Source organism: Phaenicophaeus curvirostris, chromosome 14 (genome assembly GCF_032191515.1).
Source record: "Phaenicophaeus curvirostris isolate KB17595 chromosome 14, BPBGC_Pcur_1.0, whole genome shotgun sequence".
NCBI lineage: Eukaryota > Metazoa > Chordata > Aves > Cuculiformes > Cuculidae > Phaenicophaeus > Phaenicophaeus curvirostris.
The window spans coordinates 16,527,995-16,600,083 of record NC_091405.1 but is presented as its reverse complement, the minus strand read 5'-3'; the positions used below and the strand labels follow the sequence as shown (position 1 = coordinate 16,600,083).

The following is a 72,089-nucleotide window of genomic DNA, read 5'->3' as shown; positions in this document are numbered from 1 at the left end:
AGACTGGAAGGATTCTCTTAAGATCATTTAGTCCATCCCCCCAAAATGTTAGTAAAGGGTGCGTGAAGGAAGACAAAGCAGAGAGAAGGGGTGATGTGGCTGGTCAGAGACTTAAGACAAGGCATGGAATGGAAACACTGGTGCCCAACAGTTGGTGCTGGCCCTTGCTTTCTCTCATTTTAGAATTTCATAAGATGAACGGTGGTGGCTTTGAATTTTGTGTTTTATATTTTGTGTCTTTTACCACTATTTCAATGGTCTTTTGGGACAGGAGAGGGAGAAGGAAGGGACCAGCAGTACACTGAGTGGGTGCAGAGCAGCAGGGAAGAAAGAAGTGCTGCAAAGAGGAAAAAACTTAAAATGAACTTAAAAATAACTCATTAGAAGTATGATGACTTGCTAGTGTTGAGTTAGTCTGCGTTCTTCTGGAGGTTCTATGCTATGCAGGTCCAAGACACATCTTGTCCTTACTCTGGGAATTTCACTGAGGTCTACGTATAAATTTGGACTTAGAGCCATGATTAGTCATTACAGCTGGCAGGCTGTCTCTTCTCCTGCATGGCAAACACAGATGTGTTCATCCTCCTGCTCTCTTTGAAGCTGAAGGATATATTGGTACTGCAGTCAGGGAGGGTTAACACACCTTTGAGCTAGTCTGGGCCGTTTGACATCAGTGATTTTGTGGGAGTTAGATAGCTGTCTTCTTACTGAAATGGAAAAAATTATCTTGTTTGGTCCAATTTAAATATGAATTATTTTTAAGTTTTCAAGTTATCTTTTTCTGATAAAATTCTTATAGTTTATTGTAGTAACCAGTGGTTGTACCTCTAGAAATTCGCGTTTATGTTTATTAGTTGTACAGATACATTTTTCCTACAGGATTCTCTAGTAGCAGCAAGAGCTGCAACTTTTTTTCTTGTTCACAAGAGGGCGACAAATCCCTGGTCATATGTGTCCAGCCTCTCTTACTAAGCAATCAGTACATTACTGCAAAATGTCATAAAAAGCAGCTTGCTATCAGATAACTGATAGATATACTGATCTGTATAAAATACCATGAATCCTTTTCTTTTGTTTTATGGGAAGTTCAGGCTAGGCTCCGTTCATTTCATGCCACTATAGATCCTATTGTTAGTAGAAACTAGATGTGGAAAAGTTATTGATAGCATTCCCCCACTACAAGAGCAAGTATTTTCTTCATGGTACACTTACAAGTATTAAATTCAGATGAATGTCAAGTGCCTCAAATAATGTGATTTTCAGCATACTTTTCGGGAGAATTTCTCATAGCCTAAGGGTTGTTGTGTACGTTTATTTCTTCCTCATAGTGAAATGGTTTCTTTGGTAATCAGAATTTTCCATTTCTCAACTGTAATCCTTTTCTTCAATTAAAGTATCCCTCCTTTTGAGCCTCCCCTTTAAATGCAATGTTATTTCATCTAAATACAAGGACCACAGCTTTGAGCATTTTGTGGTGATAATATCAGTATGGAAAGCTGCCATTGGCACAATGATTTCTCTATTGGTGTAGACAAGTATATAATTTACTAGTACACTATTATAGTTTTAAATCATAGAATCATAGAATAACCAGGTTGGAAGAGACCCACCGGATCATCGAGTCCAACCATTCCTATCATGTCTAGATTTATTCACTTTCACATCCATTGTCTCTCTTAAATATTTTCTGTTTTACATTGTATAGTAAGAATAATTTGGGGAGTTCTACATGGCATAAGGAATAAGCGAAAGAGAAAAGAACAACTGATTATGCTAAGTTATTTTATGTCTCTGCTGATGTTACCTGAATTCATTCCAGCTCCTGTGTGTGAAGGAGCTGGATTCCTTCCAGCTCTAAAGTTCCACAACTCAGCCCATGCAAATTTTAAGCTGTCAGTATTAGTACAAATTCTTAATAATTTACCGTATAGTGTGACCTCTGAGAATGTTTTCACTGTGTCTTAATATGAAAAATAAATAAATGTCCAAAGTCTGCAGCAACGCACTGAGGCATTTCCTCAAGGTGCTAGTGCAGTGAGCCTCAAATGATGAGACTTCCAATATATCCCTTAAATAATAAGACAAGCCCATGGTCCTTGAGGCTCTTTCTACAATCTGAATGGAGTTCTGGGGCTGTCTCAGATAGCTGAGACAAAAACACCTTTTTATTGTCTTTCAACAACCTCAGCAGTCTTTGGTTGCAGAGATTCAGAGCCTGGCCCCTTGCCCAGTCTCTGCTTACCTCAGGCTGTGGTAGGAGGGAGAAAGAAAGCCTGCCCGTAGGTTATTTGTTTTGATATAACCTTGCCTGTAATAACCTTCACAACTCACCTCCACCCCCTCCTCACCACTGGTTTCTGCAGAGGGCAGGGTTGTCCTTCAGCACAGCACCAGTTCTCCTGTGCTACTGGCGACCGTGATGCAAACTGGAGTGTGACCAGGCAACAAGTGGAGCCTGGAGGAGATGCACATTGTAGGTTTTGGGAGAAAAGCTTTATCTTACTTACTCTTTTTAAGTGAAATTAGAGTCTGCCCCACTCCCTCCCTCATTAGCAGCCAAGGTCTATGACCTCTTCACTGTTTTTTTCCTCGACTCCAAAGCACAAGGGTTTTAACGAGTGTCTTGCCACGGCCAGCAGTTCCTATGCTGGGAGCTCCATTTGAAGCACAGGCTTCTTCATAAACACGTTCTCAGGATGGTCAGGTGCTTTGGCTATTTTAGTTAAGACCAAAATTATATAGCAAAGCCATGTGACTGTGTCTGTTGGTTTGCCATCAGCTTTCCTCTGGACAGCAGCGGAGCTCTGTGCACTTCATTAATGTCTCCTAACTTATTTGGCAGCCGCAGTTCTGCTATGCATCTAAGGGTACGAAAGTCTTAATAGGGCAAATTCAACTGTAAATATGCTGTGCCTCACTGTAATGTAAAACTTATGCATCCAGCCAAGGAAAATATAGAGCAATGAGGCATTTCCAACCAACTCACTAACTGTGACTCAGCTTAGGTATCTGAGAGGCAGGCATGCAAGAAACCTTTCTTTATCTAGCAGCTGTAGGAAGATTTACTCTAACTTTAGATAATTTTGTTGAAGTCTAGAAGCTTTTTACAGTGTGTAAGATGAGGCAATAATCCAGAACTTGCTTTGGTAGTAGAAAGCTGAAGATTCAGTGGTATCGCTAACTGAACTAAAATAGTGGAAAGCCCAGGACGCAGCATGGGTCGCATCAAACTAAGAAGTCCCTTTCATCCTGTGAATTCACATTCATGCATGTGAATGTAAACTTGGACGTGACCAAAGGTTGTCTATTCCATAATACTGACAACGGCTGCTTTTCTTAAACAAGTTTCTGGATGCCTTTTTAAGAGCTAATGCTGAAGCCATCCTGGTGTCATCAATGACAGGTGTGGCTGTAGGATTGCAAGGGGAGCAGCAAAACTCAGGTGTGTCCCCTTAGCACTAATGTGATCTGCCCTGAACTCCACCAGCTTTTCAAATGCTGCAGGTGTGCTGTTGGTGGGAAGCTGGGTAATTTAGAGCAAGACCAATATTCACACTGTTCAACAATCAGGATCTCTGAAGAGTGTGGCAGTCTCTCTTCTATGCAGGTACTCACTTATGCTATTGTTATGATATAGGGTGAAGCCTAGAGTTTTGCAATGAAGCACGTAACAGCTGTATTCTGAGCGTTGGTATATAGCTTAAAAGAAATATTCTTTTTTAGAGGAAAAAAGCAGGAAGGGTGGAAACAATGACAGCCTTAAAATAAAGGATTGAGCCCTAGGGAAATGTAACTTTGTGGTTTTCAAGGATCTGCTGCTATATGGGCATTAAGAATAAGCGTTCTGCTTTTTCTGCTGACTGTAGCCAAAGGTGGCTGCAAGCCAAAACGGAGGGGAAGCTCTGAGGAAGAGCAGCCATATAGCAGGGAAATTTCAGATGCTGATTACAGGTGCTTTGCCTAAGCATTAGAACTCCTTATTTCAAAGAAGGTTTGAGCCTGGAAACATGCTTTAGGGTTAGAAACCCTGACAAAGCTCTACCCAGCTGGCTTGGAGAAGCTTTTGGATGCTGATATGTGAGGCAAGCTCAACAGGCTGGGACTGGGGCTTGAATGGTAAAGCAATAACCTCTTTTTCTTCTGTGGAATCAGATCACAGATGTGGATGTTAACAAAGGATTACGGAGCTGTAGCTCAGATCTCATAAAGAGAAATGGCGATTAGTTACAGTGACTTGTGAGCTTACTTCCTCCCAGCAGCAGAGGGGCACGGACCTGCAGGGGCTGAGTGCTGGAATTTCACTCATGCTTCACTAGATAAATGACAGCAACTCTGTGGTGGTTTTCCAGTCTGTAGCATGATGTGGTTATCTTACTGAAGGCATTGAATGGCAAAATCAATTGTAAAATGCATTGAAACAGAAAGTGCTCTTTCAGTGCAAAGTGGCTTTATCTACTGCTGCACACCCGAAGGATTTAATTTTCAGGTGGAGACATTTTTTCAATGCCTGTGATTTGTACTAAAACAATTGGAAATAATAAAGCCTTGGGTTAGTGGTGTTGAAGCCTTGTTCTTATTGAGGTCAGTGGCAATTCCATCACTGATTTCAGCAGGAAGACTATTAAGCCATTTTATCAGGCAGCATTGGGTAAATACAAGAATTTCCAAGCATAAGGATTTGGGATTTTTGGAAGTCAGAATTATGAGATGCCAGCTCTCACCCTGGGAAGTCAATGGTTCCTTGATTTTATTAATTTGAAATTTTAACAAAATCGTTAGCTTCATTCCTGTCTGCAAACAAAATATACAGGGTGAAGAATGTCTGGATAGCCTAGGGATCTGGGAGAAAGTGAACATAAGATGAAGTATGTTAATTGAACAAAGGAAGGTTATTTGAAAAGGTGTGTGCCGATAAAATGGATCATATGATCTATGAAAGAAGTTACAAATAATACGGTGAACTGCTGTTGTGGAAATCAAAAACAGTAGATGGGGAGAAACCAGTAGAAAGAAAGGTAGAAAAAAATGCACAAAACCAAACCAGAAAGACCTTGTGGAGATTTGTGAAGACTTATCCCAAAATAAATCTAGTTTAAAACGTCTTGATAGTTGGGGGATGCCTCTGACAGTTCTGAAGTCAAACAAGAAGCATGGCTTTTGCTCTGAAGACTTCAAATTCAGAGCGTATAGATCTGCTAACAATTTATATATCAAAGCAATCGCCACATGGGCTGGAGAGGCAGAGCAAAAAATAATTTCCAGAAGCTGCTGTTATCAGGATTTAAAAGTAAAGTTAATCTTGGTGTTGCTACAAAAGTGAATGTTAATGCCTGTGATTTAAGTAAAATCTGATTTTGGTTTTGGTATGGGGGCTTAGAACTCCTTGGAATTGGGCTTGGAAAACTCTGCTTTAGTCATGTCAGCTGCAGTCTTTTGACATACAAATGACAGAAATCTGGGAAGCTTTCTAAACTACATGTACTGTCTTGTGAAATTGTGGTGCAGTGTTTCATCTGACCATTGAAGACCTGTGCGGTAAGTAGAGCTAACAGACAGGTGCACAGGTGACTTTCTTATTAAAGATCAATATAGCCATTATTTATTTCTGTTGTTTTTCTAAAGGGTTTGTGCTTCCAGATGATTTTATGCTTTTACATTCATTTCTTATTTTGGAAAGGAAAATCTCTTAATAACGTTTAGCATCAGTCTCCTCCACCTCTGTAATTTGCTGTTCCAGTAAAAGTGCTGTTCCTCTGCAAAAGCTCATAACGTGCCAAATGAAATGTCAAGAATGATAAAGCAAAACAAAGAACCTCCAAAGGTAAATGTGCTGCCATGAACACCTGAAATGTACTGAACCACTGCTTTATTATACTTAAATTTCAATAAACGCTTCTCTTAAGAGCTTGTGTTTCAGTAGGCATGGATGTATGTTTTCTGTGTAAATAGCAGTGTTTGTCTTTTCTTTAAAAGATGTGTTCTCACCACAGTGAGAACTGCAAGCAGGCTAAAACACAGTTTAGGCCAGGAGACATGGAATAAATTCTGAGGCCTCTCTCAATGCTTATTGGATTGCTACTTGTGGCCATAGAGCAGGAATGCCTTAAGGAACTGTTTCTCACAATGTTTTTATGTACATTCAAGTTACGAAAATGAGAGAGAAGGGAGGATGCCAAAACCTTTAAATGGGAGCTAATTAGCTCATTAGGCCTTTTCCTTGCTTTATGTCTTGCTCCAGATTTTATAGCTTCTCTGTTAGCAGGTATGGTTTGGGACAAGTTTATTTGAGTGCTTATTACTCCTTAGTAGAAAGCATTTAAGTTTTTCTATTCACCTCTTCTTTGATAGTGTTTTTAATCCAATTACTTAACCCTGAAGTATCACTTAGAAGGCTGCACAGAGGTTGGCAAGGGTTAGTGTAACCATTAATGCATTAAAATTGGATGCTGGAGACGTTAATGCTTTGCTGCCAGTTGTGTTTCAGTGCGAGCTGTCGCTGGTGTCAACAGATTTCCTTTCCTAAATGTGATGTCAGTGTTGTCTTTGTGTGAAATCTTCCTCAATCACTCCTCTATCTCCCAGCCATCACTTTTAGTTTCCCAAGAAATCGGGCTTAGAACCTTGAAAGTTTGAAAAGGGTATCCATAATTGTTTCTCCAAATGTCCGCAAATATAACTGGTTTTCCTTGGTGGTCATTCCAATGTGTTTCCTTTGCATCTCTAGCTGGTCAATTTAGGGACCAAGCAGGAAGACAAGTATCGAGGATAGAGTGTAACAGGCTCAGTTTGTGACTCTGTCCTGTGCAGAAATATCACTTGAGCAGTATTTTCATAATAAAGGACAGAGTCTCCACTTCAGAGTGCGGTTATGCTGTCTTCTGCACTGGCCTCCCTGTTGCTTGCTGTACAAGTCTTTGAGGGGGAGGGATTAGCAGATGCCTGTGATTGCTCTGTAATTTGTCAGAGAAGGTGGCATTCTCGATCTGATGCCTTTTCCTGTGGCAGCTCAGACTCCTCAGCTCCACAGCAAACTCCCCAGTTCCCAGAAGTGCCCCACAAATTAATTAGGTCATGTTTATAATGTGCCTTGATGTAGCAAGTGTTGTGTTATTACATAAAGCTCTTAAGCTACTCTCTGGTATAGAGATGCAAGACTAATAGGTTTTAATTACAAAAAGTATTTATGCTGGGAAACACAATCCCATTGTCTGAATTCCACTGAGCTTCTCTTTGTGGTTTTCAGTTGCCATCCAGTTGACTTTTAAGAACGTGTGACTTTTAATTATTTTATTTATTTTTGTTTTTAGAATGGATGTTGCCTGATGTTAAAATATTTAGATTTATTCTGATATTATTCATAGTTGCATACAGAGCTACTTTGATTGAAAATGTTTAGACTGACAAACCCATGCCAGTAGACTGTATTTGTATTTGTGCTCATCTCTTCAGGAAATTGCTTGTCTGTCTCTGTTGCTTGGCTACAATGCACTTAATAAAAACAGCTTGTTGTTCTTTAGAGTAAATCTGATTTAGAGACTTTGGAAAGAAAGTGATGCTGAATTCCTAAATTATGAGGTGAAAAAAGAAAGTATAAATCAATTTGTATGTAAGTTGTGTTATTTCTCATTCATTGTATCACTTTGCATTGGGTGCTTGCATCGGTGAGGTTAGAAGCAGGCTTTGCTGTGAGCAAATGAAGTAACTGATAAAATGAGCAGGGATTAACATGGAGTAATTGACTGTCTGTTTTAAAGTTACTGATCCCACTACTTGACAATCACACGTAATACTGCAAGTTGGTGAAGGCAAGACATCTTTACTTCTTCCTCTAATGAGGAATCGTTTCCTTGACTCTGAGTCTCACTGGAGGTCGACAAGTCCAGACCTCATATGTGTCTGTTCCTGAAAAGACAAACACAGTAATATGGTGGAAGAACTTTTTAATGGTTGCATTACTTACTTAATCACATTGTAAAAATGTGATATTAACCTTGTCAAATGCTTTTGTTCTAGGAAGACCAAATAATTTTAGCTTCCGATGAAGGCACCAGGGTTAGCCTGAATTAGTAAAAAGTATAAAACAAAGTTGCCATCAGTGAGCTAACGTGAAGCACAGTTTAAAAAACACATCTGCAGTCAATATTCTTGAAGGGCAAAGAGTGTTGTGCACAAACTTGTTGAAAGCATATTCTATATTGGATATTAAATTCTTGTGCACATGTATAAACAACATAATTCCTGGGCTCTGGAGGTCTGATACAGGGCTTTGGATAGACACTCAGCTACCAGGATTTGTGTGTTTGCACATATTTCATAAACAGCATGATTTGGAATGCAGTCACGTCCCGTGGTTTCCTTATCCTTCATGTTGCGTGAAAAATAAGCTGTCATTCATGGCCTTGTGGAAACGGAGCTACTTAAAAAGAGAGTCATTGGGTGTGGTAAATTTTCCATTGTTCACAGCCTTTAAATCAAGGGTTGTTGCCTATCTAAAAGTGACTGTGATAGATGTAGGAATCAGTGACTGAAATTTGAGGGGACATTTAAGGAGATCAGGCTAAATTGTCACAATATTCCTTCAAGAGTAAAAGCTACAAAAGGGATGCTGAGCGTATGCACAATCCAGAATTTTATGTACCACATGTACATTGCAATAGGTATCTACTTTTCTAAAGTGCTTTGGGAGGAAGGAGGAAAGCGGCCTTTATTTTAACCCTCCCTTCCCCAATTTGAGTTATTTTGAAGTGCTGGGCAAGTAGGAAGGAAGAAGAGAACATACCTCCTTTATCCGTAATGCACTGTTGTTGTTTAATTCTAGGTCAATGATTTTGATAAATTAGTAGTGTGTTTGCGGATAGCCATGAGTACTGTGATACAGATGAAAACTGTTCATGTTAATAGTATGCACCCATCCCATCAGGGAACTGGAGAGGTCTTACCAACATGGATTGGATCATGATGGATATTAGACAGTAAGGGAGAACAGTTTAATCTATATAAATGTGAAGTATTTAGTGGTATTCTTCAGCTTCAAATAATGAAATGCCATCAAGGCACAGTTAAATTTCTATTTATTGACAAATACTTGCTGCAGTAAAGAGCCTGCCAAGAGGATGGTCTATGTTTTGAATTGATTTTATATCCTGATAACTCTCCATAGCTATGTGAAACATGCCTAAGTGCTGGAATGGAATTTGCTAGTTCTGTCTACAGTAATAATTTATCTATTACCTTGTCTATGATTGTTCCTCTTCTGGGGACACCACCTACCCTCACCCCCAGCAAATAATAGCAGAAGAAAGACCTCTGCTTTGCCTCCTTAATGGCAAGGCAGTTAATCTCAGTTTTAAGCTGCTTGAATGCTGTTTTATACCATCAGTACTTCATTAATACTTCCATGATGCTTAAGCCTTTTTATCTGCCTCATTGCAGAAGCAGCTGTGAAAGATGTTTGGTCAAGAAGAATAAGTTTTGGACTCAGAGTGTAGCTTTATGCTGCTGCCCCTCAGGATCTGACAGTGCAAAGTAACGCACAGGGTGGGATGACATGAGGTAGACAAGACTGCTGCTGCCTTTTCAAGGGTGAAACGGAGCCATGATCTCTGTGGAGATAAACTATATGGCTGCTTATCTTGGATATCCATTTATTTTCCCACTTTTCATGCTCTTTTTCTATGATCATCCTCACGGCCTCTATACCTTTTGGTTAATCCTGTAAAATTATTGGCTGGTAGCGCTGTTCTTTCACTGTTAGTTTGAGATTGTATTGCACTCCTCTTCCTTCTCTGTCATTCTACAAAGATGGTTGTTAGGGGTGAGAGCGTGCAGCAATCATTGCTCCTAATTAGCAGGGTTTCTCACTATATCTCCTCTACTCTCTAGCACACAACGACATCTCATGATACATTTTCCATTGCAATGCCATAGTTGTGCAGTACCTTTTGTTTGTAGAGGCAACGCCTGCTTATTTTCCCATTGTCCAGACTGAGAAGTTGGCATACTTGTCACAGCCAAAATATCTAAGAAGTGGCTTTGCAAAGGGAATTCTAGACTTACATAAAGAGTTTCACGTGTTGAGTTATGCTAGAGAATTGCAGTAAGGTGACCAGTTAAAATTACATTCAGGTGGTATCCGCTTAAAGAACAAAGAATTTAACAATGTGCGTGTCTTGAATAGGTTGGGAAATAAATAGTGTGTGGCTGAGATACTGCTGAGATGGGGACCAGAGCAGAGTTTTACTGGCAGCACGCTGTGCTGCTATAAAGATGATCTTTGCTCTTTAGACTGGCAGGAATTGCTGTGGGGGACTTAACCTCCTACAGTGAGAAAATGCCTTGAACCCAGCTCAGTCACTCCCCACCCTCTCCTGGCTGAGGGCTGTGCGGCTTTGGATGACTCCCCTCCTTTGGCTCGAGGGGACGGTCACTTAAATACAGACCCTGGGGGGCACAGGAGGGAGAGAAAGTTAAGAGAAAAGCTCCCCCTAAATAAGTGCAGAGTATATACGTATATAACGGAGTGTATATATATCAGAGCATGTTGGAGAGCTGTGGAAGATAGTGCAGTTCTCCCTCTCTTTAAATCAATGCCTTTGTAAATGCGTTTTCACACTTGTTCAGAACAAAACACGCTTTCCTTTTGATGTTTTAAATACCCTTTATCTTCCTGAATAGCTTGGTATTACCCCGAAATAACTGACACAAAGAGAAGAAAATCCTGCAAGCCTCCTGCTTGGCAGCCCCTCGCTCTGCAGGGAGGTCCCGAGGGATGCGGGTGTTTGCTGTGCTGCCTTTGCTGCTCAGGCTTGTTCTGGGGACACGATTTTGCTGTGCGGGAGGAGCGGATTTGGGCTCGATGGGGGCTCTTCTGGTTCGTTCTGCGGCTGAGCTGGGCAGGGGGAGCGGGGCAGCGGCTGCTTTTAGCCGGCAAGCGGCGTTGTTCGTCCAGTTACTGGACTCGACGGTGAAGTTTTTAATCGGAAAGCCTCACCCAAAGCCAACTGCTGTCAGAAGTGCTCTTTCTTTTCAAATGTTTGTCTATGAAAGCCTGTTTGCTGACTCGGGAAATAAACTAGAAGCAATGCTGTGTCAACTGCAATAACTCTCCCTGCGTTTGCTCTAAGCCCATCAATTATTGTCAAGCCGCTCCTTGGCATCGCAGACACTTTTCTCTCCTTGAACTTAGGAACACTTGTAGTTTACATCCACATCTCATAACTGCCCTTCTGAATAAGCTCCATTCCTTGGGATGGCATCTAGGTGTCTAATGAGGATGCAGCCTATTTCCAGACTAGGGAAGGAGCCTATTTCCAAACATAAAACTGTGCAAGTGTCATGAACTTTCATAGAATCATCAGGTTAGAAGAGACCCACCAGATCATCGAGTCCAACCATTCCTATCAAACACTAACCCATGCCCCTTAGCACATTGTCCACCCGTCCCTTAAACACCTCCAGGGAAGGGGACTCAACCCCCTCCCTGGGCAGCCTCTGCCAGTGCCCAATGACCCTTTCTGTGAAAATTTTTTTCCTAATATTCAGCCTAAACCTCCCCTGGCGGAGCTTGAGGCCATTCCCTCTCGTCCTGTCCCCTGTCACTTGGGAGAAGAGCCCAGCTCTCTTCTCTCCACAACCTCCTTTCAGGTAGTTGTAGAGAGCAATGAGGTCTCCCCTCAGCCTCCTCTTCTCTGGGCTAAACACCCCCAGCTCTCTCAGCTGTTCCTCATAAGCCCTGTTCTCCAGCCCCTTGCTTATATTATTTCCACTGTAATTTCTGCAGAGGATCCTTTGGCATTTTCACAGTGTGCCACGTGGTGTCTATAGCAGGTCAGTTCATGCCACTGTTATTCAGGTCATAGTCCATTATTTAAATATGATTCTTAAGGATTTTATTATAGCATTAGCAAATGAGGAAGCGACATCTTCTATTAAGATACAGGTATTAAAACAGCATCTCTGTTTCTAGGAGCTGCTTCTTTACCTGCTACAGTTAATTTTACTCGCAGATCTCCTCTTTTACTCATCCATCTCCTCAATGGAATATAAATTCTGAATAGTTTGCTAATTATGGCATTCCAGGTACACCTGAATACGACAGTGTCTTTCTCATTGGTCCATTTTGTGTAATTTTGCACTTTTGAACAACTAGACTCTATTTCCATGAAGAGTGTGAAACCCAAGAGGGCCTCTTTTCTCATAAAACTTGGATTAGGAAATGTGGGAAGGTGGTTCTCCTGTAGTGCTGTGTTGTGCTGACTGAGGGATATGCTGTGAGCCTGGATTTTTTTTATGGCTGTGAGAGATCTTTGCACTTATGTAGCAAAATATTTAGTTGGGATAAATTGAATGATTGAATAATGAATCATTGAATAATTTTTTAAGTGGAGAAACTAGGGCCAGTTCAAGACATGAAAAAAAAGATGAAGTTAATTTCAAAAAAGATCACCTGAATGGATGTTGTACCATGTGTGTTCTTAAGCCTTTTGGGTTCCATAGAATGTAGCCTTTGCCAAATTAAATATTCTGCAGAGACATGGGGAAGGTGAATTAGGCTTTGTGTTCCCCCGTAAAGTTTAAAAAGGTGAGAAAGAATGTGTGCCTTTGACTCTAGACCATTTCAGCTTCATAAAAGAATTCCCCATGACTTTAGGACTTCATGGCCTATGTGTAACAACCTTTGAATACACAGATTATTCTTGGGAACACTAAAAGCTGCCAGTGTGCTCTAGAAAGACAATATATTTTAGCTAAGTTTATTATGATGTTAGTTCTAATTTTCACAGGCCACATCCAGTCTTGCATGGCTAGAATTTATAGAGAAGAACTTCTCAAGGACTAGAATTATTCTAAAAAGTATTTTTATTTTTCATGCACAGAAGCCCTATGAAGTTTCAGAATCCACACAGCATTCAATTTTAGACGTATTCTTTCACATTCCTGAACCTAGTTCTGGGATTTCCCCCTTAATTGAATCCAGGCTTAAATGCTAGAATCATGCATTCTGTCAATTAGTGCAAATAAGTTCTCCAAACTCACTTAATGGTTGCAAATATTTTTTTATTTAGCACTGAATCTCCAGTGTATTTTGTCAAGCTCATGCAAAGGATGCTGGAATGTTCATGTTTCTAAGCTTTCCAAGAAGGTCACATGAGAAATGCTCTCCATCAGGGGTGTTAATTGTGCACTACCGGTCAACTATCACGCTTAGCTGGTGTTCAAGGTGCATTTTTAGTGGTAGTCTAGCAAGAGAATTAGTTCTACAGCTTTTCTGACTTGGGCTTGTCAGATATGTGGTTCCCTCTAGTCAACGTAGGACTGGTGGCAGCCGTGGCTGGACCAAGGCAGTCTTGAGTACTAAATATACCCTAACTCTGAGCCCTGTGGCTTGGAAGCGTGGTTGCACAGAGCCATCGTTCTCCTAGGGAGCGTTGGGAACAAGTGTATGGAATCCTTTTCTTAAAAATGGTGGAGATCCTTCTTCTCCGTGAAAGCAGCAAGGCTATCAGGATGGGATCCTTGGCCATGTGCAGCTTGGGGAACTTAAAGTGCTCAGGCTGTTGACATCATCAGCCTATGGAGGCTTCCTTGGCCAGTCTCATGGGCCACCTTTGCAGCTAGTGTTAGGTTTTTTTGGGGTGAGGTTTTTTTTTTTCTGATTTTGTGTGTTTGTCCAGAAAACCAGGCTTTTGACATACAATCTGAGCTGCAGGGACCTGTCTTGCTGGAAAACTTGGCCTCAGTGAGGGGAATATAATGCCTTTTTTTGATGTTGTGGGAAGTTAGCACTTCACAATAGTGGACACTTGTGCCCAGAACTTCTCTCACTGCTGCCTTTTGCGAAGAGTGTCAAGTAAGGAGGTAGCAGTTAGAAAAATAATGGTCTAGACAGGACCACAAAGGGATGTCAGATTGGCCAGGCAAGCTTTCCGCTTTGTCTGGACGAGAGTTTGCCTGTGCAGTTTTAGCCTGCCTGTCTAGTTGTGTTTCCTATCACAGTATCTTGTGAAAACAGATGAAGTGCTTTTACGCAGTTTGATTATTATTTCTGGCATGCTGGAAACTTTCAACAGGCTAAAATCCACTGCAGTGTTTATTTCGTGGGAGACTAAAGATCTCATAGTATTATAAGCAATCCATATTTAATAGCTTTCCGGATATATTGGTGAGTGTGGCTTTCAATAATTTAATATGAAGAATTGCTAACACAGTGGAAAAATCAATTGTATTTATTGTTCTGAAGGTAACCTGGTGAGAATGCCATCTGACAGTGTCTTTCAGATTGGATTGGTGTACGAGTGCACCGCTGTGTCTGTGACTGGAGAGGTACCAGATAAGGGGCCTATGATGAAATGTTTATATGCTTCAAATTTGAGAAGTTCTTTTTCATTTCCCTGCTAAAATTTGCTCATGCCTAATGTTGTCATCTTTGTTATGAACTGTGCACATCTCAATCCAAATCCTCAGGAGGTCCGTACTGGGACTGGTGCTATTTAGTATTGAAATCAAGGGTAGAAGAGTGCGTGTGACATGTATTCACAGCCAAGGAGGTGCTGAAATTTAAAAGGAAAAGCTCCATTTCAGCTCATGCCTTGCTGGCAGCTTTTGAGACACTTCCAGTTCCGCCTCCCTGTGGTATTTCTTTTGCACTATCTGAGTTGTTGGTTTTGTTGCTGCTTTGGAGGTTGGGTGGGTTGTTCTGGTTCTATGTTTTTGTCCTTACTAGAGTTCCTTAAGTTGAAATACCTTAATACTTAAGAGTGTTTTACATAAGCAGTCTCTAGCAGGCTGTTTCCCCTTGCAGGTATAAATCTCTGCACTTGCAGCAATCCCACAGAGCCCAACACCTGCTCATTTTTTGGCTTCATTCTTCCATAAGCAGAAGAATATTCATTCACCTAGTCTTTGCTGCTAAAAACATGCATGTCTGGGTTCTTAAATAGAAATAATTTGTCCAAAATGGGCCCAAAGGACCTACTTCCTCCTGATTTAAAGAACAGCACGGCTACGCTCAATTGCTTAAACTTATGGGTAACTGCTACTTTGTAAAAATCATGACAAAATAGCAGGAAGAAATTGTATTTTTAACAAATACAGAGTGTTAGTGAGACACAAATTGTTAAGCATGATTCACGGTTCAGGCTGTTACGTCTATTAAGCATTTAAACTGTGGCATTTCATTATACCCTTGGCTGCCTTTTATGTATTGTGACAGAGCGGTTACTAAACCACTGCCCTTTACTCTGTTGGATTGGAACTGCCCTGCTGGTTCTGTACAGCCTGTCCTGCTCATAATGGATAGAAAATTCTCTTCAGCTCAAGGAGCAGGAGTGTCTGAGCTCTCTCCATCTTGTAACAAGCCCCTGTGCAGCATGTGTGCTGCCATACCCTGGCAATGAAAAGCCACAAGGGATCGTCACTTCAGTTTATTAAAATTGTAGAAGCAGAACAAGTTAGATAAAGGTGTGATAGTTTTGCGCTAGGGTTTATATGCCTTTGAGATAAACACTTGTGTTTTGGTCTTCATTTCTTCTTCTGTAAAGAAGGAAGGTAAAAATCTTGATTCCATTCTGAAAATGTCTTAGGAGAAACATGTTGAGGGCAGGAAGGGCAAGAGCAGTGGCCTTGCTGGCGAGGATACGGTCTCGCAGTGCCCAAGAGAGGTGAAAAGAGCAGTCTGGGAGGGGATAATCTGGTTCAGCCAGGAGTCCAGGGATAACCAGCAAAGTCCGTAGTGATGGGGCGGGTTTAAAGTCAAACAGGGATGCAAGTCAGCGGGGTAGATTGGCATGGGACATTGCCAGGTACAGGCAGAGCTGCAATGCTGCACAGGCAAGGACTTTCCGTCTTTTGGTTAACTCATTTAAAAGAGGGAAGAAAAGGCACAAAATCATTAAGGAAATGTACAGTTTCTTGAATTTTGACCATAGAAAAAAGAAAAGCATCCCTAACTTCAGAAAATGCATTAAAGTAACTTTACAGTTTCTTCTCCATTACTATGACTAGGTGATATCATGGAGGTAGAGCGAGTTTTTCCTGTGTTCCATGAGTGAGATTTTTAAAACTGTCTACCACCATGTGATACTAGACCCAAAGACCTTTTCAGGACACATTTTGTGACTTTTGGCATTTCACAGGTTAAATGTGACAAGCTAACAAAAAGGGTCTGTATACCCCTCCAGCTCAGCTGATATGTGTAGGTGATAACCTGGCAAATGTTACAGTGTAGGGCCTTGCACTTGGCCTTGTTGAACTTCATGAGGTTGGCACAGGCCCATCTTTCAAGCCTATTCAGGTCCCTCTGGATGACATCCCTTCCCTCTAGGGAGTCGACTGCACCACACAGCTTGGTGTTGTAGGAAAACTTGCTGAGAGTGCACTCAATCCCCCTGTCTGTGTCTCCGACAAAGATGTTAAACAACACTGGTCCCAATACTGACCTTATGAGATATGTATAACATCGTGTCTGTGCTGACTCCCCCTGTCTGGGTTGTGGTGAGGTTGTCTGCTGATAAGGAGAAAAAGAGTAGATAATAGACAGGGACATTAACTGTTCTGAGAAGGCAGTGGGCTCTGTGGAGGCGTGGGACCATATAATCTCTTTATTGTAAATTGCTGTAGTTACATCTTGAAACTAATGGAGAAGATAAGCTAGGCTTCTACATAAATGCAATATGCAGTCATACACTGGGGCAATACTGTCTTTCCCTTGACAGGTATTTTGCTGTAACATGCTACTGAATTTCTAATTTCAAATGATACAAGGAAGCCTGACCATGAGAAGTGTTGACAGTGTAATTCGGTTTTATTTGTATCGTTGGCACTTCATGTGTAGGACATTCTTTTCTATTTTATTTGTTTAATGAGAAACATTCCATCAGATTGTGAAAAGAACATTTTCTGTTGCCCAATGCATAAGCAAAAAAACTAACCAAATAAACCCACGATATTATAAAGAACAGAAAAATAAAACAAGTTAAACAATAGTACTTGACTTTTATGTATAACGCATTGACTTCAAAAATCTGAGTCATTCCGTCCATATAAACAAGTTATATAGTAGTAACAAAGTGCATGAAGCAAATTGCTGAATTTAACTAAGGTATTAAAATAAAAAGTACTTTAAAACAATACTTTAACACAGTTTCTTGCCATGATTCCATCATGCATCAACACAAATCAAATCCTGAGGCAACCTGTGCCTTTGACAGTCTTTCTGTATTATTATGTAAAAGAAATGGAAGTAATGATCAAACTCGCAAGAGGGTGAAAAACTTCAAGACAAATCATCTATTTATAACGGAGTTGTATTTAAAAAAAAATAAAATCAAAGTGCACTGCTGGTACATCTCATTTGAGCCTATTTGGGATGTATGTAATGCAGGGGGTGTGATCCAGTCTCCAATGGTTTCAATACTTTAAGCACTAGGGGAATAAAGAATGATGGATGTTCTGTTACTAGTATTAATATGACTAGCATGATGACTGAAAAATTGTACCAGAATATATACGTAAACATCTTTTGTATACTGAGATGGCAAAGACTCTTAAATTATCTGATGTGTACGGTACTGGTACTTAGTGTTTTGGTGCCAGTACCAGACTGGTCCAGTAATTAGCATTCGACTCTATTTCTAATTACAGATAAGGCATATAACGAAAAAATAAGTATTTGGTTATTAATATCTCATATGGTTCAGCAACCCAACCAATCAGAATTTATCTTGCCGATTTTAACGATCTTCAAACTCTTGTCTTCCATTTGTAGGTAGTACTGATCTTTGAAAAAGTAGGTGTATCCTATGAAAGTAAATAAAAAAACCACAGTTATGAAGCACATAATTCTTGATGAAAGCTTTTTTTTTTTGTCTGCTTGATTTCATGAAGGTTAATGAACTGGAAGACTACTTTCCTGAAAAATTTATTCACAGTTAAAGAAAGGTTTCTTTTAAAAAATAAGGAGAAGAGAGGCCTTGTTAAAAGGAGCCTGAAGTCAGGTTACTGTTTTGTGAGCCAAAACTTTCTGGGAAGAAATGACTGCTGGCAAGATAGATGTTGAAAATGTAATTGAGTCAAGACTCATGTGATATCAGCAGGGCTTCCAAACATTTATGCATATCTGTGCAAAATATGAGGAGGCTTAAAACCGTGGGCCAGGCTTTCAGCTGCAGTTGATAGGAGGTAAAACCAGGACAAAACGCTGCCCATTTGTGCCTGTGATCAAGGAGATGATCATACTCAAGTTTTGGCTGTGCAAGAGCAGGATGGTGCTGAAATGATGCTGTGTGTGCGTGCTGGTACTGAGGAACCTATGGAGCTGTTAGGAAGCTGGAAAAGTTCCAAGCCATAGGGACTGGCTCTGTCATGCCTTCTGGTGCTAGGACAGCCTGTATGTCAGGCATTAGGTAGCAGGAGTTGCTTTAGCCTGTCTCTCAAATTATGCTAGAAAGAAAATTCTCCACTGAGGCTTTTATGTTGGAAAACCAACATGAAGCCAGATCTGAGCCTCAGGGACATCTTGATGTAAAAGTGACTGCATCAGAAATTACTTTCCTCCTTGTCTTCTCTGATGCACGTATTTTGGGTTTCTAGACCTGTACAACGTAGCAATGGGATGCTTCAAGTGACTTAAAGATAGTATAAGGAAAAAAGTAAGGAAGAAAAGGCTGAAGATGCTAATAAAAGGTGTTAGGCTTTATGAAGTGTTCAGCATCAAGGAAGCAAATGATAGAGAGCAGTAGCAGATTAAAATCCAATGAGCTCCATGAAAAGTCAAATTAGCATAACTATTATTATTAGCTTGGAGAAAAATGTTTGAGAGAGGAGGTATTCCTTAAATGTTTCATTTTCAAGAGTTTATACTGTGACTAGTAGGTATTTAATGGGAAAATAAAGAGATAAAACAAGTTTCTTCAAACCAGTAATTTGCAAAGCTGAATGGGAATGTGGTTCCTACTCTTGCACCACAAGAAATTAAAACCTCCACTAAGTTTCACAGAAGACAAATAAGAGAGCTTATTAGTGACTCAGATCAGAACTACAGCTTACCACTATCAGCAAGACCCAGGACAGCATCGAGGTTATCTGGAACTCCATTCCAAGAGTCAGCAATGAATTTAGGGGATGTAAGCTCCATTTTCTTTTTTTCTTCGTTGTACCTGAAGAAAATTATACCCCACATTATAAATCTGTGATGTTAAAATTTAACCTAGTTTTTCAGGCAGTCCTCAGCAAATGTGACTATATAAACCAATCAAACAGAAAGAGAGGTTGTAATGTTTCTATTTCATTATAATTATTCACCAACTGATTTAAAACCCTGTGAAATTTTACAACTTTCCTTTTGGAAATACAATTCCTGAAGAGTTGAAAATGAGTTTTCTAAGCCTGTTGCAGAAATGTAGCTTTAAAATTCCAAAAAATGATTCTAGAAAAGGTTAGCCTTTTTTTCAAGCAGCAGGCAATATATGAAGATAGGAGATTTTAATGTGAAAAGACTGTCTTTTAAAAGTCTTACTTGAAACGTGCTTTTAGGCCATGTAATTGATGGCTTGCTATTAAATTGCTAATTATTTTCCCTAAGATTGTGTTAAGAAGCCCTGTTATTTTCACACAGTCCTGCCTCTCTCAGTGATGATCAACAGACAAATACCAAGTTAAAAATACATGCTTTTCTTTTTGGGGAAAAAATAAACCCAAACCCATGACGGCTTTCACGGTCTGTGCTTTAAGGAGGAAAAACTCAGCTGGTGTAAATCTGCCTACTACCATAGAAATCAGATCTAGTTTGCAGTGTCCTTCAGAAGAGACCAGATTTGCCTGTGCCCCCATCTACAAGCAATCAGTTGTCTCATTTACTCTGTGCGCTTTCCACTGTAGATGCAAAGATGAAGTTGTCCAAAGCCAGTTTTACACTCTCACAAACAAGAAATCCAGGGTCTCCTTTTCTACATACAGGGAATAAAAGTCCCAGAGATGCAAGGTTCTTGAGAGTGAAGATGGAAGGAGCAAGTCTGTGGCTTGGTTTTCCCATTTTTCTGGTTTGTAGACAGGAGTCAGTGTTGAGCTGGAGGAGTGGAGATGCCCTGAGGAGCAGTGACGTGAGATGTAACTTGAGCCAGACTTCTCAAGCATGAGAGAGCTCAATCACCCTAGCAGCGCCTCTTCAGGAGCAGTACTGGAGGGAGGGAAGCATTTATATTTTTGATTCTTTTTATCCATATGTATGTGTTACCTTTCTCTTGTTGCTATGTGGAACTACTTGGATTATATCCCAAGTTACGAGAGTACAAATGAGCACTAGCTTGGTCAAAATCAATTTAAATTATTATTTTATACTTTTGACTACTTTTTCCTGTGATATTGAAAAGCAATTTAGAGCTTTGCTGGGTAGCTTTAAACTTCAGATGTGGAATCTGAGCCAGCTCCTCTTCTTTTCCCCTCACAAAACTTCACTTTCCCTAACAATCTTGTTATAATAATGCTAAAATAGCTTGGAGCTTGAAGGAGGGGGATGAGAAAGCTTCCAAAAAGTCCATTTCAAGTAAGTGTGATAATGGCACAGGAAGGACTATGGTATGTAACTATTTTGATTCCATGTGGCAGAGTCCTTGTATAAAACAAAACAGCTGCATACTTAGGGCTATAGGGTCTGTATTGAACAGCTGCGGTTTTCCTCTAAAATATGCGTCAACGGCTTGCTTTCTTCTTTACATAGATAGAAATCACTTAGGCTTATTTTGGTTTCTTAACAATAAATTATGCATTCTGCAATGACTGCAGTTGATGAGGTACTTTGATAGAAATACTGTCTGTGATTAGAGTGATGAATTACTTGGAAGCTCTGGAGTACAGTAAATCAAAGCAGTGGTTGGTGTGGAGGAGACAAGCAGCTTCGCGAACTCGCAGTCTGTAGGTTTTGGTAGGAACCTGAACTATTACAAGCGGCTACGTTGGAACGACTTGCAAATGTTTAAGATGGTCTGTACAATACGACATTAAAAAATGAATAACATTCTTTAGCTTTTAAGCTTCTTTGCTTTAGCTGATGGGCAAGAGCACTCTCCTGAAAGTAATTGAAATTTATGATCGGGTGACAATTCTGAAAGGCTGTTTTATTTACTTACAGGAATCCACAGCCATTAGGATATAAAAATGACACTCATCCAGTTTGATCATAACATGAAATTAATGTTCACATAAAATGAACTCAATTATACTGAGACCTCCTTTGATATTTTATATAGAGCATCTCAGAAGGGACTCTTACAGCTTGGAGAATCTTTTAGACCTCTGGTGGGTGTTTCTGATGTTTAACTTTTTTGTAAATTGACAGTTAATGAATGGTTCAGCTTTCAGCTTGTTTAATGTCTGCGTTCCTGACTGCAAGCTCTGCTCCTGGAGGAGACCTCAGATAGTGAAAGCAGGAGTTAATGTCTCTGTTTTGTTCTCACAGAGCTAACTTGCAAAGTTCCTTAAGGAACCAAAGTGCGTAAATTTTTACGATGATCTTTTGTGCTAATTCTTCCTGCCAGTTATGATTTTGAAATTCTGTTAAATACAATTAGTAGATTCCTTATCATTGACTATTTCCTTCTAACACAATGGTGGTCTTGAGGCATTTTAAAGACATACCTTCCCTGATCAAAGAGTTCAAGACCTTTTCTGGACAGAGCGTGGTAGCAGGTCACCAAGTTTGATTGCTCACTTTACATGATGTTTTGCTTTTCATACATTCTTTGCAACAGAAACCTTAGTGCAAATAGAGTTTGTGGGTATTTTATCAAGTACCACATTTGTGGTTTTCTTTGCAACAAAAAACTTCTCTAAGCATGGACTGGAAACATGAAAAGGCTTGTAGAAATTGTCAACACAAATTGAAACGAAGAGTTTTCCCAAAACACTAGCAGATACAGTTCTCGTGGTTTGTTCAGATCTCCATGCCAAATCTATTAGTAAAGCAAATATATTTATGACTGATACATGAGCTGGTGAAAGGATTTCCAACCATCCCCAGTGTGCTTTGCTAGTCACACTGCTTTTTCTTTTACATCCAGCATCTTCAAACCTGTTGACTTAGTGAAAGAATTTCAAAGGCAGCCTTTAGCTTTGAGTGATTAGAAATCAACCCAATTCTTAGGTATTATTTTCAGAGATTTCTCCCAGCACTTTTAAGCTTGCCACTCTCAAGAGCCTGAGGCTGACACATGGGGCGGTTGCTGGTATATAGGGGCTGAGGGGATGGCTTGTTAGTGGTGAGCAGCCTGACAGAGACTCCCAGATATCCTCTTCCGTTGCCAGCTGTTTTCTCAAATACATGCCAGTTTTCCACTGCTGTACTGAAGTACTTTCCTAGCCATCCTCGCTTACCACTGCTGTCAGTGTGAATTTTGTATTCTCAAAGGATGAAACCTCTGTGTTTGGTTCCTGCCTCCTGAACCTGAGAGTGCATTCAGCCTTAGAGACACAGCTTGGATAACAGCATAATGCCACTTCAACGCATCTTACTTCCAGTATCTGTCTCCAGCAAAAATGTATGTCTTCTTGTTCCGGCCCCAGTTAAAAGCTGCATCAACGCGCTGCACATCAGGAGGTAGTCCCAGGTTGGTGAGTTTCTTTGGATAGCCTCTATCCAAGTTACTGGCTGAATAAACCCAGTACTCATTTCCTAAGTAGGTGAGGAAACAAAGCAAACACACTATTTATTAATCAGATACAGGAATATTATTTTTATATGCTTTGTTGTATAACTTATTACATTAACTGTGCTGCTAGTCTTTCTAGTATTTTACCACCTATGAAGCGTGCAGAGCGCAGGGGTACTATGATTACAACTTCTGCTTTTACAGCTTAAGTGTTTCTTGCCTTACAGCAGAAGACATCGACTCAGTGTGATCTTGCTTCCTCCCTTCTTATATGCGTCATCCTTGAGGTAGACACGGTCTTGGTACAGTTGAGGTTATGTCCAAACAAATAGCTAATATTGATGATTTTTTGTGTGATGAAGATGGTCTGAAACCAAGCATGGGCTCATATTTACTAGAGTTTTTGCCCAGAGTTCCTGTTTCTGGTGCTTCTATCATATGTTTTTGAATGTCTCTCTAAATATGAACTAGTGGAAGATGTGCAAATATTCCATGCTCTTTACATAGAATTATAATTTACTTAGTAAATACCCTCACAAGATTCACTGAAAGCCATGGAAATTTTCATTCAGGAAAGGGCATTCTTTGATTCTGTGCTAGTGGGAAAAAAAGTAAGTGAAGTATTACTATGAGAAAAATGTGATGTGTAGTATTTGAGTTCCTGAGAAGTTAGTATAATATTCCACCCTTCAGGAGCAAAGGGTGGGTCTCAATAGTAACTATTTTAAGATAGCTGGGTTACACATACGTTTCAAATAAATCTTTGTTTATTGGATAGTTCTTATTTATTTTTTTTAAAAATCAAGTTGGTTATGTTTTCCTGGAAATTATCAGGAGGGAGAGAGGTTTAGATGTAATAGGATTGTAAATAGTACATGCAATATTTAGTGTTTTGGCTTGCCTGAAATAAAACTTTTTTTTTCCCCCCTTTTCCCTTCCATGTAAACTAAAGCAAATGGCTTTGAGACATGTGGAACAGATTATCATTACTTTTTTTCCCCCTTCTGTACAGAAAATGTACAGCAGCATCGACCATATGGTTTTTTACATGGTTGGAGATGTTTAGTCATGTTTTTAGTAGATACTAGAGCCCAGTTTTTGCTGGCTCAGTTTTTGATGTTGAAAACAGCCTCCCAGCTCCACTAATTTGGCCAGCACAGCTGAACCATGTGAGTGACTTATGATGGACAAGGTTGTGCTTCCTGTTATCCTTCTCTCCCATGGAGGATGGAGGCAGTTAGCATAACCACCTGTATCCTCTACCTCATGAACCACCAAGGCAGATACTTGGAAGCCAGAGTGGAAGTCAGTCTTTGGCAAAAGAGTAGGAGACAAGGAAAAGGCACGTGGAGAAAAAAAGATCTAGTCTTCTCAAGAAACTTGTATGGAGACAATAGCTTAAAATGAGAGGAAGCAGAAGAAAAACAGAGCAGTGACTGATGAGACGTAGTTTCCGCTGTTGTTGTTGCTCTTTGTATTAAATAATGACTCTTGTCTAGCCTTGCTTATTGTTGAATGTAGCTTTCTAGGTGTTTATTATCTCCCTCTTATTGTAATGGAGGCTGAACGCTGTTCAGAGACTTTCAGATCCAGCCTTTGTTCTAAAATCCTCAGCATGGGATGTTTGGGTTTGCTCACCCATATTTGTTGGCTATACTGGCTCTTAGGCAGGCTGTCTCCTGACCAGGTCACATCTCAGAGGAAAATGAGCTCGATTGCAGTGTTTATGCAAATGGCTACTTACATTTTAAAGCTTAAAATCCATACCTGAAAAAAATACAGCCTTCTCGTCCTGCGGGGCCTCGTAGACAGCATCAATTTTCTCTGGCAGATCAGGCCAGAATGTAGCAACAAGAAGAGGACCTGTGGGTTTTCCTCGGGGGTTTACAGTCCTCCACATGAATCTGAGCAGAACAGAAAATTGTACGAGGCTTACAATGAACCAATTCACCAGCACATCTGTTTTTCATCATTTCTGGCAAAAGCCACATAAGCGCGCATGTACACACATGTGTGCACGCACTTGTAACTGTTTTTCTACAGTTTCTACATGGCCACAGTGACTGAAAAGCAAAATCATTATTTAGAAGCATGTTACTAGGACAGGCTGCAAAATAAGCTGCATCCTGGACTGCAGGTGAAATTGCTTGCACCGATTGCTTTGGAGTTCTTGTTGCTTTTTGCATCAGGGCAAAATGTTGTCTGTGCTTCCACTATACAAATAAACTCATTTACATTATTAGAGCTCTTCTGTTATGCATGGAGCACACAGATGAGCCTTTGACAGAAGCAGAGATTTGTATTCTGTGAATTGCTCTTGCAATTACTATTGTAGTGACTAAAAGTTCAAATTTAATAACAGTATATCAGACTTCTTGGAAGTGAGCTGGGCTGTAAAAGAAACCGCTAGCACTAAAAACATTCATTAGAGAAATGCCAAGGGTAATTTATTGGCTCTTTTGTGTATAAGTAGGATCATAATTTGATTTAAGCTTTAAAAATCCGTAACTATCTTTAAATGGCAGAGCTTTGTGCTGTGAGGGCTTTTGGTATTAAAAATGGCATCGCTGTTTCTTCCTCCATAGAACGAACAACGTTTTCCCCGACAGAACAAGTTTTTTGCCATGGCCAGAGAATGAAAAATCAACAGGCTGATGGAATAACTCTAGCACCAACATATAACTATTAAATTATCAGGTCAAACAGCTCTTATCGTTATTAGGTTGCTGAAGCTCAAGATGCTACTGAGTCCTTATTTTTTGAAGAGTGTAAATAGTCATTACCCATTCCTACCTAGAATAATCATATCTTTGAGAGACCTGCAATCTGAAACTGAGCTTTGGTTTTGCCTAAAACTCAGAGAAGCAATCATAAACTAATTTAATAAATTGCTGTATTTTTATAAACAGAAGTTTGACTGTGAACAGAGCTTGCCAAGATAAATAAAACATTCTGAAATACATTTGCAAGTATGATTAGTAGCTGCATACAGAATTATGATAATATGTAGTGTTTGATATGAGGAAGAGTACAACTTGCAAATACATCATTTCTTTGTCTCTTAATTAAGAACACATATTAATTTAACCTGACATATGATACTAATAAATAAGAAAGTTAATTTACTCTTATTTTGCATATATGTGTATTTAACGTGTACAAAAATATCTCAGCATAACTTATCATAATTTTTATTTTAAAAAAGAGGCAAGGAATAAGGCATTTACCTAATTTACTCTTGCTCTTGACAGTGTTTAAACACATATGAAACCCTGTAAAATGTAATAACATTTGTTTCATGCACCTCTTTGTAGACAGAAAAGCAGATCCAATATGATATGAAATGGAAATCCATATAACAACTCTTTCTAACACTGCATTCATAAAAGTAACTCCTTTAAAAATCCAAGTTACAGAATTCTTAATCAAATTTGGACCTGATTTATGGCTGAGTCACTGGTAGTAATTACTGTCTGCATGAATTCCAAACTTTCAAGAGCCAACAGAGACTTGAACACTAGGTTTTTTATTAGAGTGTACGTTTCAAGGGACTTGTTAAAATTGTGAGGTTTCCTCGTGGAAGGGGAAACTTTGTCAAAGCTGAATTTTCTTTTGTTTTTGAATTGAGTAGGAGGAAGTGTTTTTTATTTCTAAATGGTGAAATTGATTATTTGGCTTTCACTTTGAACATGTTAAAATGTTTTAATTCATTCAGGTTAAACTTCAATATCACACTTATAGGCAGATTTAATGCTTTGTTACAGTAAGTATACTACGTTATATTTTAACATAATCAAGGTCAGGTTGGATGGGATGCTGTGTGACCTGATTGAGTTAAAGATCAGGGGGGTTGGACCAGGACCACATGGTCTGGAAAGGTACCTTCCAACTCAAAGCGTTCTGTAAGTTTTGCTGTTATTATGATTATTTCATGCAGTTATCTGAAAGGACCAAATCAGTGAACCTTTTTTAATGTCTGGGGAAATTTCAGAAGCTTGAATTTTTGTTCAGTTCCAGAACAAGACCCTATGTGTAAATGTTGCACTTGGGCACTCTGGTTGCTTGGAGGATCCTACGCGCTGTGGAAAGGCTCAACCATACTCTACGGCGCACAGCACCGCCAGTAATTTCCTTTATATCTCCTTGGTTTGATGCGGGAGGGGAAAGAAACATTTTTGAAAGAATTAATCTGATCTGACCTCTTTTTTGGATTTACTCCTTTTGCCTGTGTAATATGACAGTTGGATGCCACAGTCACTTTCATGAATCATAAAAGTCACACGACATGTGATAGCCATTTGTTTTTTTTGAATTCCAAAATGAGTCATAATGCTGCTTGCCTGGTATTTGGAAAGCTGCAAAACTGACAGACAAAGCCATTACAGAGCAAAACAATTCAACAATTGTCTGCCTTTCCTGCCTGTTAGATAAAGTGTGAATCAGTGTGAACAGATTGTTTTGGTGCTTGCATAGTTCCTTGAGCAACTGTATCTGAATGTGAAATACTTCTGTTTTATTGGGATTATATGGAATACTGAATTGCTTTGCTGATTTGGGGATAGATTTTAAACTGTTCCTTGTTTCAAGCCTTGTGCTTGAATCAAACCTTGTGCCATTGCCAGTTTACAAAAGCAGAAGCAAGGTGGAGGTCTGACTGAAAACCAAGGTCCTTGAAACTTGAAAGGTTTTCTACTGCTGTAAGAATGTTTTTCCATTTGAAGGCACTGAGCTGAAGACTTTAGCTCTCTGATGGCTATGTTGGTAATATGGGCATGGGTTTGGTCACCCTTGTTGGGCCAGGGCAGTGGGGCCAGCTCTGTGCAGCTGGGTGGTGGAAGGGTCCAGGGCTGGCTGGCTATGAAGCTTGTCTGTGGGCAATGTGGGGCTGTTAAGTTAAGTAAAACTTCACACCCAAAGCACTGCTACCTGGGTGCTATATAGATGGGAACTACAAGGCCATGCACAGAAGGAATTACTTTATACTGCAGGCTGTAAAATTACCCAATTTGCCATATTTTTTGTTATGCAAAGCTGATGGGTAAAGTTAAACCATGCAGCATAGTAATGCTGATGATTCACATTTTCTCACTGAAAATTTATATCTGGAGGAGATGTCTGGACTTTAAAGCACCAGCAGATACAAATAACTATTAAATTTCATTTCGTGAGGGGAACTTTGTTCCTGCTCCCTTTAAAGTTTCAGCTCTGACATATGGCAAGGAGCAATGAACAGGTGCTTTGTAATACTTCTGTCAGCTTCAGATGCTTCTGTATGTTCCTGTGTGATAGGAGACAGCATTTGATCAGGGCATGTGCAGTGAATGTACGTGGGCCCAGATCTTCAGTGGCATGAGGGAGAATGCTCAGGGTAACTGAGGATAAATGATTTCAAATTAGGCATTGATTTATGGCAGGGAAAAAGGAGTTTCAGTGTGTCTCACCATGGTGCTGCCAAGTCCCGTACTTCTTAAGAGGTGCTCATCATTGCTGAGCAGCTGGGTAATAGAGGGCCTGGCAAAGGCAGTGGGAGCTGCAGCTGTGCTGCTGCCTCACTTTATCAGGAATGTCTCTGCCCTTCCATCAAAAATGCCTTTTGTGCCTTGGAGCTCTGGTGCAATCACCAGTGTCCTTAACGTGCTATTATAGCAGCCATGAGTCGCATAATACTGTTATTTAATGATTTTGGACTCAGCCTGGATTAAACCCCTCAGAGTATAATCACAAGATTCTGCTCACAGACTTCCATAATTATAACTTTATGAACATGGGAAATGACAGATCCTCTTCGAACCAGGCTTTTGTAAAAGTTATGCTAAAGGTGAGTGTGCTGAAACAGGGTCTCCATGGTGGAAGAGGCATTTGAGATTATTGCCACTAACTTTGGATGAACTACTCTTTTTGAGCATGTTTTTAGAAGCTGAGATTGGCAATTTTCCTGTAGTCAGATTTGAAGCTTTCCCCCAGAGTGCAGACTATGGAATAAAATTGGGAAGTACAGTGACTCCACAGCTCTGCTCCACTGAAAGTGATGGGATTTCCATTCCTAAATTACAGTCCTTGTAGTTTTTGCTACAAAGACCATCCGAAAATATTTTATAAGGAATGAATCCTTCTTTGGCAGGCAATAGCCTCGCTCATGCATCTCTTCCATTGCTAATTTTGTGATTAACACTACAGATGGATAAATACCTAAAGATTCTGGTTTGCATAAGAATTCCGAAGTTTAGAGGCATCTCCCAGCTACTTCCCTTAGGAGTTGATTAGGACACTTTGCTATCTCTGAACACACAGAAGAAAGGGCAGAGATTTTGCTTTGTGCCTAATAACAGATGTCTGGATTTTGGTGAAAAGATCTGGCAGATTCCTCAACTTTATGCCCTATCGTTAAGCAATTTCTCTTACTTACCGATCTTTGAAGAAAAATGTTTCTCCTCTAATTTGTGCGACTCCATCAAATACAATGTCATGCTTGCAGAGCTCTGGAGTGACAGGTCCAAGGGTTGGACGTGGTCCTGGTCCTGGCCCTGGTCCAGGTTCCACATCAGGCGATACTTCTGTAGTGATGAACAGAAACATTCCAGTACACCAAAATACAGCGCTTCATAGGTAACACAGAGAACATCAACTATCATAATCCATGGAAGGGAAATAATTTGGAGGCAATGCTTGAAGGGGAAAAAACCTTACAATAAAGTCTCTTCAGAAGAAGAGTAGTTCAGTACAGTGGAGAAAACCTTAGCTTCCAGTCCTGCCTTAATCTGCTGTTTGGCCCCATTGAAGACATTGAGCCTGCACGCGTCTGTCTGTGTTGAGCTGATTATTTCATTTGAAAGATATTCAGAAGTGATTATACTGGGTTTGAATGTTAACATAACAATTTTTATTTTACTGGCTTCTAAAAAGAAGAGAAATGCATTCCAAAGTCCTTTTATTCAGCATTATCTCAGCTCTGCTGAGAGAGATGTCAAAGCGGATTTCTATTCTTTCTGGAAGTGCCAATGTTTTGTGAGTTAAAGACACATTTTGAGCCAGTTGTATGATCTTTCTGCCCTCGTCGGTAATCAAAATGTGTTCTTCAGAATATACACTTTGCCATCTGGTTTATTTTATTTTGTTTTATGATTTGGCTGCTGTTCTATTGCCTTATAAGGCATTTGCCTTTTTTCTTAGACATCAGATTGATTTTCTGTATGAAACAAAGCGAGCATAGCCGATTTGAGATGATGATAATGGCATAAAATAGAGGAGTTTTTGAATACTTGTTTTATATAGAAAGCAGATTGTAAAGGGCTGTATCAGTAGTAAAGAGGCAAGAAAGATAGTTTTGTCTCATGTTTTGAAGTGTGCCTTGAGAAAACTGGGTTAAAATCTGAACCCTATCAAAGATGAGCCATGAAAGCTTAGAAAATTCACTTAACCCTGCCCATGTCTCAATTCCCTGCTCAATTAAAGTAGCTAAGAACAAGGAAAAAAAGAAGATTCAAATCAGTTTTTTTGAGAAAAAGGTGTCTCCTGTGGTAATCGTTTTGGTATATTCTTATTAAAATTTCTGAGGTGTTAGTCACTTACATACGCTGAGATGTATAGTCACAATTAGGAAGGTACCTCAGTAGAAAAGTGAAAAGCACAGAAAGAGAAATGTTATTGATTTTCTTAAAATATTTAATTGACTGTAGTGTATTTGTGCTTCTGTAAAATGGAAAATATGTACATAGAAGGAACTTTGATTATAATAATGCCTCTGCTTTTTACTCAGAGTAAAAAGTGAGGAGGAAATGAGTTTTAAAGATGTACCAGCATAAAAATACTTAACATGCTTTTTCTCCAGGAGCTTGCCATATACATTTGCACGGATGCATTGGCTCCCACACACTGTCTGGAAAAGTTATTATGATGGTACAGCTTGAATTGTTGTGGGAAGGCAATGAGAACTATTTCCAAGCTGGGACAGGAAACAAAATCCTTCCTCTTTTACAGGGAGTAGCAGTCTGGGACGCTCCACTTGATGTAGATGAAAACACCCTAACACACCCACATCAGGTATTTCAAGCTAGAGAAAAGCATGATGTTTCATTGTCCCAGTGAAGGGATTAGAAATGTTCATCAAAAAGTTTAATTATCAGGGGAGTTTTGGCTCTCCTGATTGTTCAGGAAATTTAGTTACTCTTTGTCTTTAAATTGTTTCATTTGTTTGAAGCAGGAGCCCTGGAAACACCATTAGTAAAGCAAGGAAAGGAACAGAGGATGTTTCTGGCACTTGTGATATTGTGCAGTATGTAATTTACTGCAAGTTTTGAGTCCCAGATTTCAGCCTCTGTTGCTTGCTTTTCTGATGAATAGTGCTGGCAAGAGAAAACTTTACCGTATAGCTCCTGGATCCCTTTAATGTCATCCTGAGAGAGTCGGAAGTTCTTGGTGTAGGTGTAGATTGGGGCCATAAGAGCTCCTGGATCCTCAGAGTGCTCTAATCCCATAGCGTGGCCAAATTCATGAGCAGCAACCAAGAAGAGACTGTATCCTGAATAACAAAGCAAGGTAATGTTAGCTGCTTGCATCCAAATGAAAGTGTACCACACAGGTTATTCATTGTCTTATGATTTTATTTTCCTTGCTACACATCAAAAAGTTCCCAATAATTAATTTCATAATTAGCATTTACAGACTCAAGTTGTACATGTCGTACATGTTGCCAGAAATGACATTTCACTGGAGAAATCCTAAAACCTCTTCTGTAGCTGATATTTGCTACCATCTCACATGCAGGTGACTTTGACCACATGTTTGAAAAAAGGAAGTATAACAAATAAAGTAATTTTTTTAAGGAAGAGGGATTAAATTTGCAAACCAGACCTCAAATCATATTTTTCATCAGTTAATGGCATGCAAGTGGTAAACAGGTCTGTATATCTGTGTCACTGTGAATAGAGCCTGAGACAGTACTGTTGTACAAAATATTGTTAGGCTCAAACCCCACTTTTTCTCATAGGATGACATTTTATCAGTTAAGCTCAGTCTCTGAAATTGGCATCCTAAAAGAAAAACCTGAATATAGCACTTATTTTTTAAAAGCCTTTTGCCTTATTTAATTTTACCCATGTTACTAATAAAGGCAAACATAATACAGAAAAATTTTAAAAACTGATATTCACCATACACACTTGATACCGTCTTTCTCTTCTTAAAACATGTTTTTCATCTTTGCCAATATCAGTCACAAATGTATTCATGTTTTATGTTTAGTATTTGTTCCTAATTTGGCTGATATCAGAGCATGATTCTTATATACTAGTGAAATATTATAGTACTTGTGAGGTTTAGCCTTGGAATGAAAAATTGGTGCAGAAAGAAATATTTTTCTTTGATTTTCTTATTAATTTTTTTAATGTTTTTGGGTTTTATATTTTGAAAAGATACTTCATTATAATTTTAGACAATATGGATGTTTCAGGCAGGTGAGCTCTGTGACTGACTCTTTAAGATTAGCCGCATGCTTGAATGTAGGTGTTTTGCTGCGATTTTGGGTTGGGGAGAAGTACTGTAACCAGACAGGAGAATGAACTCATCATGTGTGTGATATTGTTGATGTGGTCAATAATCCTGTTACCATGGTATTCTTCTGACAAACTGCCCTACCTTGATCTGGACAAAAGCCCCACTTGCGGTCATCATCGTAGCTACTGGTACAAGCACACCACAGTTTGCCATCGTTGCGACCTGCACTCGTACAGGACTCGTATTTATTCCCAAGGAAGATGAAGGGGAATACACAGGGGGCTCCCTCTGAATTTCCACCAACTGTTGACATGGCTGTGGAAATGATAGAAAAAAGTAAGAAGGGAATCCCTTTGGTGAGATAAAGCTGATGCATTTTCTAAACTACATATTAAAAACAAAGCAAGCAGAAAATCTGCAGCCTTCTTAAGAACACGAGGCGTAACATTAGAAGTAATATTTGAAATGAAAATTGTCTGATGCAGATAAAGGAAAAGTCCAATTTTTGCCATTGCAATTAATTTGCTGATAGTTTTGATGGATGTAAAAATGAGTCCTGGACTTATGTTCACACTGCTGAGAAAGCAGCACTTAAGTGTTTATGGAAGACGATTGCATGGCAAGTATCTTTTTGATGGTCTATCCTTTAGATTTTTCTTTTCCTTACTGTGTAGTGAGTTATAATGAATTTGATCCTTTCTTTTATTTTTTCTTTTAGTGTCTGTGAAGTAAAATTGAAGGGTTACATCTGGTTATCAAAAGTGACAGCAAGCCAAATACATGAAATCCCTACTGCAAATGGTTAGGCCGTTTTCAAAAGACTCCTAAACCAGGGTGTACGTAGGTTTGGATGCAGCTTCAGGGGGCATGTGGCTCCCCCTTGGCTTGTTAAAAGACTGAGATTTTAGAATTGCTGTAGCTTTTGCAGTCTAAATACAGCTCTAATCTGTATCCTAACATTGAACATCTGGCAAAGTATACAAGACTATAAATTAATTTGTGTTCCTTCATGTAATAAACATCAAGCTAAGAAGTATGAAAAAATGTGAAGGAAGCAGGCATCTGTTTTCCTGGCTAATCCATTTCACTTAGTTCTTTTGAATTGTTGAAAAGATCTATTAACTCAAGCTTAACATACTAAACGGGATTTGTTTTTTCACAGGTAAACTGTAAGTATTAAGGTAAAATATTACTCATGCTTTCTTCTGTCACATGAGACTTCTCTTCCAGGACCATTAATGAATTGTAAGCTACTCATAATTATTCTGGTGTGGTGGACGCTTAGTCGTATGGTTCAAAGACATTTGTGTATCCCTGAATGACTTGGTGTTGGCACACTGTAATTTGCATAGATCAGTCCTCTTCTAGTCAGTTCCTTGGCCACCTATGCTGAAATTGTGCCTAATTCATCAACTTATGTGCTCTGGTGAAGCTGTAAAAAAAAGGAGGCTTTTGTTACTTAAAAAAAGGACAAATTAGGCTGTGTTGTGCAAGTAACATTCTTCATACCAGTCTCTGGACAGAATCCGTATTTCTTATCTCTGTCATAGTCTTCAGTGGTTCCACACCATCGGTATCCATCTGTCCTGCCTTCTGTTGTGCACTGGTCGTAGGACTGGCCTTGAAATTTAAAGGGGAATTTGCATGGCTGCCCATCCCCATTGCCGCCCATTGTAAAAAGTGCTACAAGGAGAACAAAAGAGAAAAATATCAACGTGCAATGCTCAATATCAACGAGGATTCTCAATGTGCCAATGGTAACATCCAAAGGTCTTGACAGAGATTAGATGTCTGTTGTATGTGGTGCAGTTCACTGTTAGAACCTCTATTTTACACCAACAGTGAAATGCTCTGACAAGATAGGGGATGTTAGACTCACAGGTGTATAGCAAGGAATGACTAATTATCTTTACAAATGAACTGGGAGCAAAGAAAATTCCAGCAAGCTGTTTGAATGCAGGTTGAATTGTGTATATCCTTTATAGCTGGTTTCATAACATAAAATGAATATCCCTTCTTGAAAGAACATTTAGAAAGAGGATTCTGAGAAAGTCACTCATGTCCCTTAGTGCTTTGCTGATTCATTTATCTTGCATCAAAAACTGTTAGCTAGAATGGCAAACTTTGTATAGAGCCACAGACAAGCCAGATCAGTTTTTCCTAACAGGCATTTGTGTATATTTTCATTTTCTTTAAGATGCTGATGTACAGTAGAGTTAGTCACATCATACCCTGTAGGCTATTCTTCTAGGCTTTGCTTCTTATTTCTGAGAATCCACACAGCTGGGCTCAGGCACTCAGTAGATAAACAGGAGAGGACAAATATGACACCTCTGACAAAGCTGAGCACAGGAGGCTTCTTCTGTCTTTTGCTTGGTTAATGTTCCTGAACATAGTGTGTTGGTCTTCTAGGGACCCACACAAACAAGGCCCCATGGCTCATCCTGGAGAATGAGAAATCTCTCTTGTGGATGAAGGAATGTAGATTAAATTGAGTCAAGAGTTCTGGGATCTGTTTTAGGATTTTAGTAAATTTTCTGGAATATCTAGAGGAAGACAGATAAAATTTCTTGTGCATCTTTTTTTCAAAACGTATGTCCAGATTGAAGGGTTAATCAAATGATGGGTTATTGTGACGCAGATGATTTAGTCTGCCTTTTCCACTTCAATTAATAGTTGATCGGGGGGCACGAACCAGTAAGTTATTGTGGTAAGTTCCAGTCCCACTAAGGCGAGGGCTTGGGACTTTGCAGGACTGGCTCACGTGTGGGTATTTGCTGAACTTCTCATCTGGCCAAGCTCTTATATGTGTCCTTCTGCACCCTGGACATGGAAGCAGCCACACAAACGTCCTCTTGCTCGGCAAAAGGTGCTCATCAAGATGAATGCAATATGCACTGTGCCTCCCAGAAGGAGCAAACTGTAAATGTTTGTATTTGTCTCATATGCTGTAGTAAGTTGGAAAATGTGCATTAGCTAGGACTGTGGCTATTGTGATTGGAGAAAGACTTTGTTTTTTAAAAAGAAATGATAAAATAAGAAGGCAAAATTGAACTGAGTTGTTTAGATGACTCATTTACCACATGAGCACTGGATCTGGCAAACTATCTATTCTAATAGTCTTTTTTTTTTATTGGTTTAAATGTGGTTGTGTTGCAAAAACGTTATGGAAAGCCAGTCTCTTGCTGCTTTGCATGGAGTCTTTCTGACTCACAGTCAAAATGCAGTTTTTCATTTTGTTTGAGGTAAAATCATGTGATGGTAACAACAGTTTATTAGGTTTTCATGCCCCCTGACTTAACTAGGAAAGTCTTTGCTTTAATGTAATGAAAGTCAAAGACAGAGACTAGGTTACTTTCCCCTACAACAAAAAGCTTCCCGAAAAAGCTTTAGTTACTTAAAGGGAATATTAAAGGGTTTGACTCTTGTTCTGTACCATGGTAAGTTCAGCAGTTTGAAAATCAGTGAAGATATGCTGATGTGAGATCAGATTCAGACTGGACATTACTAATCTGTGCTATTAGCTGTTCCCAGAAAAATCAGCCAGTTGTGATGTGAGGAAACCTCAGGGTGGATGGTTGCTAAAACCCCTGTGGCGCAGATCCAAGGTGGAGGTAGCTGCAGCTACGTGTGGGTTCTGCCTGGGAGAGCAGTCGAGCAGCAGCGTACAAGAACTGCGTGCAGAGTGGTGGAAGTACAGGTAGAGTACAAATAGCAGTAACTTTAGGTGTTAGAGGACTAAAGGGGCTTGAACTTCCTGTGGAAATTTGGTAAAGAGGTTCAGGATCCTGTGGTCTCACATGGCAAAGAGATTCAGCAATATGTAAGATTTGTGTAGTAGGTAGATAACTTTCTGCTTGCCCTTCTTGTGCTTTGGCAAATGATAGTTGAATCAGTCTCCAAGTTAGGGTACAAATCTGGTATTAACCTTAGAAAAGCTTGGTGCAAAACCATAGCTTTGAAGAGTCTTCCAAATATGCAGCATGGCTCTATAACCAGAAGAATTGAAACTAACTTCAGTGAATTAAACAGGGCAGAAACAAACACTGACAGCTAGGAATGTCACCCCCAACACAGAATCTGTGATGTAAATCCTCCCCTATCTGAATGTATTAGCTGGGTTTTAGCAAATGGTGTCTTGGAATAATAATGAATGAACAATGCTGCTCTGAGTTTAATAAGAAACATCTGTGCACAACCGTTCAAGGATCTTGCAAAACAATTACATCAGGAACAAAAGGCTGAAATCCTTCTGTTCCATTTCAGAAACCTTGATACAAGCATTTCCAGGAATATCAACTTCCAGAACCCACTCTCTCTGAGAGTGCTTCATTGCTTATGTTTTTGGTCTGGTATGACTTTTGGATGTTACAAAAGTATCAGTCAGGGTATGTGGATCTCTGTTTGTCCAGCTACTTATAATCCAGGCTTCATTCTGACTGTTTCTGAGCATTTAGGGAAATAAGCTCTATTTTGTTCTTTTCCAGCTGGAAGGATTAACTTGAGGGAGAGGAGGTTGGAGAAAAGGTGGGGAGTGAAGGAGATGGAAAAATGTTACAAAAAAGTGGTTGTGCAAGTGTTTGCGTGTGTGAACATATAATCTGTTGAAGTAAGTGTTAGGCTAAAGAAACTATGTAAGGTTAATGCTTCTGCTGTTTCATGCCCTATTCAGAAATAACTGCAACATGTCCTTGTTTTTAGAGAAATGCCTGGGTCATCATCAGTTACAAACTCTCCTACACCAAGGGAGCCTTTAGGGAGTTCTGTCTGCTTAGATATTGAGGAGCTATTAAAGAGCAGTAAATCCAAATCTGCCTGTCTGGAAATGGGAAAAAGTAAAAGGAGAAGCCCAAGGGCAAAATAATTAGGGAACAGTTTATCAGGAAAACTGTCTGTAGAAACAATGACCTACTTACACTCGTGGGGGCAAAAGCCATATTTGCCATCTGCATCAAAGTCTTTGGTTGTGGAACACCAGAGGAATCCATCGTTGCGCCCTGCATCTGTGCAGCTGTTGTATTCCTTGCCATTGAACCAGAAGGGAAATTTGCAGTATTCACCATCTGCATTTCCATACTTCACTCTAACCACTAAAAAGAGAACAAATGCAGTGGTAAAATAAGCCACTAAGTGATATAAAAAATACAGTTTCTGGATATCTTTTCCTGGAGGACATTGGTATAGAAGTGCAGTCTGAATTTCCACTTTGAAATTCAATATCCTGTTGGTCTCTCTGTTGGCAAGATGATCATAGCTGAAATAATAACTGGTAATTTTGAAAGAATTACATGGATATTACTCATGGTAAAGTGTTAAAATGAACAGTGCATAGAATCAGCCCAGAAAAATATATATGTTGTTGTTACTATGGCAATGCAAACTAATAAATTTGCTGTTAATACGTTTAGTGATTTATTTTCTTTGGTAATATGGTCTAAATTTTTCTGTATGGTTTGAAAGGTTCCAGGCAGCACTTGAGCATGAGCTGAACTTGCCTCACAAACCACTTTGGTATTTCCAATTCAGCTTGAATGAGGTCTGTTGCGGCACTGGGGGATAGGGAGGTAACGCAGACACACCCAGATCCTGGGGCTTTTTTCAGCGTGTCATGTTTAGAGACTGCAGTACTGGTGCTCTGATGTATGTCAATGTGTAGATAATTCACTTATCCATAGTGTTTATTTTAATTGTAGTAAGTAACTGGATGCTTGTGCAGTGTTTCCACTAATATGGAAAACAGTTTCTTCCTATTTGTTTTTAATCCAAGGCAGAGACTCAGTCCACTTAGTGCAGTTACCAGTCAGCATTTCTGCTAAGAAAGAATGAAGTTGACTATTTGGTATTAAAGTCTGATTATTTTTTTATTCAATGAGAGGACAGCTGAGAAAAATAGGATTTGAAATGAAAGGGAAACAAGAGTTAGCATTCTTATTCTAAGTTTACCAAATTATTTTACAGTAGAAGAATTATAATTAGTATGGTATGATTTTGACAAAGGTCAAGCTGAAAAAAGAGATTCCAGACTACTAATACTTGGTCTTATTTGTTTAGTTTAGGTGATATCATTTGGACTTCAGTTGTTTTCTTCTAAAAGGTATGGCAAACTGCCTGTTAAAGATTCTTGTAGATATTCTTAATCCCCTGATTGATGTTGATTTTGTTTCAGTCATCAGAATGTGGTATTTATATTCCATTTCGTTTTGACAGATACCATGAGTATATAAATCCATATTCAAGTGGATGGTTCTATTTTTAACAACTGGAGCCACATCTTAAGTTATCTTAAAGGGTGTGGCAGCTGAAGAGTACTGGCCAGTCTGCCTCTTAGAAATGAACATAAAGGTATTGTAGTTTGAGTCCCTGAGAAAAGAAGCATTCAAAATCGTAGTTGTGGCTTTGTACTTTTCCTGCAGTTTATGAAGGATATGTAGCATCAGGTTCATCATTAATTCAGCTTTTCAAGAGGCAACAGTGGAGAAACAGAAGAAGAAATCCTATGTAACATTTATTTAAGAATTACCTGAATGTTTTGTGGAGAACAATTTAAATTGTATAAATTAATTTTCGTTGCTAACATATATTGACATGTAAATGAAAACCTTTAGCGCAGTGTCTGAAACAGCATTAAAACATAGCAGCCAGCAGGCTATATGTTCTGAAACAGTAAAAAGTCTGGTACCTTGCCCCTCTCCAAGAGTCCACAGTTCATCATCATCGAAATGAGAGTCTCCTCCAATTCCTGGCCCTGGTGCAAAGGCATGAGCCAGGAGACCATCTTTGCCATCAAATGGGTAGCCATCACCATGTTCTGCAGGAGGAAGCAGACAAAAAAAAGAGCAGTTTCTAATGACCTCAGCTCTTGTGGAGTCTGTATACAAATGATGAATATCCTGTACTTTCCCATATAGGACAGCAGCAGAATTCTCTAGTGAGTGTTCTTATTGGTATGGGTTGTGCTGGCAAGACTCAACCAGAGGAGAAGCCAGTTTTTACAAAGAACATTAGGCATCACTACTGCAATTGTCACAGCATGTTATTTTAAATCACATATGAATTGCAGAAAGGAATTAAAGACAGCAAAGAACAGTGAAATATTGTACATTAGAAGTACAAATGCATACACAGTGCTATTTCTCAATAGAGACTGGTAGGGGCTGTAAAATAAACATTGTAGATGGAGGGGTATTGTCAGATAATTCTCCAACTCAAAGACTGGAAATTAAAGGCAGATTTCTTTTTGCAGGCTACTCTTTTTTGCTGTGTCTCAGACTGCTGTGCTCTTTTCTTTGTGCGGAATACCAACTGCTTTAAGCAGGAAAGTGAATCAGCTGAGTGTCTCAGTAGTAAGCCTCCAAAAAGCTTGCTCCTGCTCAGTGCTCAGAGTCCTGCAAATGAGCCTATTCCTCATCCACGTTGATCACTCTAAGATTCAGGCAGCTCACGGGGCAACAGGAGGTTAAGTAGCTCTCCTGTTATTACACTGTAGGCTTTTCTTGGAAGTACACCACATGTGGGTAAGGCAAGCTGGCAAGGGCATAACCCTGGTATTCATAGCTTTCCCACCAGCCTGACCTGTGCATCAAAGCTGGCTGCCAGCATCCTCAGTTGCATCATTTCAGGCCTTTTGGTCTGATGTCTTGCCATTTAGCAGAAGCCTGAAATACACAGGCCTGATTCTCTACTCTTACACTGATTTCATGCTGGTGTCACTCTTTTAATACTAGTTCAGTTAATTCATTTCAGTAGACTAGTGTGTCTACTGTCCTAGGAGAAGATTATGATATTTATTAGCTTAAGAGAAAGCTTAAAAATGAAAAACCTCGTGTATGCCCCAGCTCCTGGGAATGTGACATGCAGTAAAGTGATAAGAATGAATGGGGAAGAAGCTCTTCTTCCACTGTTTGAGTTGACTATAACCAGCAAGCACTAAACCCAGCAGAAACGCTTCTGCTTTTGTAAGGCTATCTTTTTTTTTTTTTTTAAAAAAACCAAGGCAGCCTGGATGAAGATCTGAAGTTTTGAGTTCTGTACAGACTCTCTGAAGCTTTTGAGGTCAACTCATCAGTAGCTAAAGCAAAGAAAACCAGTTTGAAATGGAGGCTTTTACAAAGAGCTCAGTTATTCTTTGAAATGCTTACTTCACTCCCAAAGTCTACCTCCTGAGTATCTGGCTGAATGAGTATCTTCATCAGTATTAAAAATTCTGTGACTGTCTGCATGAAGTTTAAATGCCCCAGGTTTACACTGAAAAGTTATAAGCATTCTTTCAGGGTAAACTTAATTGATTGAGAAGGCATGTACAACAAAAATAGTCCAAGGCACCAATCATCAGCTGCACTCAAACCATAATTCGTCTTACAATCCATATTTTTAAATTCCTCAAGACCAAAGAATGCATTGAAAGCTTGCATTCTGCTACACTGAAGAACAGAGACCAGCTATGAAGTCAAAACTGAACATCTCAAACCCATTTTTAAGCTCCAGTATGTTAGGACCTCCACCCCTATTGCTGGAAAACTGAGAAGGAATTTATAAATAGACGGTACGATGGCATTCCATTCTCTTCTGTGACAGGAAGCCAGCCCACATTATCTGAAGAGCTGTACCCTGGTTCTATTTCTGATTTGTAAATTTAAAAATAAAATGTTGCCCCTAGCAATTCTCTTTTGGAAAGATAAATACAGTACAAGGATATTGTATAAATACTTCTCTCTCTCCCATGTATAAGAAAGAAAAAAAAGTTTAGTGAAATTTGATCTTGGCCTGTATAAGCCAAGTGCAAACTAGGACAAGGTTTGCCAGAAAGGCTCACGGGTACTACTTATTGAGTGTAGATTATTCCAATACTAAAGACTAATGAAAGGAACAGAACCAAAAACATATGTAAAAATAGAAAAATATACCCCATCGGCCAAAATTAATCATAATGTCTGCTTCTCCATCATTTATTCGGTTAAATCTCAGTGGTGTGACATCGCTCCAGACTTGAAAGGCTCGAGCAAAGGCATCGTCTACTGTCTCAGGATCCAAATCCGGGGTATAGCCTATAATCCTATAAGAGGAAGAGTTAAATAACACATAAACCCCCTCCCAGTATTTGTTGTTTACAGATCAAAATGCTGAGTAGACTCTGTAGTGACACCAGTTAGGAGTTGAGACTCTCCATGTGAGATCTAGACACTTTCCTTTGATTCAGAGATGTGTTTAGATGTGGGGCTTACTATTTATTTCCCTTCGGAACTGATGCAGCTGCATGAAGAAAATTATATAGCCAGAGGGCGTAAAGCCTGCGTGGTAGTGGGCCTCGCACAAAATATTCAGGGTTTTGCCTCAGTGCTGAGATACTGGCAAGACATCGCTTTATGGTTGGTTTTTCTTTTTCCATTAGGTTCAAAATTTACGTTTTGGTGGACTACTTTGCTTGCAAGTCGTACTGTCACTGTAGACATGGACATACAAGCACGTCTTGATATATAGTATTTATTTCCCAGATAAAGAGCTCAATAACATTCTGAAAGTTTAAAGTGTAGATTGTTTTGCTCTCTAATAATAACAGAAAACCAGCCCTTCTCCCTCAAGTTTGTAGTTAGCTTTATATTGTTTCATTCCAGCTGAATGCTAATCCTTTACCCATATGTCAGTTACATTGGCAATAGGATATACGGGGAACTAGGAGATAAAAGCATATGAGAGAGAGGTGTAGACCTGACATGGGAAAGGGACAAATTCATAAATGCATTGCTTTCTTCTTCATATACTTTTATCAGACTTCTTTGCATCTTATATTGTTGCTAGCCAACCTCCTTGTGAATACAAGTTTCTAGTTCTTTGCTGCTGGGGCTCTGCGTAGTGAGGGAAACTACTTTCTACTTAAGGAGAAGGAAGAAAAATCAGAGGAAGCACATCAGCAAGCAGTGAAAGCTGCCATGGGTTTTCTTTCAGTGTTTATTAATTAGTCACAGCATGAGGGATGCTCTGAGTGATAACTTGTGAGGAAGCAGCAGACCAAGTCAAGCAGCTAAGACAAATCTGCTGTTTGTTCTCTTTGGTGCTTTGTTCCTGGGGCATCAAAAGTAGTGAGGTTTTTTCCTTACTGGCTCAGAGTTAGAGTAAGAAATTAAAACGTGCCCAACCTATTGCAGCAGGTTTGCTTTAAGTCGTTCCTGTATATATCTGAAATATGATTTTAGGAGTGCTGAATGCGGAGGACTCTTTCCTCCTACATGTTCTCTGCAGTCCATAAGCACCATCCATAAGCTGAGCAGACAGGCAGGTGAGATACTCCTGCTCCAGTTCCATTAGGATGCTTGCAACAGAGCAAAGAGTAAACCCAAAATCTCTTTAGTTCCAACCAGAACCAGAAAGCGGATCTTTAGATGATTATTCCAGAAAATTCACAGTATGAAATTTCAAGAGATATTTGATAAAGCATCTGGTAGTTATCCAAACACAAGAAATTCTAATTCAAGAAATCCTGTCTAGTTCTTTAAGCAACTACTCCTTCTAAGTGCCTTGTTTGGTTCTTAAAAGCACTATGGTTATATATCAACAAAACCCAACATCACCAGTCAGTACCTGTATGTTATATGATTCTTTTCCCATTTTGGCTTTCTTGGAAAGAAGTTGTAATTGGCTACATCTGGGTTACCACAGCGAGGTTTCTTCATTGTCTCAATAGTATTTTGATCCAAATCTCCTGTTTCAGGCAGCCCAAAAAATTTCTGCATTTTCTTCAAGGTATCTTTCAGGACAAATAGATTGCAATTGTCCTTTGGGCACCCATAGTATTTATTCAGGTATTGCTTGAAGAAAAAAAAGCAAAGAACAAAGACTTTAACATTCATAAAAGAAATAATTAATCATTACAAATAAGCACTACAGCTTTAGATGGTTGAATTTATATCCCCAGTGAGGAGCAGATAAATGAATTATGATGATGATGTTTGTTTGGGCAATTCTACAACAGTAATAACCTATCATTATCTAATTATTTTCATTCACATGTTCTAAACAACTTCACTGAACTATGTGGAGTTGTAGGTTTTATCCAGTAAAGTAAACCTTCGGGTTCTCTTGCATAGGAATTTCAGGATGCCTTTCCCCAATTCTGGGTTTGAAATATTTTATGCCTAGCTTTAAAAGAAAAGCTACAGCCATGTCAAATGTCAGGTGATCCCCAGCTGATGGGTAGGTCACTAGTTTGTCAAAATGGCTACACATAGAAGTTCTTGTGCCAGGAAGAATCCCTGAGGGAAACCTTACTTTATTTAGCTAATTAATTGACTGAAGTTCACCCAGGAGACTGGGGATCAGACCACTAGATCAGCAAAGAACATCAAGGGATATTTGATGACTGCAGTTGGTCAAGCCTGGATTTCATCACCCTCCTCATTAAGTCCAGGTGAACCTCATCTACACTGCATTGCAGGGTTCAGAGCTTACTCAGAAAAAGGATTTAGTCAAGACCATTTTCCTCCATACTCCTACTGACTAAGCCCAAACTATGCGTGGTTTCTGTGAGGTTTGTAACTTGTGCTGTGCTATTTCTCCAGTGGAGGCTGTGGCACAGGCAAACGATGAACACAGAATGGTTTTACCTTTGCCACCACTAAGCTTCTGTCTGCTTATAGTTAGTTGGGCCTGGCACAAATTGTGTGAAATGCATTAATGACATAATCAAACAGACCAATTTGGAGGATCTGTTCTCATCCACATTTTCAGTTTGACCTCCTTTTGATAGATTTTCTTAAGCTTCTGCTTGCACCTCTCAGTGAGGTACCGTGATATGATATAGACTATGCATCAGAAGTTTACTGAAGGAACAGGATGCTGCTCTTGCCATTTTAGGTTTGGGAGTGAGATATGTGTCCAAAAATATACATGAGGCATGGTAAAGAATTTTACTTGCTAGGATTCTGAATAAAAAGCTAATCCATCTTAGCTTTTCCTAAAATGGAGATTTTACTGAAGATGAGAAATGAACATAACCAGCTGTTCTTTGAGAAGAGAATCTTGAAGAAAATGTAGTGTCTCTGTAAACCACATCTTGGCCTAGGCTGCAAATTTCAGTTTCTCCAGAGTCAGCAGGGAGCTGTGGTGATCTGGAATTTTGATCCAGCCCATTAATGAAACAGGGTCCAGCTGTAACATAGCAATTTGTGTTCCGATGCTGAATGATGGGGCTGTTCTGATGGAGATTGTGAGGGAAAAGCAGCCAGTTAGCATTACCCAAGAATACTACAAGAAAGACAAAGAAGAGCTGCAGTGTTAAACCAGCTTGTAATTTTCCTGAGTGCACATAGTAAATAGGTCGTTGGAAAGAAACAGAGATGAGTTATTGAATAACAGCCTGACTGTCTGAGAAAACAGATTATTTGAGAGTGGTTAAGTTACTATTAGATGCATGGGACCCTCCTTTCCTCTCCCACATGCACTGTCCCCCCACCCCCTGGCTGCTGCAGTGCTAAGGCAAAAACTTGGATGAACTGGTTTTGTTAAAGCCTAAGGAGTGCCCTTTTTGGTCCAGTTTGTCTGTTTTTCCTAAACTTTCCACCACAGCTCCCATCTGGAAATTCTCTCTCTACCCTCCCCCAAGACCTTTTTTAACCTGGCAAACTTTCCCAAGATGCACACTAACTCCTAAAGAAAAGTGACCAACTTTCAAACCTCTATGTCCTGAAATAAGAATAATTTATCTCAATCTTCCTTAAAATGGGCTTATTGCTGAAGAAGAGAAATGTCTATAATTTACATGCTAAAATAAGGCTAATCCATCTCAATCTCCCCTTAAATGGACTTCCCCATAATGTCATTTTTATGAAAGTCCACGGAGCTAAAATAGGTTGGAATAAAATGCTGTAGAATTATAGCTATAATTTGCTAATGTCACAAAAATCAAAACTCCTCTTTTTGTTCCAGATTGAACTTGGAAAAAAATATTTCTTTAATCCTCTGATGAGATTGTTTTTCAAAGTCAAAACTAGTCACAATGGCTTCTGAAACTCAAGCCAGTTTTCCCTTAAAGCTGTGTTTATGCAGCATACAGTAAACAACCTGGAAAACAAACTTCTGAAAGCTGAGATACATGCATTAAGTGAGTCTCGACAGACCTCACTTCTACTTGATTTAAGTAAAAAAGATAGATATCTCTTATTTGCCCTTCACACCTCTTCCCATTGCAATCTTTTGATTATAATTGTGATGATTTGATGAAATTATTTGTATGTCCAGACTCAAGTTAAAAAAAAAAATTCTTTGCTGGCTTTAAAAATTTTAAGAGAGGAAACATTACTTGGCTCTAGTTTTAACTTTTGAAAGCTGATACCCTTGCTAGCTAGCTAGCACTTCCAGAGACTCTGGGGAGAGAATGCTACAGTCATTCCTTAGCCTCAGCTGAAACAAGAAAGAAACATCTGCTTATGAAACAACAGTATAAATCTGAAGCAAAGATGAAACCAACACTTACCACTGCTAGTTCTTTGTCTGTTTTGGGAGTGCTGTCTCCAGGAAACTTAATGATTGGTGATGGTGCAGCTAAAGTTTTGTTAAAAAGATATACTTGGATTAATAGTACTTTAAAAATGAAGCCACAGACAATGGGAGTCTTCATTCTGCCTAAATTTTGTGCTCTCTTCTTTGGAAAAAGATTTTTCCCAGCTGCCTGTCAGCTCCTTTAGCTGCACAGTGCACCAGTTGCTTATCGGCACATCTTAACTCTCTGCACCGTTTTCTCTTTTGCTTGCTCTAGCAATTCCTTTGTATGTTTAAAACATCCAGATGCGCAGTCTCAGGCTACCACAAGAGGAAGTCTGAAAACTAGTGGAAACATGAGAAAAGGGCAGTTACCAGATGTGATTGCTGTGATTTTAAGGTAGCAACAGGCAGATACTTATTACTGCTGAAAGAGGCCACGTTTTCTCCTCATTTGCCTATATGAAAGCATTTAGTTATGTAAGAAAGCAGAAGAAAGCAAAATTTGATTTAATCTTGTCCCGCTTACATTTTAAATAAAAAAATTAAGTGAAATCCTAAACTTTGTTTTCTTCTATAAGTATTTGTACTATTTTTTCCCTTTTTTTTTTTTTTTTTCACAGACATAATAACCTGCTTTAGTCATATGTGGTTACATTCCTAGCTGGTGCCTTACAGTAAACGTTTTGATTACAGATTTTGAGGCAGACCCTGCACGAGTAAGTGTAACCAAGTTAGGCTTCTTGTTCTTCTCCTGCTTGAGCTACACAAACTGTAGGTCTGTGTACACAGACTGTTCTGCAGGCTGTGCGGAACATGTGTGCAGAGCTCTGAATAAGATTCTTGTGGCTTGTTTGGTTTGCTTGAAGCTTTGCTACCAACAGGCATGGGGTATCACCTTTGGGTTTATGGGGTAAGAAGTAACCAGGCAGATTCAGCAAACAGAAGTTATCTTCAGTGACTGATGTCAGGGGAGCTGTACAAAATTCAGGGTTTCTTGTGCTGGGGGTTTGGTCTGAAATCTTGGTGTAAATATGACCATTGTCATGGACAATCTTTTGATTGTGTCATTCATGATATTGCCAGCTTTGAGATGTTATTACAAGCAGAATATATTTTTTAGCTGAATGTCCTTAATGTAAGGGGTTGGCTCACAACTTCTTAAGATGGGAAGCTGGCAATTCTGCATGAATACAAACAGTGTTCTGGCCAGCCAAGTGTCACAAACCAGTTTCTATTAAACATGAGTCCAGCCATCTGAGTTCCTCTGAGCTGTGTGTAAGTGTAAAGATTGTCACGGCTTTCCACTGAATGTTACTAAATGAAAGTTTTCCAGATATGACTCTTGCTACTAAATAGGGCTGTTAATGAAAAGGAAATACTTTGCTGATGTTTGGTGTTTGTTTGTAGCGTTTTGATATTTGTTTGTAAACAGTTGATATAGGCAGTTCTTTGATTTATGCTAATATCAAGGGATTTTGCTAGTTGCACCCCATCATCCATGAACTGAATAGTCTCACATAGAGACAAGGATTTAAAAGGGTATGCTGAGGGGTTCAAAAGGAAAGCATTAGGAGGAGCTTTTGCTGCCCATACAGTCCCAACACAGCAGCTGTTTGCATGGCTGTTGGGTGAATACCATGGGAAGCAGCATTTAACATTCAAGAGGGAAGGAGGAGTTTTGGGAGCTTCCTACATGAATGAAGCTTTGTAAGCTAGTAGCTTTGTATTTATGCCTTCTCGTCCTTTCATGTATGGTTCCAATGGCACTTGAGTTACAGTGAACAACTTTCCTCTAATGGTTTGGCTTTGAAACCATATCTTCTTTTTTTAGCTTTTCCCCGTTGGCAAAAAATTGCAGTCATTACTAAGAGTTGCCTTAATAAATGGCAGTTCTGAAAATAAAATCCAGTTTTTCCACAGCCCTGCACTTGGGTGTAGGGAATGACTCTCCTGCTTGCTTTGTGATGACAGCTCATATTTGTGTCTGCCCACGTGAAACTGTAGGATAACAAGGGCTAAAAAAGTCTTCACTAGATATGCCAAGTTACTCAACTTCTCCTTAATTAAGTAAGTAAAAAGATTATGTGTTGTGTCGCAAGCTTCTGCAGTTATCTTTGTGCCTTGCAGTAGGTCAAGGGCTGCTATAAATCTTAAAACTTAAGAACCATGTCATTGTTGTAATAATTTTAGTGTAATTTATGATGGCCTAGTGTAGCTTTCCTTTAGAAGGGTACTGCAGTGGAGTCATTTGAAGCCAAATGTGTCCTGGCACGTTCCTGTTCACTCACAGATATCTAATAAAGCTTATTTCTTAGGGTGTGCTAATGAATGTCAAATCAGAAATGGATGAGGAAGTTTTTGAATGGGCTGCAAGATCTATGGAGTTTGAAAATCTCACTGTATTTTGTTTCTTACGTTTGCTGTTAGTGAGAGTAGGTGGAGGTTATGTAAATAGATTTCCTCAAAAAAAATCAGCAAAGCAACAGTGAAGACCTGCAGTGAAGCCTTGTTTCTTCCTTTGATTGCAGTTTTGCTGGTAAACTGCTTTGCTGGTACTACAGTTAGTGAGCAGCTAAGCAAGTTATGTTTGATTGGGAAACAATACAGAATGGAATAATGGACTTATGGGTACTGGGCGAATGCATATATTGAGTTTCTGTCCATTCAGAACTTCCATTAGCACATGAGATCAGTAGCAGTTCATGAAATCATAGCTGAGTTGCCCTCTTTCCAATAAGTAAAGCAAAATAAACAGTGGTGACACTTCGTGAGAGCTGAAGTCCTATCCCATTAGGATTAAATTTGAGGTAAAATGTCTCTTATCTACTTGTATTTCTCTTGAAGCCGCATGGGATTATCCTGTTCTCGGTGTGCTACAGAGTTACTGGGTTTTTAGGTCTAGGAATGCAGCAGTGCTAAACTGATGGTGGGGTGATTCTACAGCTTGCAGACCTCTGCTTTGAGACAGGGATTGGGCTAGATGAGCTCCTGAGGTCTGTCATGGATTATTTTATGATCCTACCACTCCTGCTGAATTTGGAAAGATGTTTTATGATGTGTTTTCTGTTCTCAGACTAGATAAGCTTAAAATGAGGGAGGCTGAAACACTTGAACTGGTGTATTTTGACACTGACAGGTTGACAGTTTAACTGCTATTAAAGTTTAGTGAATAAACATTCTTCTACACTCCATACTCTCAATAGATTACCTCTAACGTTAACTAATGACTTCTGAATAGGTTCTTGGAAGTTAAAAGTTAAGGAAAGAAGCAATACAAAGCAAAGAGAAAGAAGAAAAAGCCTCCCCACCCCCCAACCTGAGTAGAGAATATAAGGGTATTTGCCAGCTTTATGAAAGAGCTGAAAAAGTAAATTAGATCTCTTCTCTCTGACCTTAACACTCACTCTACAAGCTATTTTGTCAATGTACAAAGATACTACCTCTTGATTAGCTACGGAAAATGAACACATTTATAACTACAACTACAGCCTTTACGTCTATCATTTCAATGCTGCATTTAACTTCCATATTTGGTAAGATATTGATTTGATATATACATTAATTTCTCTCCCGAGTCATAAAAATTTCTTCTCTAGTTAACGTGTTTGTTTCAGATCAGAATTACTCTATACTGAAAATGTAACCCACCTACTTTATGAGTAAGATGCCAGATTTGCTTTTTAAATGCCTACTTTCATGCATTAATAGGAACTGTATGGCAGAAACCACAGTCTGAGATGGCAAATGCCTCGTTTGAGGACATATTTCAGTAATAATAGTAAAAAGGGAATCATGATGTCTTGTGAGCCGTAAGCTACGTATCTCAGAGGATGTGACTGTAATAAGAGACATATGAGTGTGTATTAACATGATGTTTTTATCAAAGGATTTTTCTGTTTTCAGAAAATTATTTTTGAAACTATTCAGGAGCACTCAGCAATTTCAGGATTAGACTTCAGATGGTGTCCTGGGTAACTTGCTGACAGAACAGTTATCCCTCCAGAAAAGCAGTGTAGTGATTCCTACTGTCACTAATTCTTAAATTTTATCAAAAGCTGATGATTTCCTGGTGGTTCCAGAGGAATCTATCGGGCACAATGTCAGTGAGAGCAGTCCATGGGAGAATAATGGATGTATTTGTAGTGGGGTTTCATGTTTTAAATTGAAACCTGTTGCTAGGCTGAAGAAAGAAATAATCATCAGGACAGTTAGAACCTCAAGAAAACAGCTGACTTATGATTTACAGAGTCAGCTGGCTGTAACTGGATGCAGTGGGATGTGCGTTTCCAATTAAACTATTACACTACATGTGTTATAATGTGTTATTGTATTTAGTACTTCTTCCAGGTTCTACTCTGCCAATGTATAGATTCAAGTTTGGGAAGCAAAGCAACAATTAATATAGATGGTCTTGCATTGATTTTGTCAGAGTTCTTCAGAAAGAAATAACAGATGAAAATTGGCAGAAAGAGCCAATGTGGTGTTCTCAGAGTGTTTCATTCAGAACTTCCAAGTGACTGGAAAACCTGATGCTCAGGTGATGGAGAATTTGCCTGGGCTTCAGGAAAGGTGCCCATGGGACAATCCTGGCTCTAGTTTATCCAGAGCTTTGTCTCCTTCTCAGTTTGCCAGTGTGGCTTTGTGACTCATTCTCCTTTGCATAGATCCCATTCTTCTGGATCATCATTCCAGTGCCTCCTTTCATCCTGTCTGAGGAAGAGGAGTTTATAAGGACCAGGAAACCAAAGAGCTTATGGAAGAAAGCATGGGACTGGATTAAGTTAAAGAAGGGATTTTGGTGCATTTTGCCACATGTGGACTCATAGAGCAGCTGGGCAGAAAGTAGCAAGGCTACCAGCATGGTGCCAAACTGAAGCTCCACTGACCCTGAGGTGTATATGTATCATTTACCTACTCAGTGCTCTTTTTTTAGGGGTACCTCTGCTAAAGATGGACCGTTTGTGCAAGTAATGGTATTAATATGCTAAGGGACTCCATTCTTCCTGGTGTTTGGCACTGGCAAGACACTAATTTCCTAATACTTGCCATTTGGTGCCTATAACAGGAATAGTGGTGTCTGCTGCTGTTAACTGGTGGAAACGTGAGCCCCTGTAGGAATGGAGAAAGACATAATGTTACCAGTTTTTCTGTTTTAGTAAAGTTGTCGCCAGGAAGCCATAATTAGTCACAACAGTCCCCATTTGAGTTTAAAAGGGTTAATAACTTCAGAGGGAAGTAATTTATATTGCAGGCAAGTGAGCTTATCTATGACATGTATGTTGAAGGGTTGATTCTAACAGAAAATAAACCTTAAACGCCCACGTAATTTATTATTGGGATATCCTCTTTTCCTGCTCAGCAGATGGCTCAGACTCCAGTGATCTAATTCACCATATCTGACCACCACATGAGGGAGTCTTTAAACTGCTGGAAATCAGTGTGTGTGCGTGTGCACGGAGGACTAAGAGCAGGACAATGTACAAAGGGTCAATAGCTGGTACCAGATGTGATATTCTACATTTAAGGCAGCAATTATATTTTTGCTTTTGTTTCTCTCATCCCTTCAGTTTTGAGAAGTTAGATCCTAAGGATGTAAAGTTCCGTTGGCACATGGAATTCATTTGTTAGCTTGCTACTAAATTAGAAATGAGTTTTAAGTAAATCTGTTACTCTCGACAAAGCATTTTCCATTGCATTTGTTCATTATGCCTCTCCCTGAACTGGAAATTCTGGCTTGTGTCCTCAGCTGGTGTTAATTGGCTTTGTAAAGCTTCTGTTGGGTGAATTAGTTTAGTGGAAATAGGCTGAACTACTTCGTGCAAAACCCCAGGCCAAGTTTACATGTGTCACCAGGACAAATTTCTTTGTGCTTTCTTGGCACTGCCAGATCGTTTTGAGAAGGTTTAAAATGCAGACTCATTTGATACATTTATCTCTTGTCCCTACACATTTTTCAAAGTAGTTTTTACTTGTTTTAACTATTTTGATATTAAGTGTCTACTAGGGTAAAGTGACATCTGGTTAGTTCTTGTAACTTGAATTTGGGATGTTCTGATTTCTTGTTGCTGTTGATCATTCTGCTAGTTAATTAGTTCAGAAATCACAAAGCCTTTATGAGTTTGGTTAGAAATTAATTTCAAACAGTTCTGTTTGAAGTTGGTTGTTGCCAGCTCGGCACCTCTGAATTTCAGACAGAAAATAGATATAATAAAAAAAAAAAGTATTTTAGTTATGTCCATTTAGAGACTGATAATAGTAAGTAGTACGTGCCTGACCCATTAACTGTTATGTTCACTAATTGAAATTTATCTTCAGTGAAAATTATGCCACTAAAATGGAAAGTATAGTGCTTTCACTAAAAATTATGTAGTTTAATAATGCAAGGGATGTGAATGGGAAATATTCCTAAATCATCATGAGTGGAGCACAATGTAGGCAGTTCCTTATGGTGAAACTGTGAAAATATGCAGAGAAATAGTTTCTATAGAAGAACAATAATGATAAAGATCATAAATTGGAGAACTAGTGTGGAATATTTTGAAAGCACGTAGTGATAATGTTTTTCAGAATGAGTGTGAAGAACTCCCTTTTAGCTTATAGGGCTGTTGAGTTTAATGGAAATCAGGTTGGTCTGTTGGTCAAGATAAGCTGCCCAAGGAAAGAAAAACTCAAGTGAGGAGACAGCTCTGGCTCCCTCAAGGGTCTTGCTTGTATGCTCCAACAGGACTGGCTGCCCACGCTGCGTGTGGTTTGTAGGAGAAAACAAAGTTCAAACTGCTCCTCAGCAGTGAGGTGAGAACAAGGTGTTAGTGTCAAGCCTTTAACTGCAGAGGAGCAAGAGGAAATCTTTCTTTTGGAAAACGGGTCAAGCTGATTTTGAGTAAGGATTTTTGAGTTATCAATATTCTCTGGGGACAGCTCATCTGCAAAGAGTACAGAAAACCTGAGTTGTTTCTGATGTAAACCCAAGTGCCCTGCTTAAAACATGAAGAAGTGCATGAATTTGTATTATTTCAAAGGAAAACATTATGACAATTAATATCTAGTTTTAGAGTTCTTTTTTTTCTTCCTTTTCACGTGTTGGCTTTTCCCTTATTTTCAAGCATCCAATTCCACAGTGATTTATAAATGAGGTTAGCACTTACTGTCACAGTTTGCTCAGTCGGTATGAAAAGCACTTAGGTACTTGTGTTTAGTTAGCATTCATTCATATTTCACTTTGGGACATGTCATCTGGCCAATGGCTTCTCTATTTGAAAATGAATTGGATCTTGTGTATAAAATGTGCAGAATGGATTTGCCTTTAAAACAAACTCCAGATCACTGGTGGCTCGATAGAAGAATGAAGTCTCGATGCTTCTGTATTTGCTTAAGTTTGGTGAACTCAGCATGATCATAACTAGCTCTGGGGACAGAGCCTGCCATCCGTATAGATGTTGGCTTGCATTGTATTTGGTTGGTGCTCCTGTTGATCTTAATGAGGCACCTTACAGTGAAAGAGGTGAATAAGCATGATGGGATCTAGCCTTTAGCTAGAAAGGTAGCCTCTACGACACACACAGTAGGAGCAAGAACAAGCTAAATTGATGTAACTGTGTAACCCACATCTAAGCCCCATAATACAGAGCTGTGGAATTTCTGCTTTTCAAATTTCAGAGACATACTCTAAGCAGGACCTCACCGAGTGACCCAATTCTCCCATTCTGGGAAGATGGATGTTACTTACAAACAGTGCTGCACCTAAGCTTGAGTATTGCCCACTGCTCTTCTGTTTGTATTCATGGGAGATCTCTTTGCTGTAACAATCAGCAAGTGCAATCCTGAACATGTCAGAATAATAGTTCTGCTTGCTTTGCTGCTGCTGCCATGCAGCCGCTTGTTGATAGGCACTGTACATCTCACTTGTCATTGTAACGTTAGTATTCAGACACCGAGGGGCCTTAATTAATGACTTTGAAGATCTGGTCTTTTATAATTCATGACAGAACTTTAATTAAAATCAAATATATAACAGTTGAACTAGCAAAGGATTTAAAGTGCACAGTCTTTGATGGAAACAGTGATTCCCTCTGACCACTAGTGCTGTATGCTGAATGCAAATTCCATTTCATTACAGCAGGTTCAGAGAACACAATGGGCTTTTTTTGAAATAGTGAGGTCCCTGTTGTTATAGACCATGGAAAAATGGTAAGGCCAAGGGGCCTGCAGTCATTTGATTCCCCCTCCTATCCCCTTTTTCTCCTTCTAAAATAAAATAAAAATAAAATATTCTAAAATAAAAATAAAATATTCTATATGTCCCTATCAGTAGGAAAAAAAAATTGCACAGATTTTTATGTATTTGCAGAGATGGTGTGTTAAAATGCTGTGTATGGATCAGGTACTCACTCCAGGGCTCTTGTGAAGACAGCAGGAGAATTCTTATTTCGCATAAAGGGAAACTGAGGCAGTGCTTCCATTCAGACAATGTAGTGGAAATGCATATATTTTTGAAGAGTTCAGCCAGGTACAGTGATCAATTACATCTCTTTCTGGCTGTGTTATGATAACTGGACTTAAGCAAATATGTAGTAGAATATATTGTTGTAAATTAAATCTGGTTTGCCAGGAAACATGGTTTTCTTATGGCAGTTGAATTTGTTTCAGTTTATTTGGTCTTACTGTATACCTTGATTCATCTGAATTTCTTATCAAATACATTTTTTATCTAGGGCATTTATGCTGCTATTGTGTTCCTGCGCTGTCTTCCATGAAGTTCTCTGAATAAACTTCATAGAATTGCTGGTTGCTCTGCCTTCTCAGGGTAGAATTTCAGAGGACATTTGTGTCTTTGATTTTACAATTTTGTATTGTATTTTATGGTTTATCATCTAGTCTGGTGTACTCAGGGATGGGTCTTCCTTTCTGTGGGGTCAGTTGATTGACTGGGATTGGTAAAATTACAAAAAGTTTGTGGGTTTTATATTACTAACTTTTCACATAGTACTTCTATGAACTGCTAAAACTGCATTTTTCAAACTGTTGAAATTGCACTCCTGAAGATCCTTCTCAGCCTTCTGGATTTAATTCTCTTAAGGAAACCTGTTTATACCGAAGTCAGATGAAATCCTAATAATCTGTAATGTTGCAGATTACAAACTGCAGCCCTCGCCACAGTAAGTCTCTGACCTCTAATATAATGTCTCAGGAAAACCAATCAAAGTGAGCACTGAGCACCGTTTATATTTTCTGGTTTGTTGCATCATGAGAACCCATCCATAGCAATTGTTTATTACTAATGTGAATATACAGACCTGAATCAATGAAGTATGCGTGGATATAGCTCATGACACTGCCTGCCCTCTAGAGGAATTTATGAAATTGTGCCTCATAGGTTGCACAAAACTCTTTATACTCTGGAGCAGTTTTTTGATTGTGTAAGGAATACAGCTGCTACTGATGTGTAAAACAGGAAAGAAGCAGAAGCAGTAAGAGATGTTGGTGTATCAGGTTCTCTTAGTTTTAGGAAATTCCTCATACTTGATATAACAACAAAAGAAAACCTAGTCCCAGTAAGGATGGTGAAGGGAATAATCTCTTTTCCCTCAGGCTTCTTGGGCTTTCAATTAATGCTGCTTTCCCCTCCAAAATCAGGGCAAGATATTATGGAGGATATTGCAGCTCTAGAGGAAGAGTCACGACTATGATGGGAAATTTGTATTTTTTGTGGCTGGTTTTAAACCTATCTGTACAGATACAAGACCACACCAATTTTGGTGGGATGACAACCAAGTTATTGATAATCCCTTCAAGACCTGGAAGAGAACTTTTTTCAAATTACAGGGTTCAACTGCCAATTGCTGCTTATTCTTGCAGAAACTCTTATGGCCTCAATTTGACAAAGCACTTGAGCACTATTTTTTGCTCAACAGTCATGTGAAACAAAAGAGATTAGTTTTATGCTTAAATGCTGTATTGGAATGTATTTGCTTGGAGAAAATTAAATGCATTTATCATTGCAAAGAACGTAAATTCTATACTGTCAAGTTCTAATGGGCTGAAGTTCAGTCAAAGGAATAGCACTGCTCGTAAACACTGTGAAGAGGAAAGCAGGCATAATAGCAGGAAGAATATTTAATACTTCCAAAGCACCTTTCACCCAATGAGCTCACATTGCTGTGTGCATAAAAATGATCAACATTTCAACACCTCTGTGAACTAAGCTGAATATCTCCTTTCTCAGATGGGAAAGTCAAAGCACAAAGACTTTGAATGATTTATTTGCATGAATTGGTAGCAGAGCTAAGAATCAAATCTTGGCTTGACTCAGTCTGCCATGGTATTGTTGCTCATCCCAAATATTCAGTCATTTCTACTACACAGAAGTGACAAGCTCTGTCATTCAGCTGGAAAAAAATAACTTAAAAATATGATTTCAGTACAGCTCTTACTGACCATTCTCAAAGTTCCTTTTGTAAGTCTACCTTTTTCTCTCAACTGACATCAAGCTTTGGATTTAAATTTTACTGCATTCATTCTACTTTTCACTTCCACCAAAGAATAACTTCGAGCTGGCTAAGTCAACTTGTCCGGTGTAGTGCACTGCTAGAATAAAAGTGTGAATAGGCAAGACTATATGAAAAATCATTCTTACTGGCATGTAATACTAGTTTTGAAGTCTGTTACTTCTTATTCTGAGCGTATATATTTAGATGCCTAACACTCTCTGAAGCATGGGCAGAACCTTTTATCATGCAACCCAGAGATGCTTTGTTCTCTCCAAGCTCCTGTGGGTAAAGGTGATGCTTCTCTCTCTACATTAACTCATGAGAATAGATTTTTTTTTACAGTCTTTTTTGTGTAGAATATAGTGCTAAAGATAATAATTTTGTTCTCATTGTGTATTAAACTGGTATTTCTAGATCCCAAGGAAAATAGTATAGCTAAGAACCTTAATATTATGAGTTCTTTACAACAAAAATGTTTGTGTTTCAACCAAGACCTTTTCAAGTGTAGCAAAACAAATAGCTGGTGTTTTACTCCTCAAAGTCTTGATGGTGGACTCTTCCTCTTGCAGACCTTGGAAGGTAGATATGAACAAGAGACAGTAGAATGTGAAAATCTATTATTGCTTCACAGGCAAATAGGCATGTCTTTCTGCCTTATACCAAGCTGTGATTTGCAATCTCAGATGAATCTGACTGTCTTCTGGGTCACCTGTGATCCACAGCACAAAACTGCATGTCCTTCTGGCTCTTACCAGGATCCCTGGAACATCTCCTGTGGCTGATGACTCCTTGCCTTTTAAGACCACTGCTGAGAGTTCCCCCTGCCACCCCTCCAGTTCCTTGGCATCACCCTTTTAAGGCTTTCTTTTGAGAAGTATTATTTATAACTAGAAAACTGTTTTGTGTATAAGTTTGTCTGGTGATGCCTGTGGGAACACAGAGGATATGTCATTGATCCTGGAGAAAGTTTGAAATGCAGCTTTGACTCCCAGTAAAACGTGTTGGGAGGGATAGTATTAGGTCATATTCCAGTGGAAATATCAGTGAAAATTTCAGAGAGCATAGCATAAAAGCACTTACTAAAGATATGTAAAAAGAAAGTTTCTGCTCTTAGTGGTTCAATTTCTCCTCTGGGAAGAAGCTGTGACACTGCAAAGGCTGTACCGGGTGGGTTTGCTCATTAAACAGCATGTTCAGTTTCTTTGCAATGGACAGTGTTACAAGCAAAATGTGAAGTCTTAGTGTCTTCTTTTTAATGTATGATATTCAAGAAAAAAACACAGTACCCTACCAGTTAGCCTGGTGTCTGTAGCAGCTTCAGGTATAAAGCAGCTGACAAAATGTCAGCTGATACAATAATGGATAGTTGCCTGTGGAGTATCACCTCTTTGCTGTAAGTATCAAAATTCTTCCTTTAATAAGACATGAGATTACTGACTGTATGACTTGTTTTGTTATCAGTATTAGAATATTGCCATGCTTCATTCATGAATATTTGCATAAATCAACACATCTCATTCTTTAATAGGATGTACAATGCTGAGATCTTAACTTAGGATAGAGTTGCTTTTTTTTCCCCCTCATATTTTATGAAGCACATGGACTTGATTTCTAAATTTTTAATTCTAACACATCTTATTAAACGTGCAGGGATAGAGAAGCACCACCAGGCAAAGACATCGTTATTATATGCATGGAGGGTTATCTTCTGCCTTTCTATCCTCATCATTCATTAATGATGCACAGAGACTTGTCATTTGTCTTTTCAATTCTTTGACTTTATTTTATTGCTCATACTTTACGACACATGGAGAGCTCTGTAGCAAGCATTCATCATCAGCCTTACATATCTATGGAAACATCATCTCTGTTAGATGTCAAGAAGTACCTTTTGTTCTCCTTATATTTTTCTTATGAACTTAGTCTAACATCACTTTCTTATTGATCCTATTTCTTTTAGTCTTTTAATTTTCTCAAAAAACTACTAACGCAGCTCTGCTGTGTGCTCAAAAGAAGTGAACTCATACAGCCTCACCTGAGAGCTGCTCATACGCCGCACTAGACACCAGGGGTCTATTCATTTGAACCTCAGTTGTAACTCCAGTTTACCATTCAAATAGTGACCTTAGATGCAATCAGCATGCTGCTTAGTCTTTGTAAAACTGCCACACAGAAACCTCTTCCTCCAGTTACGTTGGGTGTGTGTCTTCACAAGGCAAGCTGTGGTCCACTGGGAACAGCGAGGAGACTATTAAAGCAGTTCTGACTTCTACGTGTCACTTTGGAAAGCCCCCCATGATACCCTGATCATAGAGTGTTTGGAGCGTTTTAAGTTTTTCAAGTTCAGCTTAAAGAGCTTAATCAAACTTTCTGACACAACTGGCACACATTAACATTTTTCAGCTGTAAACACACAAACCCAGGAATTTCTAATTGCCAGTAATTAAAGTGTGTGGTTGGTTTTGAAATGTTTTCCTATTTTGAAGAAGTCTGAAGTGGTACAGCTCCCCGGTGACATTCCTAAGGAGACAGAGGCCTGCCTCAGGCTGCCTTGCTGCCTCTCAAAAGGTAATAGGGAGAAAACTGGGCTGTGTACTCATCTTGCATAAACATTTGAGCTGGGGCTACTGTTGCATGTGTTCACGGCAAAAATTTATTTGGAGAACTTCATTTTATTAAAAAAATAATTACTTCACTGTGCCAAATATTACTTTACTGCTTGATATGACATTTAAAAGGATCCTAGTGTGCATCAGTATTTGCTGAAATGGTTTGAGAGCTCAGAAATACAAACCCATCCTGTCCCAGCAGAATGTGGATGGCTTCCATTGCTTTATTAAAAACATTTGCAAATGAAATGTTCTTTGGACTAAAGCTAACCCTGAATTACTCTGAGAGGATCCAGAGACCTACCAGTTAGGGGCCAAGTTATATGCATTTCCTCTGAGCAATTTTGAGAGCTCTTTTGAGCTCAGAGGGAGGCAGTCCTTCCCTGATGCTTCAGTGCTTTATCCAAATGCTGACTATGGGAAACTGGGGGGAAAGGTCTCCTGGGGAATATGATCTACTAGAACTGCCTCTGGAGCATCTGGGGCTAATGACTGCTAAGAGGAACTTGATAGGGGGCATAGCCTAATCTAATATGGTAATTCCTAGATTTTCATGATAGCTTGATGCTTGACAAAAGCCACTGCTGCTTCTTGCTGTCCATGCGTTCATTCTTGCATAATGTAGCTTGAAAAAAGAGCAGAGCTGCTGAGCCAGGGCTTGGCAGCCCATCCTCTAGGGATGCACTTGCAAGGATTTTCACTTCTGAGAGTGGTATTTCTGGTGGCCACATCACAATTCAGTTTTTGAGCGCTTGTCTTTTATTATCTCTCACAGAGTCTCTTGATCTTCCTGTCTCTTCTAGTCAGTTAAAAAAGTATGGTAAGAGCAGCCTTTTTTTTTGTGGTACTCTGGCACTTCTGTTTTCAGTTTCAGCTGTAGTGAGGAAGCCCAGAAGCAAAAATGCCTCTTTTTTTATTGGGAAGAGTTTAACCATTTGGAGCCTGAATTTGTTCAGCAACCGTAGAATGTGTAACAATTCTTACTCTGTCTGAAGATTCAGATTGAAAATATTAAATGTAATCTAAAGTTTCTGCACTTACACCAACATGAAATGAATTGAAAAGATTTAATAGTTAGGTAATTAAAATGTGTTCCATTGCAGTGCTATTAATCCAGTAACACAAGGAGGAGCTTCTTTTACAGGCTGCCCAGTCAGTAAGTGCACAGTCGTTTGGATAACTGTCAGTCATGTGCAGAGAATGGGTGATATAATGAGAAAATGTTAGGCAAGGGGCATTATGGAGCCATCTGGATCTGATTCCTTATCTGCCCTTTTTTATTTCTGCTTCTGCTCCAGGCCAAAGAGTTATGATACAGCAGGAGTGCTATAGTTAACATGTGTACTAGGACTGTGATTGCTCTCACTGTAAATGTCATGTTTTCCGTGGATACATATCTGTGCCAATGAAATGAGTAAATATATTAAAAATGTATCTGACATCCTGACAAATGGAAAATAGAGTACTTGACCAAGAAAGTTAGGTTTTTAACTAAGTACTTAGAGGGAAAGTGTGGTGGGGGATTAAATTAAAACTGTGAAATTCCAGTCACATCATTATTCTAAGACATTCAGTAAGTATGTGTTCTCCAGAGTGTCCATTTCCTGCTGGCTGTGCACAGTCACCTACCAAGAGGAAAGACATTAAACTGAGCACATTTCCATGTAACATGGATTGGAAAAGAACAAGAATCAGAAGCTTAAAAAAAACATTTATTGACTAGTAAGAAGAATTGATGCAAAACTTGTATTTTATTGATTTGTATTTTATTTTGCCTTTTTCAAACAAGGGTGCATGGGGTTCCAGATTTTTGACAATGCAGAATCAGCTTTACTAGTGGAGGACATACATTCTGCAGTACCGTGGGTCACTGTGATAAAATGACTCAGGTGTTAGCAATTCTGCTACTTCCCTTGGAAGACTTTCACAGCTGAATAAACATTACTACAGGAGTTCTTCCTGCTGTGCTTTCATTCAGAGGAGAAGTGAAAAGGATTATGGTCTCCCTCATTCTGTAGGGCAGAATCATACTGGGATCTTTGGGAGTCAGTGTTCAGAGGGGAAAAGGAGACAGTCTGAATGTGTGGGAAAGAAAATGTGTACTGAGGATTTGTGTTCTTAAAACTAAAGTAGGCAGTACTAGAATGAAAGTAAAATGTCCATTCTAATTAAGGCAGCTGTAGAATGTCAGGCAGATGGCAATTATGGGATGGTGATGTTTTTGTTTATACTTCTGCTTCCAGAAGATCCCACTTGTAGGCAGAAGCCAGTGAGAGGCAACACTAAATAGTCAGGCACTAATCCTCCCCTTGCAGTCTAGCAAATTGCTTTTTAAACAATAAAATCTTGGAAGACCAGGACTCTAAATGCCCTGCTTAGAGTTTTTCCATGGCATTTTTCAGATTCCAACTCTGACACTTCATAGTCCAGAACAGAGTTCCCTGTTAGACTTCCAGAAACCCATGGAGTAATTTCACAGGGATATACGCAGGAAGCAGCTGTGCCTGTGCCCCAGCTCTGCACAGAGAGGTTCTAGCTTCAGGACTAAAAGCAAGTCCTTGTGACTCTGAGCAAACTAGCAGAAATATAGGATTACATGGTCTTGGTAAAAGTTGCTTGCAACCGGGGCCCAGGGGCTGTTAGCCCTGCTTCTCTTGTATCCCAGGGTAATGAAAATTTTTCCACTTAGAGTATTTTAATGAGCATAATTACACACACTTGCTGCATGTGGTTTGTAATGCTCTGACTTCTCATCTCATGTTTGCAAAGCCATAAATCAGAATGCTATTTTTAGATGGAGACAGTGTCTTGGATTCATACCGAGTATAAATATTTATAAGACTATGGGGCCCAAATAATTCAAGAATGTTAAATACATCTAAATACTTCCAACACATGGATGAAGTTAGTTGGCAAGTTAAAAAGGTGGAAGTTAATTTCTCCACTCTCTTACAACAGAATTTGCTGAAGTTACAGTTAATGTATATTTTCCAGACATGTATTTACTCATCTATATTAACAGCACAAGAAGAGACATGATAAAGATTTGGCATTATAATCTCTTTTGTGTCCTCTGTGTCAACCAGTGTAAGATAGGTTTCTCTCTGCAGGCAGCAAGTGCTAATGAAGGCATCACAAATGTCTTGAACCAATACTAAGATTTATCAAAGTTTCTTAGAGCCAGCTGTGGGTGACTTTCAGACACTTACCATCTTCTGCCAACACTTGTGCAGTACACATCACACTGAACTGTACGTAACTGAAAAACATTAATCCTCCGCTTTAGAGGTATCAGAATCAGGTTTTCTTCTGGCAAGGTTCCTTGCTGAAGCGTCAGAAAAAAAGGAACCATACTAAGTGTTATCAGACTTGGTAAGTGTGCATGAAATTATGACACAATGAAACAGGGTGAAAGAGAGAAATTGCAACTTACTCTCCTTGTCCAAACTTCAAATTAATCCAAGACAAACAAGACCTTTACCCCACTTTCACTGACAGTGGAAGTACTTATGGGAGTCTCATACATGTCCTTACGTGAAGGAAACATAATTGGAGGGCAGCTAGTGCTACCCCTCAGTTTTGCAAGCTCTCTTGTGACACAAAATGTTACGTCGGTAACTCTGTGCTTCCTTTAACTGCCGGCAGTGAGTGTGCCAGATACCACATCACTGAACCATGGGAAGAAGATCTAAGAGTGATGGCTGTTTATAACTGCCAAGGAAGCTGGGTTTTCTCAGGTGCCTGAGTTGCTCATTAAGAGCACACGTGGTGGTGAAAACTCTTACGCTAGAGGTCTGTGAGCTCTTATGCACAAGAAAGATTATGAACTACCTCAAAGTAAGGGTGTCAAGGTAAGCTAGCTGTGTATCATCCACTTGCATTAAGCAGTGGAACACAGCCTCTGCTGTATACCATGTTGGTCTTCAGAGTCACAAATGAGGTAGAAAATTTTAATGTCAATTAATACATGTACAATCATGGTAAATAATGCCAGATCTGATCCTGACTCTGGTACCAAACTCAGTGAGTTCACACTAAACGTACAGAGTTCACAGATCAGTCGGTTGCCACTGAAGTGATCCAAAGGCATCCCCCAGCAGCCCCTGACCCACTGACTTGTAGAAGCTTGTAACGTTTATCCAGGGAAAAGCCATGCCATGTACTTATTGTCTCTTACATTCTTCTCTTGACACGTACTCTTGACGACCAATAACAGCAACAACGGAGCTAGATGAGACTCTTTCTCTGAACTATCATGGCCTTTCTTAAGTTCTTAAGCTAAAGGCAGCCACTAAACTTAACTTTAGGTCCAAGAAAGGATGCAAATGGTTGAGAAACAGGAAATGCCTCTTGGCATGAACTTGGGAATGTTTTTGTGTATGTCCCAGACAATTTCATGGGGAGTGACATCACTTTGCAGAAAGAATCAGTTTCTCAGCCTTAGCAGAAACCCACCTCACTAGTCTTTTTAGATCAAGATAATTTTCTGTTGTACCAATCAGTAAATTGGGAGCAGACCTGAAAGGATAGGTATTCTATACTTTCTTGGCTCAAAGGCCTGGATTCCTGCTTGGAATGGCTTATGAGAGAAAAGTGCATCATTCTGCTGTGTACCTAGAGTTTAGATAACTAGGTATTCTGCTGTCAGGTACCATCTGGGATGCAACATCAAAGACAAAAAGGAGCAGTCACAACAAACAGATGGTTGTAAAATTGTTCTATAACTGCCTAGCGCAGCTTTTAGTAAGTTAGTGAGAGATACTTTCCTGTAATGCTTGGTGACACATGCACAAAACCCCCAGCACGTCTTATTTCTAAGGCTTCAAATGATGGCATAAATTTCTCTGCCGTCCAGAACATAAATAAATATGAAAATGCCTCTTTATCTAATACTTGATTATGGTCTCAGTTCTAAGCAATATGGAGATTAAAGCCTGATGCTTTGGTGTACAGCCTAAGGCACTCTCACAGTGGGAGGACGGCGGTCCCCTTGTTCCATGTACTGTTCCAAATTCCATAAATGTCTCTGTCACTGCTGTCACCTGCTACCATGTAAAGATCAGTCTAGTTCTCTGCATCAACTTTGCTAAGTGCTTGTTCTTATTAGCCTGAACAGTGACAATTTGTTATTGCAGGCTGCTCTGGGACATTTCCCTCTCCAGCAGTACATTGTTTGCCAAATCTACATGTTATTGCATTTGTCTGTGCAGTGCAGACTGCTTGTGAGTATAAAGCTAGATTTTTAGACTTGAACACCTTGTAGCTCTAGGCTAAATTCTGTTCTCAGTTATATCTGATCAGATCAAGGCTGGCTTTTAGTCAGGGCACACAGATACCCCTACTGCTTCATTTACATCAGGATAATTGTAGGCAGAATTGATCATTCAGCTTTGGATGTGTTTTGTTTGTTGAATTGTAAGAAAACATATTTTCTGTTACCTTTATTTGTGTAATTTCTTACAAATATGAAAATCCTCTAGGTGTTTTGAGCCTGATTGAAGGGACTTGGGAACACAATGAAGTTATTTTCCAGGTAAAGGATAGCAGGGCCATCTGATGGAGCCAATCAAACGCTTCTGGAGTCACTTTCATAATGAGAAGCCTAGGGCAACTGCATCCCTAGCAACGAGTTTTGCCTAGATAGATGAAACCGGACCAGTGAACCTCACAGAGGCATACTAAAGATTTATGTCTCCAAAAGCACTCTGTTATGGTGTCTGCGAAGTGTCCTTAGCTATCAGTATGACGGGAAACGTACTTAAAATTTCTGTGCCTTCTTTTGCTACCTAGTTTTCTCAAGAAAAAAGAACAGTTTTCTTACAAGCAACAAAACATTGATTTTTAAGCATAGAAGACAGTGGTAAACCAAACATGACCAAGATGTGAATTGCACAAATGGCTTCAGTTCCTGACTGTCCCGACGGTTGCTGACTGGCTTCTGACTTGCAGCTGTGCAGAACCATCATTCCCTAAATCATTGGCTGCATTAGGTCTTTGTAAGTAAATACATCTCCAGGCATGTCCTCAGCTGGTGTAACTCAAAATGAGCTCCATTAAAGTCAAAGGGAATTGAAATCACTTGAGCTACCTAGATTTGCAGCAGCTGAAAATCTAAGTGATAATCTGTCTTTCAAATGGAGCTAAGGTTTCTTTTCCCTCACTCCCAAAAGGCTAGTTTCACTTAGGAGGAGTTAGTTGTTATGAGTGCTGGAGTGCATTGGAGTCTTTCTCAAAAGCATTATCTGCTACAAAGTAAGTTTTACTCAATAATGGATATTTTTTAGTGTCAGTTTTACTTTGTGTTTCAAAGACAACATGAGTAATGCAGACTCTTTCAGCGTAGTTTCACTCTTCTCATTCCTTTCTCTTATTAGAAAACAAAAGACTTACTAATGCCTATTATAAAATTTAATTTCAAACGGAAATATTATCCACTTCCTTCTTTAAATATGTAGTCAGTTCTGTTCAGTTGCTAAATGAAAAAAGTTTGTTTATCTTTGGGGATAATTAAAGTCAATATTGTGTAGTGAAAAATGTTATGAAAACAAAACTACCTGGCATGCCTTCATGGAAGTCAGCAGCCCTCTGCTAGTTTGTGCTGTTTAAAATGTCACTTTCAAATGTGTGTAGCAAGCACAGAAATTTAGTAATTAGACATCTTTCTTTAAATGGGATGTGATAAGCTCTACGGATCAATGGTATAAAAGTAGTGAACAGTTAATAATTTCAGGCTACTGAATAATAAACCATGTTTGGGACTGAAAGGAATTTGGTAGCAATTTTCTCTTGCTCTCAAAAAGGAGTGGGTTTTCTGTGGGTCAGGTTTGTGAGTATCTTCCTCTTACCTAGCAGGTCATGGACAAAGCTGAAGGGGGGCAAGTAACTGTGCATGTCTGAGACTATGTACTTTTGAGATGTCTCGCTGATAAACTGATCTGACCATTTGGCAACCTTAAACAAACCTCAGAGAGTGAAGCCAAACTTCTGACGTGGCAGTTTGAAAATGTGCAGGGTTTTTATTCATTAGGTTAATCAAATCTTTTGAGATGTGCAAGTCCAGTTAAGGATAAATCATGATTGTGGCATGTCTTTAATGCACTTATGATTGAGCGTGGGCTGATTATTATTACTACATGTCTCAGTTCAGCCAGGAGACCCTGGAGGTACTGCAGACACTGTATCTGGACTTCTCAACATTTGAGAAGAAAAGAAAACAAATGTCTGGGATGGAATGTTTCCTAATGAAATACGATGTCTTAAGTATTTTGTTCCTGTTTAAAAACTGTATCTAGTAGTGGGGATTGATGTAATCTCAATGTAAAGAAGTTCAGACCTTAGTCAAAGCAGCTGATTCTGAACTCATGTGTTTTGATTAGCAATTATTCCTCATTTCCTCTAAGCAGTTTATTTGGGTTCCTTCTAATTACAAAGAGCAGCAACATCAGGCTGCTTATGTGGGCAATATAAAAGATACTATAATGAAGGACTTTTTTAATTTGTGTTGTTCTTGTTGTTTTTTTTTGTCGCTGCTTTTTTTCACTTCTGTTCTAATTTAAAGTAGATTCCTAAAGGCCTGACAGGCCAAAGGCAGAGGAACCAGTTTGGCTTTCCAGACTCAGGTCTCTGAGAAAACATTTTCTGCATCTTCTTTTATTGCTGCTGATGGACCAGGAACAGTTGTGTTTTATTGGTTTAGAATAGAATAGAGCATAATTGCTTAGGTTGGAAAAGACCTTTAAAATCATCAAGTCCAACCATAACCTTAACATCGCCAAGTCCACCACTAAACCATGTCCCTACATGCTGCATCTGTGTATCTTTTAAATACCTCCAGGGATGGTGACTCCACCACTTCCCTGGGCAGCCTGTGCCGGTGCTTCACTCTTTTGGTGAAACAGCATTTCCTAATATCTAATATAAACCTCCCCTGGTGCAACTCGAGGCCATTTCCTCTTGTCTTACTGCTTGTTACCTGGTGGAAGAGACAGATACCCACCTTGCTGCAGCCTCCTTTCAGGTAGTCGTAGAGAGTGGTGAGGTCTCCTCTCAGCCTCCTTTTCTCCAGACTAAACAGGTCCAGTTTCCTTAGCTGCTCCTCATAGCGCTTGTGCTCCAGACCCTCAATATCCTTCTTGTAGTGGCCAGTGCAACTACAACTCTTTCTTCTCTGAAATTTAGGTCAGTGTCTGATGGCTCAGGGTCCTGCAATGGATACCCTAAGCCTTGTCTCTGTTTAATGTCAAATCCAAACACTGAGATTTAGGCCTGTCCTTGGGCTTCTGGAGTTTGTTATTCCAGCCCATCAATTAATTCAAGTCAGATGGGACTTTTTCTGGTGTAAAACTAGTATGACATAGAGGGGTTTAGTTTTTTTGCAGGATTATTTTATGTGTACCCTTGATTTAAAGACAGATCATTGTTAAATATTTTACTACACTGCAGAAGAAAATACTTGGCATAGTGATTGTAATGAAAGTAAAAATTTAGAGTGCTCTGTACCCCAATATTGTCTTGCAACTTACAGCAGTTGATGTGACTTCTGTGCTTATGTTTCAAAAAACTATTAAAGCAGCTATAAGGACATTTTAAACTTGAAGTACTTTATGGTATAAACTGGGCAGCTCAAAAAGCGATACTGTTGAGCATGAAGAAAGACTGCGGAGTACGATGCGCACCATGGGAACCAATACTTTGAAATCCCAGGCTGAAAGACATTAAATAGCCACAGAGTTGTTTTAGTAAATATTTATGATCCAAAGTTGTTTTCTGTTTGAGTATTTTCCTGAGACATTCGAAGAGCCTTTCTGTGTATTTATATTCTCTTTAAAAGCAAAAAGCCTTTGTGTGTATTTGGGTTTTGTTTAAAAGGAAAAAATAAAAGCAAAGCAAAGCATGTTTGTAATGCTGTAATGCAGCAGCTTCTCCTTTGCTCTTATGTTGGTTGGTTTCTGTTCCATAAGCCTCTTGATACCAAATGCAGGCAGGCGGGCGGGTAAGTGCTGAATGAGAGGGAGAAGTAGTGTTAGGGCTTTGCCATTTGACTTGGAGCTCCCTACTAGCATGGCGCAGAGAAACTATGGCTTGGCAGGTCTGTGTAGTGTTATTTAACACATCGTAAATGCTCTAAAAAGCCCTTCCTAAGGTCAGATATCGGCAGTCAACTGCAGGGTGATATTTCACAAAGGTTCTGAAAGAATGAGCATGAAAAACAAAGGCTGGTTTTGGAAGTGGTTTAGTAGCCCCAGTTAGTCATAAGTCCCAGTAACTGTGATGCAGTATTGCGTTGGGGGCTGGATTAACTCTGGGTTTGAGCAGCTCTCCTGGTTTTCAGATTCCTGGTTTGGATGTCGCATTTAAACTTGTGTTTGATCTTTTCCGTACTTAGCACATGGGTGTAAGGTTTGGACTTGCTGAGCCAATGATATTGCTATGCGTACAGCTGGGAGCCTGGCAGGATGGAGCAGTCCTTGCTTTATGGGCACAGTCCCATCTCCACATGTGACAGTGAAACCCTTCTGAGTACCCTGCTCTCATTCTCCCACTCTTATCTTCAAGCTTCACCAATAACCATAAACAGCTTGATTAGAAAACCAGCAGAGTTTGAGGAAGACTTTTGATCTCAAGTATGAAGGTGGTCAGGTGTCATGATGTGGTGTAGAAGAGCACTTAAACTTTTGCTTGTCCCAAAGGTGTCTCCATGTGAGATACTGGACCTCCAGCATAAAACCTCCAAATTGCCAGTGTCCCTGTGAACTTGCTGTGAGAGTCTTTAATGACACATGGCTCTGGAGCAGCCCATCTGTGAGCAGGAGGCAGGGAGGGAGGGGCACCTAAAGCCCAGTGGTGCACAGTCCAGGAGCACCATGATGCTTGTGTGTTTGAGCAAAAGTGTCAGGAGAGATGCTCCACTGTGTTGTGCTGGCTCCATGTGGCCAGCACTTGTAACCCATAACAGATCTGGTGGAGCTCTTGGTACATTTCCTCTTGCCGTGGCAAAAATCTCTGTTAGCTGCTCCAACGCGTGGGGAGAATGTCAACATTGAGATTCCTCTGTATCAGACTCATGCTTTACCTTTAACTACCTGAACTATGCTGAAGGTTTCATTACAGCTTGGCAAGTCTGCTTTATCCTGAATGGAAATAAAGGGAAAAGGAGGTGGCTTTCCACCGGTTCTCAAACACCTCTTAGATGCAAGTACTTTTCTTCTGTATTGTAGAAAAACAAATTTATATCATTTTGCAATCACCCTACCTAGGATTTGAAAACATGCAGTGGTTGACTTACCATTGTACTGGTTTGGGTTATAGGGTAGAACTGGCAACACCGTGGGTATGTCATTGCAGAAATAAAGAGAATAAGGGGGGGAATCTGACACTCCCGAGAAATGTTCGTTAAATGCTGTATTCATAAAGACAGTTGAAATATTTAGGCCTGAATCTTGTTATTTGCTACTCTGATTTCATAGAGTTGGACAGACCTGAGCGCAACTTGGCTTGCGTCTTTTCTTAAACTACAATTTCCTCCATGCTTAACAATTGGCTCGTGGCCTTTAGCCAAGAAACCAATGTGTTCTGAAGTTTTAAATGTGTGCAATGATGTTTTTGTTGGCCCTAAGCATCTTTTACTGTTGCAAAGGTTTCTGCAATACTAGCCCAGTCTCTGAAGGACTGAGCAGTGCTGTTGTTTTAGTGTTCTTGGTAAAAGTTGCATATGATGAAGCTGATGGCAACACCCTTTGCATATATATTACTACGGGCAGGCAGCCACTCCAGCCACTCTTAGCTCACTTCCAGTCCTGAGGTTCATTGCTGACGTGAGAGCACTCGCCTCCACTCACAAACCCAGCGCCTATGGTGGGAATATAAAACCTATGTTGAGATGACATTTCTAATGAACAACACTCAGTCTCAGAATCCCATCTGCATGAAGAAGAAACATGAATCTCCTGGCTACCTATGTGAAAAACATCTTTAACCAGCAGTAGCAGATCAGGCTGCTATCAAGCATCCCAGGATCTCACTCTTGTGAGACAGGATGCACAAAAAATGAAAGGAAACAAAGACGTGCAGATGATTCTAAACATGCAACCCTATGTACAGTGCTTCAGGATTGCAGGACTGGTGACTCAGCCTGAGCTGCCTCTGCTGCCTCTGCTCTAAGGTCTTCTGTTAGATCTAAAAACCTTCCAAGGCGCCCTCAGGGTCACAGCCTCCCAGGTTTTCTTGTTGGAGATGCTTTCTGCTGGTACTTTACTAGTACTTCCTCCCAGGCTTTTGCTGGGATGCTCCTTGGGCTCCTTTTCATGCACCGATACCCCGAGCTTTTAAAGAACTTGGCACATATGACATCAAATATATGGGACAAAAGTTGTTCTTCTACAGATGTTAAGAAGTAAGGCAGCAATCAGTGAGTAGCTTGTGGCAAATTAGGGCACTGGTTATTGAAACATGAGCAGATTAGTCCTCCTCTGTGTAGTATATGATAGGTTCTAGGCTTCCCTTTAAGTAAGATTTATCTCCTGTCTGTTTTCTGTCCTGATTCATGCTTTTTAGTCTCTCTGATTCTGAAGTTAAAAGCAAAGAAGCACTGCTTATTTTCCTAAGACTGAATCTGTTAATCTGTGATTAAAAAAGAGTTTGGACCCTGCTCTTGTGCAAATTATGTTAAACAAAACAAGCTGTTTTATACCACCTACAACCTAACCTTAGATTTGCAAGGCACGGCCTGGACCCAGCTTTGTGGGGAAATTAGAAAAGGTCTATTAGATACGGTGTGAACGTTTGGTAGGAGTCTGAGGAATTTATTCCAGGCTGGGCATAACCCTCCACGTTTTCAAGTTGTCCTTATAGGAAGCGACAGCTTGGTGTGAGGTGCCCTCTAGTGGCAAATGGGATTTGGAATTAGGCGTCTGAACGAAAACCGGTTGGGAGGAGGGGAAGCATCAATGCAGGGTCACCTTTTGAGGATGACCAAGATCATTATTGCCCTGGTGTATGAATTACTGCGAGGGCAGCACAGACAGGGGAAGTAAGGATTGCACATCAGGATGAGCTGATGCTTTGCAGATACTCTTCTGGTGTAGTTTGAGGATATAAGAAAATAACCTAAAAAGAAGCATCTAAAGAAATCTGTGCAACTAGACTTGATCAGAAGGGAAACTCTAAGCAGCTGGAGGTGCAAAGGCTCCCCATGGCCTTGTTCTGGCTGCTATCAAGGAGGAGGTTTGCAAGTAAAAGCTATAGCTGTCAACTTCCTCAGCTGCTACAGTTGAGAAAGATACTACTTTGATTTGCATATGAGATTTGACGTTCAGCTGGGCAGGTAGAGTGGTGTGGCACTATGCTTTGCATGGAGCGGCTCCCAGGTTCCTGCAAAGCTGCATGGTGCTGTTGATAAGCCAAAAACCAGAGCACGCTCACCCTTGATGACACTGCTGCAAAGACAACTCTGAGGTATCACAGAGCCAACTTCATTACCTGTGCAGACTTAAGAGAAGTATGGTTTCAGAACTGTTCAATGAGCATACCTTGCCTGGGGAATGACACCAGTGAACAGAATGGACTGAAGTGGAGAAAGATGTGTTGGTGATGGTGCCAGGACTGTGCTCCAGGTATATTCCCTAGTGACTTTTACTGCCTTTCAAATAACTTGTTTGGGTCAGGCTTTAGGTTGGTCACTGATGTGAGTCCTGTGCTTCTAGCTGATGCACACATCCATAGGGAAAGCATCTTTAGCAGCATCAGAGAGCAGTAATACAAAATACACTCTCACATTTCATTAAAGGAATGCCAGAGGGACAATTTTCCTCTTGTAATAGCTGTCAGTACAATAAAATGCTCGCTGCGATACTTTACAAAGCAAATACACGTCCCCATAGATTATTGTGAACGGTGGACGCAGTTTGCCTGAGCCAAAGGAGGCAGATGCAGAAGCTCTGACTGATCATGTGAATTATTTGCCATTAACAGCTACGGGAGGTCTCACACTTGAGTCCCATATGAACTCTGCCACGTCTACTGGGCAGGGCAGCTGCCAGGCTCCAGCTGGGGGAGCCCTTTCTGGACGTGCTGATGGTGATGGTGCTGCAGTGCCTACTTTAAGAATGACTTGTATGTTTTCTGTTTAGAGATCTGCCTTTTAATAGCGAAAGCTTAGGCCTGAAGTATTTATTATATGGGGTTCTCAAAACAAGCAAAAGGAGCCTTTGTAAGGCTCACGCTGAAGGAATATTAGAATTTATTTTAACAACAGAATTTCAAAATAACTCAGTAATAAACGTATGGAAATGCATGATTACACAATGTTTAAGATGTTTATCAGCTAAAATGAGAACTAAGGCTACTTGGAACAGATTTTTCCAGGATACCAAACATTAAGCAGTATTGCG

The 72,089-nt window shown here is 39.6% G+C and overlaps 1 protein-coding gene across 1 annotated transcript; it reads right to left on the bottom strand.

Annotated features, from left to right (window-relative positions):
* Nucleotides 1-16,828: 16,828 nt before the first annotated feature.
* Nucleotides 16,829-45,935, bottom strand: MMP2 (matrix metallopeptidase 2). The gene is made up of 13 exons (XM_069868123.1): nt 45,598-45,935; nt 42,708-42,934; nt 41,036-41,184; nt 38,812-38,940; nt 37,049-37,222; nt 33,642-33,815; nt 32,274-32,447; nt 31,003-31,158; nt 29,047-29,194; nt 24,408-24,544; nt 22,504-22,663; nt 19,045-19,154; nt 16,829-17,796 (listed from the first exon to the last, which is right to left on the bottom strand). The coding sequence occupies exons 1-13, from the start codon at nt 45,739-45,741 to the stop codon at nt 17,693-17,695; spliced, it is 1,986 nt and encodes a 661-aa protein (XP_069724224.1). The 5' UTR covers nt 45,742-45,935; the 3' UTR covers nt 16,829-17,692.
* Nucleotides 45,936-72,089: the final 26,154 nt, after the last annotated feature.

Coding starts and splice junctions, on each gene's coding strand:
- MMP2 (XM_069868123.1), bottom strand. CDS start 45,741: ATGAAGACTCCCATTGTCTGTGGCTTCATTTTTAAAGTACTATTAATC. Junction 41,185..42,707: donor AAGAATCATATAACATACAG/GTACTGACTGGT, acceptor TTCCTCTTATAG/GATTATAGGCTATACCCCGG. Junction 32,448..33,641: donor CGGATTCTGTCCAGAGACTG/GTATGAAGAATG, acceptor TCATTTCCACAG/CCATGTCAACAGTTGGTGGA.